General features: G+C 38.8%; 2 pseudogenes; both read left to right on the top strand.

Annotated features, from left to right (window-relative positions):
- Nucleotides 1–26,629: 26,629 nt before the first annotated feature.
- On the top strand, nt 26,630–55,179 carry LOC124527235 (cytosolic acyl coenzyme A thioester hydrolase-like; annotated as a pseudogene).
- Nucleotides 55,180–55,833: 654 nt separating this feature from the next.
- LOC124527234 (high mobility group protein B1-like) lies at nt 55,834–71,832 on the top strand (annotated as a pseudogene).
- The last annotated feature ends 257 nt before the right edge of the window (nt 71,833–72,089 follow it).

Below are 72,089 nucleotides of genomic sequence, written 5' to 3'. Positions count from 1 at the left end.
AAGCCTGATAATTAACAGCTGCGCACTGCAATTAATTTGTATTTATGCCTTAAATATTCAGGCAAGATATTATTTCTTGTGTATGGCAGATTCATATTTCATGCTGACTCTCAAAGCAGCAATAAGAAAAACAACATCAATTTTGTTTTTGTTTTTATTTTCTTAATTCAACTGTGCTGCCATTTGTATCTCAAAACACTGTTGCCTTGTATTCAGTGAGCAAATTCCAAAGCCCATTCAGGGGGATCATGGGGGGAAACTGGCAAAGGCATCCAAGACTTTCCCCAGGCATTCACAAACCCTTAGAGAGTACCAGAAGGGACAATCTAAATTAAGGCGATGACACTGAAGTCTCGGCAGTCTTAATTCACGAACTCCATGTTCCCCGTGGGCATGTTACTTCATTCAGCAATTGTTAATTGAATGTCCACCATGCACATGGTACCATTGAAAGGTTTGCAAAATGAAGAGATTAGATAGTATTTTTCCAGATTCTTCCAGCTTTATGATTTTACAAGTCAGCAAATCTAGAAAACACAGACCACGCCTTCAAAGAGTTTACATCTCTGAAGGTGAGATCAGATTACACAAAGAAAAAATCCTAATACAAGGCAGGATCAATAAATGCTAAATATAAGAGACAGGTGTTATAAGACCATAGAGGAGACAGTGCTTTGAATGCCAGGTTGAGGAACTCTGTGGCAGTGGTTCTCAAACTCCAGCATGCATCAGAGATCAGTGGGCCCTACCACCAGAGTTTCTAATTCAGTAGGTCTGGAGTTGGGCCCCAAATTTGCATTTCACACAACTTTTCAAGTAATGCTAATGTTGCTAGTGCAAGAACCACACCTCAAAACCCAGTGCTCCATGGGAAGCCATCAAAGTTGACTGCACAGGAGAAAACCATGATGGAAGCAGTGTTTGGAAATGGTTAATCTAGAGATAACAGGTAGGACCACTAAAAGGAGGTCAATAGATTTACAACAGGCCCCAGGGAGGGCAACGGTCAAGGCCAGAGGACTTGGATTTCAAAGAAGAATCAGCTTGACCAGCACAAAATTGACTTGACTAGCATATTGGCTATTTGGTGACTTTAGTTCAAAAGGATTCCTGATGCACAGAATGGAACACTGAATGGGGATAATTTAGCAATGCTGTGTCCTCACCACTGCAGGCATGGTAAAGAATCCCTTGGAAACCACATCTAGCCTTACTCTGGAGCTGTCCAGATTGCCCAGGCATGAGAATTTCAGAAGCCTCTATTCCTATTTCTCTCAAGTTTCTCACAGTACTTGAAATCCCACCATTCGAGTCACTACTTTAGATTAAGGTGCTGACACCCTAAAGCCTCTTAAAATTATTGTGTATCATCCCGCACCTCAATTAGAAACTCTTGCGCCTCTGTCACTCCCAGGGGACCAAAGTGGTTTTTCTCTTGAAACCCCAACTTTGGGAACTCAGCTCTCTTTCACAGTGAGTCATTTGGATCCTCACACATTCCAGCCAGTAATTTAAGACATAAGAAGCTACATGGAGAGGAATTTTGGAACAGGAGTTATATGCCTGTCAGCAAATTGCAGGTATGCGGTGGTTACCAAGCTGCCTTTCTCACTTCCCTTCAAAGTGTGTTTGCTTTACTGTCTCAGATTAGCCAGCCAAGGCCGCTTAGCGCCCACCCCACACCATCCACCTCTTTTTTTCAGCCTCCCCAGGCCAAATGGCCCAACAGCGGTAGCTACTTGACTCCCATCTGCCCTTTCCGACACCTCAAAGCCACAGGCCATTCCTAACCTCTGTCAGATGGTTACAGAGTTTAAGCTCAATAAAAGGGGAGTCTATGTGAAGTCACACTGAGCTTCTTTTCCCCAAGACCTGGCCCTCCTTGCTCTACTCAACCAGTCTGCTAAATCACTACTTAGGCCAAAGTCTCTGTCTCTATTTCTTGTTGACATGGGGCCCACCGACTTGTCCTTGTCACTTTGTCAGTCCAGGTCCTATCCCAACCCTTTCTTAAACATTCCTGAGTGAATTTACAACTATCCATAATTCACCCACCTCTTTCCAAAAACAATCAACAAGCCCAAATCCCTGAAACAGCGGTCTTTGCTATTTATTGTCCAAAGTCCAAATCTTCCACAGTTCCAGAGCTCCACAGTTCCATGTGGAAGTGATTCCAGGCAGATTCCCTAGCCCTCCTCTACCTGCTCCTCCCCAGTTTGCTCAGGTAACAGCAAAGTCTTACTCCTCTCTACCCAGGTTAAGGTTTCTCTGACCTTTACCCAAGAACTGATGCCCCAGGAAGGAAGGAAGAGAGTTCTAGTCTGTATCCGGGTCAGCGGGTTTAAGGGCTTGCTTCTTTGTTTGGCTGGCATTTACTAAGTGTCAGACCATGGGCTAGATGCTGAGGACATGGAGATGATTTAAAAATAAACAAACAGAGGTGCCTGGGTGGCTCAGTCAGTTAAGCAGCTCTTGATCTCAGCTCAGGTCATGCATGATCTCACGGTTAGTGAGATCGAGCCCCAAGTAAGGCTCTGTGCTTCTGCACAGAGCCTTCTTGGAATTCTGTCTCTCCATCTCTCTGCTCCTCCCCCACTTATTCTCTCTCTCTCTTTCTCTCTCAAAATAAATAAATAAATTTTTAAGATAAACAATAAGCATAGTTCCTACTTTTATGGAGCTTTAATTCTAATGGTCAGGTGCCACTGACCTGACTTCCTAAATTTGGATAAAAGACCAGAAAATTAATGTGAAGTGAGAATCCTATTTGGAAATAGGTCAGAGGGTTTTTTTTTTTATTAATATAATCAACGTGTATCTCAGCGTGTGAGAAGTCTGCTTGAAAATTACTTTAAAAAAGAAAAAGGACTTACACCTGTTGCAGTCTGTTTGATGACCCAGACAGAAAAGCGTTTCTAAAGATTTTGTCACAGTGTAACGCAATCTCCCTTGATTGTTGCCCCAGGTGCCTTTCCCTCATTGAAATCTATCATTAAAAGAGGATCCTACATGTCAGATTAAATGGGGAGAAGAATAAAAGAAGGTCCTTTTCCCACCTTCCGGAGTTGGCATCAGTAAAAAAAAAATGTATTCGTGAAATTTTGTTTCTAATACAAACATCAACTTTTTACCTAGCAGCAAAGTTCTTTTTTGCACTTTCTTGCTAACTTGTTTCTGATTATAAAAGCAATACATGCTTATTACAGGAAATTTGGAAAATATAAACAAGTATAAAGAGAAGACAACACCTGCAATCTCACTGACAAGCAATAATCACTTTTGATATTTTGGTTTATTTCCTCCCAGTGTTATTTTTCTATTCACATAAGTGTTCACACACATTTTCAATACTTCTGATCATGCCATATGTATGTAATTTTGTATTCTACTTTTTATTCTCACCATTAGACAAAAACAAATGTCCTTGTGTAATTATTATTTGAAAACATCAGCAAGGCTAAATCTTCATTCTTATAATGAGTTTATTTCTCCCATTAATCGAAGTCCCAATCTACTGTGTGAGAGACCTACTTCTCATTTACTCTAAACTTGACCTTGAGATCACACCAAAGAAAAAAGAAAAAAAGGAGTAGAAAAGTATTGATAATAAAATCTCTTAAATGAATTGAGGAAACTCTGCAAACCACACCTTCCTCTCTAAAAAGAATTCGCAAACTTGAGAGACGTGAAGGTGGTGTCCAATTCTCTCTTCAGACCTAACAGGTAGGTTTTTAAGATTTCACGTTAGAGTCCAGTCTCCTGGCTATTGACCCTCATCCTAGAAGCATGAAAGGCATTTTTTTTTTTTAAGTAAAGTTCAGAATTCCAGTTTTCAAGCTTGAGATACTATCATTAGTATCTGGCTTGGCTACTCTCAAAAGAAAAAAAAAATCAAGAATTTTTATTAAATTGACATGAACTTGATATGAACCAATGTGTGATATACTTTCTATAAAAGAGAAAAAAATGTTAAAAATCTAATACATTTTATTTTATATGGAGCTTGCAAGTGATATATCATTTTCTCTTGCTTAATTTTAAAATATATCTTAATTTTTAAGTAACTATTATTTTGAACGTAGCTTTGTTGATTTGATCATAAAAGTAGCCCATAATCATTCCAACCTCTTTCTTTTGTATTTTATCCTCTGAATGACCCTATGAGGTGAGCGAGTAGGCAGAGGAATATTGCTATGCTGGCTTCACAGATCAGGTCATTCAGAATCTGGAAATGTTAAATGACTCGTCCAAGGTCACACAGGAAGTCAAAGAACTGGAGTTAGAAATTTTCTTTTAACTCAGTGCACCCTTCTTTTCAGATAATCTATTTTGAGCATCTTTTATAGAAATACGGTTTATCTCTATTCTGTTCAGAAATGTATAGCACTCTACCCAATGCTATCACACAACACATTTTATGAGGAAAACTGACAGTCTCAAGTTGGCTCCAGAGGAAGGTGACCAAGATTGTGAAAACTATAGAAGCCATGTTCCATGACCAATAATGGATGAAGGAACTTGGTATATTTAGCTTGGAAAAAGAAAACCAGAAGGAGATAAGACGGCTCTTTCAGTGTTACAAAGGCTGTCCTAATGGGCAGGTGAACAGACTTGTTCCATGTTGCTCCAAATATTGGACAAGAACAATGGACAGAACTTCAAAAGAAACAGATTTCTGCACAATGAGAGATTTGTCTTTTGGACCAATGGAACTGCTCAACTGTGGAGAAAACTGCTCTCCCTCTAAGACGGTGAACTCCTCTGCACCAGGAGGCACTGAAGAAAAAGCTGTCAGGGATATTCTGATGACTTTTTTGGTTCCTGCACCTTCAGTCTACTTTGCCTTTGTTTTTCTTGGCTCACTAATGAAATACACAGTGCACAGCACGTGAGCGAAGAGAAGCTACGATGAACCAGGTGCTTCCCAGCTATGTTTCTCAGCTGATTAGAATCTCCGGGGGTGGCTGGCGGCTCCCCATGAATCAGAAGCCACGGAGACCTCAGAGAAGGAGCCTGGGAACTGCCGGTTTTACACGTGCCCCCGGGTGATTGCTGTCCTTGTGGAAGTTTGAGAAAAGTTTTCAAAACATCATTTTATCCATTCAATTCTCACAACAATCTTGGAGGGCAGATGAGAAACTAACGCTCAGAGTTATTGAGCAATGCGCCCAAAGTTACACAGCTGTGCAGGGATTCACACTCAGGGAGGTTAGTCTGGAGCCTGGTGGTATCTTACCTACCCTCCATGAGATTCTGAAAGAGAGATACAAGACAAGGAAATGAAGATGGGTTTTATTAGATGTGCATTTGGGGTTTTTAAAAAAATAGGTCATGGGCGCCTGGGTGGTTCAGTCAGTTGAGCGACCGACTTCGGCTCAAGTCATGATCTCACATTTTGGGTTCCAGCCCTGTGTCGGGCTCTGTGCTGACAGCTCAGAGCCTGGAGCCTGCTTTGGATTCTGTGTTTCTCTCTCTGCCCCTCCTCTGCTCGCGCTCTTTCTCTGTTTCTCAAAAAATGAAATAAAACATTAAAAAATTTTTTAAGGGGCGCCTGGGTGGCGCAGTCGGTTAAGCGTCCGACTTCAGCCAGGTCACGATCTCGCTGTCCGTGAGTTCGAGCCCCGCGTCAGGCTCTGGGCTGATGGCTCAGAGCCTGGAGCCTGTTTCTGATTCTGTGTCTCCCTCTCTCTCTGCCCCTCCCCCGTTCATGCTCTGTCTCTCTCTGTCCCAAAAAAAATAAATAAACGTTGAAAAAAAAATTTTTTTTTAAATTTTTTTTTAAAAATAGGTCATGAGTCGTTGGTATGCACGATAAAATGTGGAGGCATGTAATTGGTGGTGTTCCGATTTAGGCAGGGACTATGTTGAAGTTCGCTTTCTCGTCTTTCATGAACAATTGTGAAAAGAGCGTACTAACCAAATAAGTAATTTCAACATGATTACAAAGAGAACATTTTAATACACTTAGCAGAAGCAATTTACATGCATACAATTAATGTGCTAATTTCAGTGATCTTTAGCTATTCATTAAAACAGGCCTGGCAGGTCCTGTACTTGGCAACACTTTGTTAGTCATTTCCTGCTATTACTTTATATACTCGAAAGCAATCAGCCATCTATAATTTAAGACTTTTCACTAATTAAATAGCCCTTTCTCTAATTATGACCAAATTAGAGAGGTTAGTGTGTGGATAAATATGTTTGTATTTGGCACAAGTATTCAAAGAAGGTGATTTCTCAGTATGGGGCAACAGAGACCAACATGTGATCGACAGTCTTCAACACAGAGTACAGGGAGAATGTTAGAGCGTGCAAGAAAGGCCTTTTGACTTAAAATCTGAGCAACGGAGGAAAAGTATTCTCTTTGAGATGGGCTTTATGTTCAGCCTTGTAAACCAAGCAAAGTCTGGATTTGTTGACCTTCAGGGAATAATACAAGGATCATCTGTTTTTTCAGTCCTTTGCCCAAGAGATGAAATGGAATGAGGGTTCGGAGAAAAAAGAGTTAAAGGTTGTGTTTGCAGGAATGTGTTTGCTGACATTGATCAATGGGTAATTTTGTGATTGTAGGTTTATTCACATAGAGGGTTCAAAAAACAGATCAATAATGAAGCAATGGTGAAGATGCCAAAGAAAAGGTGATTAATGAAAAATATGGTGGAGGTACAATCTGCCACGTAGTATGAATGTGCCTTCATTCAGCACCCTATAAATAAATATGCATCTGATGGAAACAGAACATTCCCTTGGAATGTCGTTACAGCCGGGCAGAATCTCATCAGAGCCCATGCTTCAAAGAGCAGTTCCTCATGTCCACAGAAGCAAGTTTAAATTCTCTTGTGTAAAGTCTCTGTAAGCAGTTCCACTCTTGCATTATGCATGATTCTGACATCTTGTAACACGAGCAGTGTTCTAATAGTGATTTCCAATTTTATTTCCTGGGTTACATTTTAACGATCCTATTTAGGTTAGCATTTTACTTTGGCCACATATCTTGTTACATTTCCTCATATAGCATTTAATTACGGTAGCAGAGCTGTAACCTAGCATTGTATAGATGCACAAGGATTTAGTGTAGTCTTTAAAGAATTTATGGCTTTTAAGCCAGTGCTTTGTTCCATCATTTTCACTGTGCCAATTTCATATGTAATGATGACTGTTAGGCAGGATCCTTGCTCCTTGCACCAGGGAACTGATAGTAAGTAATAATGAGCTGTGCTAAAAGTAAATACCAAAATCTAAGATAGCCAAAGATGACAGTGGGTTGTAGGTCTTTCCTAAGGTGATGACACTCAAGTTCTTAGATAGAAAACTCCAGGAAGGATCAACCTTAAGTGAACTTGTGAAGAAGCCAAACACTTCACTCTTCCCCTTCTTGTGTCTCCTTCTGCAGCCTCTTTTTGCAGGAGCCCAGGCTTTCCTCCTCGTTGACGTCGCCCTTAAAAAAGGATTTGAGGGACACCTAGGTGGCTCAGTCTGTTGAGCATCCGACTTCAGCTCAGGTCATGATCTCGAGGTCCATGAGTCGGAGCCCGCATCAGGCTCTAAGCTGACAGCTCAGAGCCTGGAGCCTGCTTCGGATTCTGAGTCTCCCTCTCTCTCTCTGCACCTCCCCTGCACACACTCTGTCTCTCTCTCTCTCAAAAATAAATAAACATTAAAAAATATTTTTAATAAAAGGATTTGAAACCAATCCTCAGCACCTGGGTGGTATCATATCAGAAATATCTTCTCTATGTTTCATGTATATCTAAGTGCTATTTATTATTTTGGAATGTCAGTCCCCTATTTCAATTATTCCATCAGTCAGTAGATAAGTCATGGATGGCATCTGAGCAGCGAATGTGAAACCAGGTTTCTTTCCAGATCTCATTTTTCAACGGTCCAGAGAAGATATATCTACATTGCACTAAGGGTAAAATGAAATGCTTTCAATTAACCTCTTAATTTGGTCCATGCATCACAACGTTGAGAAATATGATTCATGATTCGTTTTAAACTTTTACTGAGCAGTTTAAGCATCTTTGCTGATAACCAAATGATGACCACACACGCTCCTCTCCGTGAACTGTGATAGACACATCTAAGAAAAGTATGTTTATGTGTAATATGTGTCATGTATGTAACATACCACATGAAAAGCAACATACATTGTCTCAATCAACACGTCTGCATACAATTGCACAAAGGTGTCCAGAGGAGGAGGCAGAAGGCAGGGCTGAAATCCAGCCCAATCTCTCCTGGCCAAATCTAGGACAACACAGTGTTATCCTTAACCGATGATGCTTTCTACTAATTGGTCCCCCCAAGAGGAACACCTGTTTCTAATTCCCAGAAAGGCAATGTGCTAGTGTTAGCCAGGGCTCCTTTCATACTCGGCACAACTCCAGAAAGAGTGTATGCGTATAGGTGAAGACCACAAAAGTGAGAGGAATTAAATTACTTGCTTCAAGCCCCACAACTACTAAGACACTTTAGAAAAATGAGACCTTTAAATACCACGCTTCCTCCCCAAAAAAGAAAGATTGAGGGGAAACTCACATATTTCCTTTATGTGTGTCTGCTCAGCTCAATTGTTGGGAGCACTGTGTTTATGAAACCACAGAGCCAGCAGGTTTAGTTAAAGCACTGAACTATACTTTGTGCTAAGTCATGACTGTGCTCTCCGCAGCTCATGCTTGGGGATGCAAAGCAAGGAGAGGAAGGAGTTAATAGTGTGGTTCAGTGGTTCTCAAACTTTAGTGGGCTTCAGAAATACCATGGGGGGCTTGTTAAACAGAGATTACTGGACTCCCACTGCAGAATTTCTGATTTGGCGGGTCTGGGATTGACCTGAGAATCTGCATTTCTCCCAAGTGTCAGGGTGATGTTGATGCTGCTTACATAAACTAGGGATCCATCCATTACAAAAACAAAAACAAAACAAAAAGCCACTAGTCTGTAAGTGAGTCAGGAGTGTTATCTAAGAGCTTAAAAACAGCGCAGGTCTTGGGTCTCATGTTTCCCTCTGTTCAAAGGAAACTGCTTGCAGGATTATAGTGGTATCTTTAGCTTTTGATTTACCCCCGACTAGTATTAAAAATTAAAATAACAACAAAAGATTACAGGGTACCAAACTGACCAGGTTTGGTGTTAGATGTCCAGCCTAACACTACTATCTTTGAGAGAAAGGGCACTGCTGGAAATGGCAGAAAATAAATAAAGGATTGGACGCCTGCCCTACTAATTGCATATTTATTCTTGTCCCTTTACTCATTTTTCATATGTGGACAATCACAGTTAATCACAAAGCATTTCTCTCAGGATCCTTCATAAAGTGTGAAATAAATTCTCCAATAAAATGTTTACTAGAGTGTATCCAGTTTCCAATTAAAGAAACATGCTTGTACGGTGTCATGAATTCCTTCCACAAAACATTTCCTTTGTGCAGAAACACTTTACGGTAAATCTTCAAATAACCCTGTTTTGTCAGGATAACTTAAAGCAGAGTGTCCAGTGAACCCCCCACACCACCTCTCACTACCCTGCCACACCCCCCCGCCCCCCGCCCAAGGAACAGTCTGTATAAAATAATTTGCTCTTGTCTGTATACACAGTGAGCCAATGTGGTGTGAAAGGCACTGGTAGTCATCTTAATAATCTATACGTATCACTCTGTAATCAATATGGCGAGCGTACCACCTGAGTAATCCCATCAACAAATTCTGTCAACACATACTGAATGATTATCTAGGGCCACCATTTATCCGCGGGGCATCCAGAATAGCCTTGTCAATTTTTCTTTTATTTTTTAAAGTGTTTTTTGGGTCCCCTCCATGTTTTTCACCTTCTTTTAAAGAACCTCAATTTTCCCACTCTATGAGTAACACGAAAAAAAACGCAACGAGGCAATCCATTTTCCGAATGGTGGGACAGCAGATTCACAGCATTTAATTAGAGCTAATCTAAGAGGGTTTTCTTAGTCTTCAGGACCAAATCCCTCAAGGGAAACAGTGATGCAATTGTTTGATGTCTTTTACTTGGGGCTCATCTTCAGAGTTCTTAGTTGTCTGGGAAAAAGTCAGACAGGTGGGCTTGTCTTGGTCCCCACGGAAGCAGCGTTGCCCTGACAGTTTGATCACAGTTCTGGAAATCTAGTTTTTCTGGCTCTAAGTTACTGACAAGTCTGTCTCCGGGTTTAAGGACAGCCTTGCTTGGAGAGCTGTTTTCTTTGATGGGGTGTCAAACTAACAGTGATCACACTGTAACAATGAGACTTTTTCTCCCTTTTTATTAAAGCCACAGGTAGAAGAGGTGGTTATCTGGTTTTCATGTGAACTATGAGCAATAAGAATTTCCTGAGGCTTTTTTAAAGGCACAAATTGCTAAGAAATTTTTAATTGAAAAAAATGACAATCGTGGTCATCTGAAATGGACCTAAAATTCAATATATCATATGTGAAAACCTCATTAGAAAGCTAGGGTACCTTCTTGTATATTCAGACCAAAGCTAGAATGGTAATTGACTTGAGTACAGGATTTTTAAAAGAATCAGACTTGCCTCTTTCTCTCAGGTTGTCTTCTCAAGGGACTTTTTTAGCTCCTCAATTCTGAAATGATAATAATAAGAAGAAAAATAATAGTGGAGAGGGATGACTGGTGAGGCAGAACTTCAAGTCTTCTAATGAGAGAATATGCATTTCAAAACCTGCCAATCCCTTCAGCTTCTACAAGTGGAGACATCAATTAGCTGTGGAAAGAACCATTTTTAATTAAGTGGTGTAAGACAAACAGGCAGCCATTGTTATGGGGCAAAGGTATTACAGGTTTCCTTTTTATTTTTCCCCCACAACTGAAGATGCTCTCCCCAAATCCCTTACCATAGGGAGCTCTAGGGATGCTGAAATGGGAATGGGCACATTTCTGAAGTGTTTCTGGAAAGAAAGGGATGGAAAACTGCACCCCTGTTCCCTTTAAGGTTGCAGATTCTTCAAACACCTTGAACTGACATGGCTGAGGTTAGCTGGTGGTTTAGGAGCTTAGGAGCTGCTCAGAGAAATCTCACCATGAGAAACAGATTCTAGAATAGAGAGCCAGACTCCAGACTAGGTCTGGGTTGTCTCAGACATGGATTACTTCTGCGGAAAACTTGCCTGAACCAGCCACCCTGGTACAATGGGTGTACCACAGGAGAGGGAAAAAAAAAAAAAAAAAAAAAAGCTGTGTGAAACACACGTATGTTTGAATGTGTGTATATAGACCAAGAGCTCAGTGATATTTGAGGTCCAGCTGTCTGTTGGCCCTGGGTGACCATGGCTGGGGTGATCCTGGCTAGGAAAGTTCCTCTCTCAATGTGGACCTGCACCCTGATGATGCAGTGGGAAGACAATACATTTTTTAACAGCCAGCACCTGCCCAGTGAGGCCAGAGGCTGCAGACGGTCAACCAGACAACTGACTTTCTCTTGATGGGATTTGATTATAATCCCAATTAACCCTGGGATCTAAGATAGCCTCTGGGTTCCCCGGCTCTGCAAGGACAGAGATGTTCTTACAATGCCAAGCTGCCTGTTCCAGGCCATATTGAACAGAATGTTTAAAGAATTATTTTGCTTTAGAGTTCATAATTGCTGGTGAGTGTCAACACACACACACACACACACACACACACACACACACGGACGCACGCATTCACCCATCACCTAGCATTTATGCAAAGCGTACTCTATGCTAGCTACTGCAGCAAGCACTTCACACATATTACCTTAATCTTCACCATGTCTTATTCTACAAAAGAACCTGCTTTGACAAAAGATCGCACATTTATTAAGTGGAGAGCAAGGATTCAAACTCAGTCTCATTTGACTCAGTAACAGTTTAGCAACACAGAAGAATTCTGCTAGCATTACCAAGCTCAAATTTCAAAAGCTAGTGTGAACATCTCTCAGTAAAGAAAATAATAATTAGCTGAAGCCCTGTTCATTTAAAGGGTTAGCGACTTAATCTTTTAAACTAAATCCCCTAGAGATAGTGTTGACTTATGAAAAAATAAATGAATGCAGGTCCACATAAAAGTTGCATTTTCAAAGAATAATTTCTAATAAATTCCAGGGATAGTCAAAGATGTTGTCAATGCACTTAGTGCATTACCTATCTACCTGTTTTATGCTGCACAATCCTCCCTCTCATACCTACCTTTACTTGTCCTCAACAGATGGCCTGTATAGGCCTTGAGGTACAAATGGAGCTAAAGTTTAATTTGCCAACTTGAAGAGGCTTATTTCTAAAATAGACATTTAACGGGGTGTCCGGGTGGCTCAGTCGGTTAGGTGTCAGACTTTGGCTCAGGTCATGACCTCATGGTTTGTGAATTTGAGTCCTGTGTCAGGCTCGCTGCTGACAGCACAGCACTTCAGATCCTCTGCCCCCTCTCTCTGCGCCCCCCTCTGACTTTCATGTGCTCTCTTTATCTCTCTCTCAAAAATAAACAAACATTAAAAAAAAATAGTACAGATATTCAGGAAGCCTTAACAACAATCAAGCAAAAACTACTTCCCCCCTTTCCCCACTTCTGATTCTGGTCCCACAGTTTTCCCAGTCAGCTGAGATAAAAACCTTCAGGTCACTTTTCATTCTCCCTCTTCCTTCACCTGTAAAGTCAGTAAGTCACCAAGGTCTGTCACTTTTCATTTATTTATTTTTTTATTCCCATATCCTTGAGGAGGCTTTTTCTTTCCAGATCAACCACTGGTCATCACAAATTCCACCCAAATCACTCCCATACAATAATTCAAAGCCTCTACATTGACGTGCCTGTTTTTGTTTAGTCTCACCTCCCTGACCTATCCCATACAATTCCAAGGCTGAGTCCCCAGAACACTACTTTGCACAGTTTCAATGGTGCTCTTTTTGGCGAGTCAAGAATATGTTAAAACCTGGGGCACCTAGGTAGCTCAGTCGGTTGAGTGTCTGACTTCAGCTCAGCTCATGATCTCGCATTCCATGGGTTTGAGCCTTGCATCGGGCTCTGTGCTGACAGCTCAGAGCCTGGAGCCTGCTTCGGATTCTGTGTCTCCTTCTCTGTCTGCCCCTCCCCTGCTCGTGCTCCATCTCTCTCTCTCTCTCTCTCTCTCTCTCTCTCTCTCTCTCTCTCTCAAAAATAAAAATAAACATAGAAAGTATTAAAAAAAAAAGAATATGTTAAAACCTTAACCTACCACTCAAGAGAATGCACAACAGAGCCCAACTTGCATTTCCAGTTTTCCTTCCACTGATGTTCCCCCAAGATCATCCCTTTCCTCCAGCTTTAAGTGTCTACTCGCAGTCCTCCCAAAACAACTTGGATTATCCCCCTTTTTTTTTTTTTACTTTATTTCTCTAACAAAAGAGTTCCTTCCTTCTTAATAATCAACCTATATTCACTTTTCCCATCTTTCAAAGTCCAGGTAGATCCCATTTCCTACCAGAACCTGCCCCCGCCCCCCACCCACCATCCCAAATAAAAGGAATAGTCCACTCTAAGTGTCAAGTGTCTGTTCTACTTATTTGCCACAAAATTATTTCATGGAATTACCAGTGTCTTTTCCATGTGTACATCTTTATTTGAACTAGACTGTAGAAATTTGCAAGTAGGAACTACATCATGTATGTTATTAATCCTTTACAGAACTTCTTGTTGAATATTTATACTCATACTATATATTTTATATTGCACATAAATATTCATATGTCTGCCTCACAAAATTCCAATTAACTTATTTTAGGTAATCCACCCCTTCATGAGGATTTGTCTCCATGACCCTTAAGGAATAAATAGTGATGGCAGCAAATTATAATTAGGTAAATTTTAGCTTCTATTTTGGTTGTTACCTAACACTACACATTTTTTTTTCAGAGCCCTAAGGTGAGTTACCTGTCTAGTGGCTAAATCAGTTCTGTTCTTCCTCATGTACAGAGTCTGTAATTGGCATAAATGTTCAGTTTCTGTAGATGTACCAGGCGTCATCTATCTGACTTTGTGACTCAGATGGATTTTACAGCTCGCACAAAGAACAAGGACTCTTTGATGACCAGTGACATCTCTTAAGCTGACAAGTCACTTCCTTGTTATCGCTGGCATCTCTCACACCTAGCCCATTAGAAAGTGGCAGCTTTAAGAGATGTTGAAAGTTGAGGCAAAAAAAAATGAGGACCAGTACTAGGCATTAAATACTGACAGGCCTTGGGCAGACTCGATTTTTAAGTTAGCCATTCTAAGACAGATATAGGATTTTGCTGTTAAGATCAAAAAGTTAAGTCCCATAGCTTTCGTGTGTGGCAGGTCTTAATGCCTGGGGGAAGTCTGAACTGTGACTTGAATGGTGACTGGTCACATACATTGTGCCTTACTTTCCTCCTCTTAAATGAGTTAACATCTTCCTTAACTTCACTCAGATGAGCATTATCGACATGAAGTCTGCCATTTTGGGTTAAATGAACATTGGCAGGGGCCCCACAACTGAAATTCAAACCCACTTGGGGAGATCTTGTGAACTAGGGACCTGGCTGCTAAAGTATATTAATCCAGGGAACTGTGGAACATCTTGGAAGATAATTCCAAGACTCAGCTGATGAGCCATTTTGGTTTCTGCCATTCTGGCCTTATATTCGGGCACTCATATTTGGGTCCTAAGGAGACAGAAGCCATAAGCAGAAACCAAAAGACAATGGAGTGCAAGTTACTACTACTTTGGAAGGACTTCTAATAAAGGACAATACCAAAAATGGAAGAGGAGCATTCCCTCCACCCCAATTCACTACAGGATTGCCCCCCATTTCAGTGGTCACAGCAGCCCCCAGAAAAAGAGGCAACGGTGCCGCGCAAATGCACCGTGTGGGAAACAATCAGTGTTGCACATGAGTCCCTGAGAAACACCCCTGTTGGCCACTCAGAAATACTTGAGTGAGGACAGTAATGCTATTTAGAGGGCTAGAGTCCAGCAGTGGCCAGGGACAGCCAATGAAAGATGGCAGATCTCTCAGAGTGACCCCACTTTCACTCAGGGAACCTTGAAGAGAAAAAAACAGAGACGGTCCCCAACTTAGAATAAATAGTTCCACTTTCGATTTTTTGACTTTACAATGGAGTGAAAACGGTACCCATTCAGTAAAACTGTAACATGAATTTTCAATTTTGATATTTTTCCAGGCTAGCCTTGTGTGGTGGGATACTCTCTCGTGACTCTGGGCAGTGGCAGAGAGCCGCAGCTCCCAGTCAGCCTGGCAATCACGAGGGTGAACAACAGATACATTTAACCACCATTCTGTACCGCTACAAACATTCTGTTTTTCACTTTCAGTCCAGCACTCAGTAAATTACAAGAGATATTCCACACACTACATCATCAAATAGGCTTTGCATGAGATGATTTGCCCAACTGTAGCCTAATGTAAGTGTTCTGAGCACTTTTAAGGTAGCACTTTTTAGGGTAGGCTAAGCTATGATGTTGGGTAGGTTAGGTATATTACACGCATTTTCAACTTACGGTATTTTCTCTCTCTTTTTTTTTAATGTTTATTTATTTTTGAGAGACACAGAGTGTGAGCAGGGGAGAGGCAGAGAGAGAGGGAGACACAGAATCCAAAGCAGGCTCCAGACTCTGAGCTGTCAGCCCAGAGCCTGATGTGGGGCTCAAACCCACAAACCTCAAGATCATAACCTGAGCCGAAGTCAGACACGCAACCAACTGAGCCACCCAGGCGCCCCTCAACTTGTGGTATTTTCAATTTATGATGCATTTATCAGGCCATAATTCCATGTAAATCGAGGAAGATCTGTAAAGCTAATGTTTACTGAGTGTTTTCAACATGCAGTGTTTTTCACTTACTAGTATGTGATCCTGAAGTCAACTCTAGGGAGTAGGTACTAATATATATTTTTTTTCATTTTATAGATAAGAGACCTGACTCTTACAGAGATTAGGTAATTGGTCCCAAGGCCAGGAACTAATCAGTGATAGCCTGGGCATTCAGCCTATCCAAATGCTGTGAGGTTCCTGAGCCTGATGGGTAACTACCAGGGTATAGAGGCTACTTTCCTGTCTTACAGAAGCAGCTAAGTGGGCTTGTTCTTGTGACAGTTAAATATAAATTCTTTGTTCCAACAAAGACCAGAATTGGTGCAGCCGTTTAACATTAGTTGAGGATCCACTACAGCTGGTTGGGGTTCAGGACCCCACTCTCCAAAATGAGCCACAGAATCTCCAAAAGCTAGTAAAGGGACATTCCAGAGCAGGCAGCCTGACCAGCTCAGGCAGGTGTGGGATTCTTGTGCTTGCTGTCACAATGTCTTTGAGACTTCATGGTAAGCGCTCACAGAGGTTAGCACATTTGTGGAGTCCTTATTCCCGTGATGTGGACAGAGGGGGACTAAGACAGTGTCCTACTCTACATGCTGGGAAGACTTATTATTGGTACTTTTTTGGGCTAGGCTTTGGGGGACTGTAATATTTCCCAGAGAAGCACTTCCTCACTCTGAGTATTAGTCACCTGTGTTATAAAATGAGGGCGTTGGAACAGATCACCTCTGAATTTCTCTGTTGGACTAAGACTCAAAATTAGAAAATTAAGAAAGCTGCTTTTACATTTTTACTATAAACTGTAGGATGCCAGAAAGAAAATAAGGAGGAAAGAGAAAGAAAGAAAGAAAGAAAGAAAGAAAGAAAGAAAGAAAGAAAGAGAAATTTAAAAAATAAGCCAATGGAGATCACACTTAGAAACTGTGGTCACCATAAGAAAGATAGAACAGGTAACAGAAAATAAGAGAGAGAGAAAGAAGGTATCCCAGGGTTAGTAGCTCCTAGAGAGAGGTGAAAGGTTTTCTCCCGGCTTTAACAGAAATAGATTAAACCTTTCTTCAATGTGTTGAGACATCCTGCAGGGTATTTTATGGGCCAAAATAAGTCAGAGCCTTCTCCATTCAAGACCCAAAGTACAAAAGGAATGAGGTGGAGAATACTAGGAAGTTCTGAAAGTGACTCTGTCGCCAGACAATCAGGGACACATTTCCTGACCTTGTAAACAATGGGATTTTTGGATTCATCTCCTTTAGAGGAGAGTGAAACCTTTGTCCCTTAGAATGTTTTAAACTGAGATAGACAAAGAGCACACTGTTTGAGAAATGTTCTGTATTGTATTAAAGAGCCTACTGCAGAGAATGGTCTGATGGGGATCCCCAGTGTAAAGAACTGGGTGACCTATAACTTCTCTATTTTTGTGGATTTCTGCTATCTTAAACCTTTTGCGGCAAGCAGTCAGGTCCCTGAGGAATGGGGAATTGAAATACAACAGGTGGCTTGGCTGGCTCTTCCCAACAGATGTAGAAGAAGCATGCCAAATGTTCTGTCACCAACATCACCCAGCGTGCTCGCACATCCCCCACCTACCTCACACACACACACTCACCAACACACATTTTCTCCTGCCCTGTACTTCTGTGAAGAAGAAGGCTTTAGTACGGTACAGTCTTATAGGTCTCTCTCCATAAGGCAGAGCCCAGAGAAGACACCGACCATGTTTTTTAGCTCATCATTGCCCAGACAATGTACCCAATTTTTATTTATCTGTAGGAAGTCACAGACAGAAACCTACCCAAGAAACCAAGGCATCCTGAAATGTGATAACAAGATAAGAATGTGTTCACTCAGGAATGATTCAATTCTCTGACAGTAAATACAAACAAAAACAAAATACACTACCAAGTAGATAAACTGAGCTGAGATTATTTTACTATCTATTACAACTTTAATGCCATATATGTTTTGTAACTTCAAATCTGAGAAAATGCCAAAAGATAAAAGGAGAAGAAGGAGGGGGAGGGGGAGGGGGAGGAAGAGGAGGAGAAAAGGGAGGAAGGGTGGAAGAAAGAAAGAAAGAAAGAAAGAGGAAGGAAGGAAGGAAGGAAGGAAGGAAGGAAGGAAGGAAGGGGAAAGAATAAAAGAAAATGTCAAAAGATGATTCAGGGAAAGTCAAGGCAGGGGTGGCGGGAGGAGGAAGCATGTAATTCCTATTTTATTGAATGCCATCACATTTTTACTGAATGTTTTAGTATGCACTAAACAAGATATTGTCCCTTCCTTCATAGGGCTTTCAGCTTACAAGAGAAAATGTTCATTTAAATATCCAATCATAATAAGAGAGAACTTTTAATAACAAGAGTACAAATAATAAGAAAATACTTTAATTACTGAGGCAAAAGAAGCATAGTAACACACAGACAGAAAGACAACTATGAGAGACTATTTAGGGTCAGCAGAGAAAGCTTCATAAAAGGAGGAGGTTGAGGAAGAGGAAAATATATTTTTCCTTACTTAATAATCTTATATTATCCCCAGTTTGCAGACGAGGAAATTAAAGCTCAAAGGCACTGAATAACTCTCCCAAGATAGCTACGCTGTAAGAGACAGAAATTGTGCCCAGCCCTCTTTACCTCTGCCACACCCTTCCATCAGACCTAGGCTGTGACCACTGAATGGAGCCATCAAAGAGTGAAGGGTTTTAGTAGCTGGAGACAGAAAGAGCAACATAAGTAAATACACAGGGCATGAAAGTGCATTGTAAACTTGGTGAACTTCAAGAAATCATAGAAGTATATATAGAAGATGAGGTTGGAAACATTTTAAAGTAACAAATGGATACAAAAAGTTCAAATCTTAGAAAAACAGAAATCACAGGTCACTCTTCCAGTTGCTTACCTATGTCTCCCCTCCCTCAGATCAATCTTGCTTTTAGAAAACGCCACTGCACTGGGGACATACATACTTGTTAAGTATTCAATTCTCACTGGATGACAATTGTGACTGTATTCTTTTAATAATCAGATGAGGGATGAATGGAATATTTAAAGTCCGGCTTATTATATGACTTGAAGATAGAGTAAGAAAAGGGGGACGGGGAAAGATGGGAATGGTACCATATAGCCTTGAGAAATCAAATCCACAGATTATCCTAAATCCACCATGTACTTACAGGGTCCTTAACACAGTTGAAATTCTATCACTGGCACATGTTAACCTATTGCCAAAGCTTCAGAAAATGGGGCAGGAGGAAGAAAGGTATTTTGTGTACGTAATTTGTACAAAAGAAATATCAGAAAATGAATCTCTCTTTGGCTGCTGCCAGAAATTGACTTTTGTATGGAACCGTCAAAGTTCAGCCTAATCCCTAGGCTTCTCAAAATACTTTATCTCATGACTCAATTTATTCTCAGGCTATGACTACACCAAATATGTGGTCTACAAGATGTACATTTAGTATAATGTAATCATTGTAGTCAACCATAGCCACACTACGTGATAAAGCCCTTCTATGCATGATAATCAAATTAACTCGGCAAATGTCCAATTTTTCCTTTTCGAAGACCATGTTTCTTATTCAGAGAATTAAATCTGAATATATTTTTCCTTAGTACTACTTCATTACTTCCAGAATATAGATGTTCTTGTTTATATGCTTCATTATCTTTATAAAACATCAAACAAAAGCACTTTGCATATTTCCCTGCTAAGTGGAGAGAAATCCAGAAATTTACTGGGTTTCTATTGACCCAGTAAATGCAAGACTGAAATCTAAAGGCTCTTAACATTATTTATGCTGAAAATGTATCAAATTCTATTCTGAAAGTACACTGACCTATAAAAAGTATTTGTCTTGCTCTGGTAAACAGGAGCCCTGTGTAAATGGATATCTCAGTTCCAACTGAAGTTTACTTTGTTCTAATCAGAACTGATGTATCAGATCACTTGGTGATGTCCTTGTTACACTGCAGAGTCACCCATTCTGCAGCTTGTGGTACTCCACTGAACTCAAAATGAATAAGGAAAGTAGAATTTTTTTAATCCTACAAAACTCAATAAATCTCTCTGAAGACAGATCGTAACAAAAAGATAATTTGTTGAAGTTGCCATTCTCAAATATACATTCCTCAGAAATAAAAATAACACACAACTTTCACAATGGATTTTGTACCATCTTGCAGCCCAGGTGATCAAGAATCTGAAGGCATTGTGGGCCTTCATACTCTAAGATTAGTAACTCTATCAAGACTGTGTGACCTTGTACAAAACCCAAAAAGGTACTGGAAACCTGATTTTTCACTTAGCATTCTTCCAGAATAACTTTCTTTCACTTCCTCTTGCCCTTTGCTCTGCCGATGCCCCTTTAAAACTCAGGTCAAATGTCACATCTCTGGCAAGTCCTCCTTTAACTACCCAGTTCCACTTAACCATCTCTCCTCTGTGCTCCCAGAGCCCCTCATGCACAACCTGACAGCCACAGTTCCTCACTCTACCCGGCAGTCTTTGATCGACACGTCTGCTTGTCCTTCGGAACAAGACGATGACTTATTCAACTTTGTTTTCCCATTGCCTCAATCGATATCTGGGACAGAGTAGTTGCCCAGTACGCTTCTTCGAATAAATAAATGACAAATGAAAAATATATCTATTCATATAAGAAGAAGATCATTTTGCACATGTGTCCAAAATTGCATCTTCAGACTTTTCTATTTATTCTCTGTCCTATATTTTAATATACAAAGAGATTCTAATTTTGGCCTCTGTGAATAATCTGGCACATTTTGACTTTCAGCACTGTGATTTCCATCAAGCAACATATTGCACCAAAAGTGTAAAAAAAAAAAAAAAATATATATATATATATATATATATATATATATATATACACACACACATATTTTACCTAAATATTACTTGAAACAATGGCATGGGCTTATGAGCACAGTGATGAATTTATAATCTGAAATTCAGTGATTGTGTTCCACTGTGACTTGGGTATATAATTCTTTCTTCAGGCAAGGGGCTGTCAATAGGCAGCTTCGAAAAATAATGAATGTTTGCAGTAATAATTTCATGGGTTGACTGAAACTTAATAGCTTTTATTTCCAATTTAGACTTGTGATATGTTCCAGTAGAAACAGTCTCAAATGAAATATAGTCTATTACAGTACTATTTAACCCTCTCTTATTTTGTTAATCCTTTGTCGCTGTTTTATTTGGTTTTGTGTTTACAGTCACAGCAGACTGAGTTAGCCACCTCACTTTTTATTTTGCTGCCTCTGTCTCAGCCTTTCTCAGTCTGCTCTCCATCACCCAGAAGATGGATGTGTGATAACTAATTATCTGATTGATGAGGACCCTTGCTTCAGTTCACTATTGCCAACCTTCCTCTTGGCCCCGTTACTATTCAGTATTGGGTAAATGGCTAATTCTAGATTAGGTTAGTCCACCCTGCTTATTGTCAATAGGTCAAATTGGGGACAAGGTTAAGACTCTCAAGTTAATGAAAGTCTTTGGTGTTCAAAGCTGTGGAAAAGTCTGACTGCTAGGAATATAGAATCCGATGGGCTTGAGTTTGCAGGTCTATGTGTATAGGGACAACTGAGCACCTTACCAGGGACAAAGTACAATGTTAGCATTTTGAGGAAGGCAGAAATGAGACAAAAATTAGGGTAGTACTGAAACCCTTGGATTGCTGAGTGTATGATACACAACAGAACATTCTTTAAAATGATGACACTTACGATACCCAACAGGTTGGCTTGAGATGATTTTGCAAAATTACACACAGTAGGTATCTACCCTAGAATAAATGAATCAAAAACCCCAGAGGTAACCTTGACACAAGCATTTTAAAAACAATCAAACTCTCAGGTCTGATGTGCATTTCTAGGTCTGATGAGCATTTCTAGGTCTGGTGCACATTTCTGATAATAATAAACCATTTCTTAACTACTTCTGACAAAATGCCAAAACCAAATAATTTGATGGGAAAAAAATAAATAAAATGGCTTAGGGTAGTTAAAGACAAAACTTGTTTAGATTCTCTGTCATGGCGCTCATGGCAACAACATTACTATGCTTTTGATGATACCGATGCAGAGAGAAGCAAAAGTCAATAAGTATGGCGATCACCCTGAATCAGGCTTTATCTAAACTAGACCCCCCAAAATCACATCATTAGACAAAATTACACCAAGAGCTTATTTTTAAGCCCAATGAATAAACTATAGTGGATAATGAGAGTTCGTTTGGTGTTCCCCTTTGTCTACTCTAGAATTAAAGACGTGCTGATACAAATCTAGTGACTAGATAATCACTAATCATTGTGAAGCAGCAATGCTATTGAACCACATCATTTTAAAATACTGTAGATACTACTAGAAAAGTTGTGATGAACCAGGGGATGTTTCTTTCCTTCTAGAGGCAATGCAGAAGTAATGGAGAGTGAAGGGATGTGAGCAGCAGCACCACAAGAAACTTTCAATAGAAACCTAACATCTGGGATGGGATTGATAGGAGAAAGCGGTTGGTGTCTTTGGTTCTAGTAACCCTCTGCAAAGTTACGCTTTAAGGGACAAGAACACCAAAGAGTTGACCTCTTTACCAGAATAAATGATTCTCTGGACAAAAATGAGGAATGCTTCCATGTTCTCATCAGTACTCATCATCTTGCTGGCCTTGCATCAAGGTTAATAATTATAACATGTCTATCCCTGCTGTGACCTCTGAGAGGACACGTCCTCCGATCCTTTCTCCTAAGAAGAACATCCCCACTCCCTCTGCTCCAGGGCCAACCCACTTCCTTCGGGAGGGATGGCCCTCATCCAGATCCAGACCATTCCTGCTGGCAGCTCTTGTCTGCATCCAATTGGCCTCAGCGGGAGGTCCAGATGGCCCATTCCTTATTCCCCAGCAGGGTTTCAGCAGCATCCACCCCTTCCTGGTTGCTCTGCCATTAGTGCCATCAGGCCTTGAAAGGTTTCCCTAAATCCTAACAGCAGCTTAGTAGATTTTACTCCCATAGACTCAGCAATAGAAGGAAGACAGCTTCAGAAAGGATACACTATCTCTGTAAATGAGCAAGGTCCAATTGTGAAGTCTTCCAAGAGTTAGTTTGTATTCATGGCATTTCCTGCATAGGTACATGGGCTTTGTATATCTGTATCGATCAATATCTATGGATTCACCCATCAATTGACAGGTAGATATATCAGACTGACAGATGGACAGATACTGAAAAATACACATATAGAGATATAGACATAAAGAGATACACATAGGATATATAAATATCCATATCTATAGCTACCTCTGTATAGATTCAGACATAATTTTTTAACTAACAACTGGATAGATAACCCGTTTGAAATGTTATATGTTAGATAAATCTGTATCTGTATTCATCTACCTATACCAAAATTTTAAAGGAGTTTTTGACACTTTGTCAGCTTACCTGTGGTTGCCATACTACATAAGATTTTTCACCAACTTTGAAGAATATGTTTGGGATGATCTGACTTAAAATATAGACTCTATGTCAAATGCAAAATTCAGTCTGGGAGCCTTTCTAAGGTAGCCAAAACTGAGGCTATATTTTACCTCATTTGAAGTACAAATGAAGTACATTTGGGCTGGTCTGATTTAATACTTGGGTTATAGAGACTTCACTTTTTGAGCCCAATCCTCTTCCGGAACAGGTAAAGTGAGGCAATGTGCTAGTTTCCTAGGGCTCCTGTGACAAATTACCACCAAGTGGCTTAAAATGACAGAAGTGTATTCTTTCACAACTTGGAGACTAGAAGTCTGAAATCAGGCTGTTGGCAGGGCCATGTTCCCTCTGAAGGCCCTAGAGAGGAGTCCTCCCTTGCCTTTTCTAGCTTCTGGTGCTTTGCTGGCAATGCTACCCATTCCTTAGTCTGTGGCAGCATAAATGCAGTCTCTGCCACAATCTTCACTTTCCTTGTTCTTTGTGTGCTCTCTGTGTCTTCCAATCTTCAGAGAGATTACGGAGACACCAGTCACTGGATGTAGGACCCACCCTAATCCAGCATGACCTCATTTAACTTGACTACATCTGCAAATACCGAATTCCCCAAAAGGTCGTATGTCCAAATAAGGTGACGGAGGCTCGAACTTTAACATATCTTTTGATATGAACAAACAATAGAGACAATTTAGCCAACATGGGTGGAGAGCCCACATTATGCCAGGCACTAAATACCAGTCTGGAGAGTAGGCCCCAGCTATAAGATGCTATGAACACAGAAGACAAATAGGGCTGCAAGTTGGACCCTAAAAAGGATGAAGAAAAAATTATGGTCAAACTAAGATACTTTTGATAATGAAAGTTTTGCAATAAGGAATTATGCCAGGACAACAGGCATAAACCAGCACAAATCCTGAAGAAAGTCAAATGTATGTTTACCCTAGCCCTAAAGGGAAAAGTCACAATATTAGGCTCTTGAATTGAAAGTATTATTTCACATTTGAGTTGCTTCTCAAATGGGCAACTCCATGTAAGGTGCTCTAGGGTGAGGCACTGCAGGGATTTATATATTTAATGATGGATAATAACTTCTTTAGAGTGACACTAATTTATTGAAAGAAATTATTTGTAAGCATTAGGGTGTTTTTATCTAATAATCTGCGACTGTTTTTTGCTGTGAATGTTTTTCATGCACTTATAAATAGAAAGATTTAGCTACCTTCAATTCTGAATTTCACCTTCAACTTACGTTGGCTAGCAGCTCCCAAAGAACGGTCCCTATGTTCTCTTTCCTCAGTATATTTGATCACATCTGGCAGGAATGTTACTGGTTATCTTCCCTGAATCATGTTTTCTGGTGCCACCAAAATTAAACCCATCATCTAAATCCTTAAGAATAGAATAAGGGACTGTATAATAAGTGTTTAGCTATCCAAAGTCACTGATATTCAAATGCCACACCAGAGTGAGAAATTTTAATTTTGTTTTGATTTTTGCAACAAAAAGAACGTAGGGGGAAAAAAGCCTCAACCAGCTGATAGTTTATCTTAAAAAGTAGGTCAGTTCACAGAATGAAAGGATGACTGTTTAATTAACTAGAAGCTTGAAACCCCCCAAAAAAAACCCCACTGTGTTTGTCTTTTTAGAGATTAGCCTTACCAACATCTTACATATCTGCCTGAGTGGTAGCTAATAATGATCAATTACATAGTTTGGAACCTCTTGATCAGCTACCTGCAATGTTAGGTACTAAGGCAGCTATATAAAAATTAAACATGTCTACAGACATTTTTGTTGGGTATTCAGGATCTACGTACCCATATAACTGGAAAGGTAATAACAAACTGGTGACCCCAACAAAAATTAAGAGTAACTTAAAGCCAGATGCCAATCAGTGTGGATTTGAATGATGAAATCACTCTCATAGTGAGTGTTCTAAGTACTGCTCCTGGAAGGTGACAAGATAGAAGAGAATCTGCCAAGGGAGAAAGAGAGTGTGCAAGGCCACAGGAGAGAGAGGAAGGAGCTAACATTTATTGAGTAACTACTATGTGTGTGCTAGTTAGAGTACCGGACACCTTACATCACCCAATGTGACCCTCATGGCAAACCTGGGCAGCAAGTATAAGTGACAGATAAACCATCAAAGTCACAGAGCTGGAAGGCAGCAGAGAGAATACCTGAGCAGAGATTCTCTGAATCCACAGCCTACTTCTGTGCCACAGTAAGGAGACTTGTCCAGCAGCGGTCCAGGCCTTGGAGCTGGAAAGGAGCAAGATCTCCTGAGCAAGAGGAACCTCAGCTCTCCGGAGTACCTCTTCAGAAAATGGTCACCACACTGAGGTGGTTTCCTCATTTGGAAATTGACACAAAAGCTTCATTTTCTCCTCTACAGACATTTAAAAGAATTACTCTAAGACTTTGGTTACAAGAAAATGTGGGGGGGGGGGGAGTGACTTTATACAGCTGTCTGTGGGAGTAATTTTTAGCAGCTTGAATTTATATTAAAATAAGCTATAATGTAAGTGTAAATGTGATGAGTCAGTATACTGCCATTTTCCAGGGCCATTTTTCTCTACTTGCTTGACATGACTCACCAGATTTTCTTTTTCCTTTCACACAGAAAGAATCATACAAGAAAGGATGGGGAAAAATAATCATTTAACTCCTTCTTGAAGTTGCTCAGCTTGGCTACACTCAGGGGTCAACATTTCAAAAGTTGAAACGGACAGCCTGTATAAGAACGACTAACTGCCGAAGGGCAGGAAAGTCTCCTGGATTAAGCAACGTCTTGGACTGATACAACTTTTAATGTATACCTTCTCATTAGTGGATAAGAATCTAGGAGATTCTTAGTTCACAATGATAAAAGGGGTTATTGATGCCACCTCTTTACACACGGGACCTTGTTTCCACTGGTTAATTAGTGTTGGTAAAGCCATGTGAAATCCTAAGATAAAAAGGCTATATACTATTCATATGAGATGTTGGTGAACGTGTCATCAGAAGCAAACTGAAATATGGATTCTGCTTAAGGTGCTTCATACTCTTTAAGATGAGGATTTTAGCAAGGTAAGTTTTATATTCATTAAACTCAAGGTTTTAGCCAGGTGAACTCAAGTAGCTACAAATGCATAAGTAGCTCCTCACTTGGTTCAAGTGCATCCACTCACAAACAGGTTAAGAGCAAAACAAGTTCCTTTCCTCTGTAATTGAAGAAAGCAGTCTATTAAAAGAAAAATAGAGAGGTTTAAAAAAATTCAGATGTTTTTACAAGGTTGTTGCACAGAGTAAAATAAAAGCCCCCTCAACCTATAACACTGGCGCATATGAAGAGTTATATCGCATACCAGACTCTACTCCAGGCATTCCAGGAGCACGCTGAACACCACAGCCGTGGCTTGCAGTCTAGTCAGGGAGATGTACAGGTACATCAGCGTCAGCGGTTAAGGACAGAACCTGCTGCTGAGAGAGGAGGAGACTGCTCTCAGACTTGGAATATCAAAGATTTCCTGGAGACAGTAATGTCTACGCTGAGACATACCATGTGGGGTGAGTTATCTGGATGAAGACCTGGGATGGACTGGGATGGGACCTGGGAGTGGGGAAAGGGTTTACTGGGGATGTTTCAGGCAACGGTAAGAGTTGTGTTCAAGGGACTATGGTATATTGAGATTATATTCAAGAAACCAAAAGAACTTCACTATGCCTGTGGCACAGAGCTCCATAGATAGCATTTGCTTCATACAAATAGATTGAATGACATAGTCATGAGCTTTACCCTCAAAGAAGTTAAATCCATTTGGGCAGACAAAACTAAACTGAATAAAGCAAGGGCTAATTACATGGGGCAAAAAGTGTGCAAAGAAGATCAAATCACTGGGGCAAATGATACATCACCTCTCTGCCTTCTCTCTTCAGCACCCATTTTGTACCATGAAAATTTTATGAAAATGAAGAGCAGGATACCCATAATTACTCAAGTTCTTTGGAAGAGGTTTAGCATTTGTCTGAGTATGAGGATGCCCTCTGGATCTCTCACAAAAGGAAGCGGTAAATCAAAAGTGCACAAGGAAATACAAGTGAGTGTCAGTATTTAACTGAGGGCAGGAGCCTGCGGTCAAGAAGCCACATGGCAAAAGCATCAGGTAACCTAGGAGAGGGCGGCAGCTGGTCAAGAATCTGGTGAGTCAAGCATGTGGCCCTTTGATCTGAGTGGGGAGTTCAGTAAGTGGACCAGAAAATTGCAACAGGAGGTATATATAGTGAAGAGAATAATTTTACTATTCTCTAGGGAAATTCTAAGACCTAATTACAAAACTATCAGGGTAAAAGTGGGTCCCAAGATCCTTTTAAATGCCAAATCTCTCCTAACACCATACAAGCTGTAGCCAGAAACTACAGCTGCTTTCATGGACAGGAAAGAGGCAAAGTAAGACTGAGGCAGCCACGTTCATTTCAATGCACTGTTCATTCACAAGGCTTATATATCACCCACAATAGGGGTCATTTTCCATAAGAGGATTGATTATTAGACATTTGAGTTAGTGTAGAGGTCAGAGACTTCACGCTCTTCTATGTACCCCTCCTTTGTTGGTGTGGACTTAACTGTTCTTTCTGTGGTAGTGAGGATCACATCACGGCAAGCCATCTCTGGGAAGGTCCACCCGCAAGACGATGGCTGCAGTTTGCTGTGTGAGGTTATTGCCAGTGCACGAGTTAGATGGCTGCCCCGCACGCACGTGCGCATACGCAACTCAAAAGTAAGGAAAGAGAACACGAATGAGGAAAGAAAAAAGTGAAGGGAATAAAATGAGCCAGATCTGAGTGTAAAGGAGAGAAAAAATAGGCAAGGAAAAATAATGAAAGGAAAGACAGGGCAACAAAAGTATAAAGGTGGAGAATGAGGAAATAATTGGTTAGGTGGTGTAATGAAATGATCATTTATGTTAAGTTTTTATGCATACCAACAAAACTATATGCTGATTCATGGATAAATTTATAAGTAGTTAACAACTGACTGGAAAGGGCACCTCAAGTTCATTAAATGGTTCCCTCTGTGAGAGAAGCAGGGAGAAGAACGGGACCAGGTGAAGAAAAGGGAACCAGTGTTATCGATGCTTTAAGTCCAGAGCATTGTGTGAAAATGGCTCCGTTTTTAAATTCCAGGAGGGTTCACTGGTGCTATATTATTCTCCACAGTTTTCTGGTGTCTGTTTAACTCTTCAAAGTAGAAAAATGAGAGACAGGGAGATGAAAAGAGTTTTGATGACAAAGTACAAAGCATCAAGGTGCATGGTCGACCAGCTAATTACCAGCCAAAGGAGGCAGGCAAGTATCTAATGTCTCAGCACTCTGGGAGTGACCGGGGGGCAGTTTCCCACCCAGGATCAGGAGAATTATCTTCGGTGTTCCTTCTAGTCTCACTGTGCTTTTCCTAACACCACCTCCAAGAACCCCTCTGGCTGCTCAGCAATAGCTCTCAGTGGCTCAGCTTTGTTTACTTTCTGAGGTGGCTGATTACCTGATGTGTTTCTGTCAGCTGAAATTTACAGACACATTACCATGTTTGCCAGGCACCGTGAGCTACAAGACAAGAATTTCCTGAGGAGGAAAGTGCAGCACGCACTAGGGAGGCCTGTATTCCCTTCTGACCAAGGCGGTGTGTCCTAGCTCTATTAATGCCATTAGTGTGAAATGTTAAAAATCCCTCACTAAAATTTTTGTTCATCGGGTGCCTGCATTTCTAAAAGGTAAATTGTCTTCTAAGCCAAGATATATAGTAGAATAGATACTTGGTAGGGGAGGGGGGTTGTTTTTTGGTTTTTGGGTTGGTTGGTTTGTTTTTGTTTTTGTTTTCGCTTTTTAGTATAATAGATACTTGTAACACAGAATCTTACTAATAGGTTCTGTTTACCAAGCAAGGGAAGTTTTTCATATCTCAGGAAAGGGAGTGGAGTTCAAGCTCCCAGCGAACAGGTTACACCGGCTCTGAATAATTGTAGAGCTGGGAAAAGAGAAATTGAGGAGCTTTGAAAGACAAATGAATACGAGAAAGTACAGTTTAAAAGATTGATTTGTTTATTTTATTGTGTAGGGGCTACAGTACCCTGAAGAAGTGGACAGGTTAATCAATTTCCTGAGGTCACATATGATGAGGTTAGTAACATATAGAATCAACGGATAACCCTGCATCTGAAGGGGAAAAACAATGACACACCGAGCAGCTTTTAGATATTCTTCAGGCACAAAGGGAGGCTTAAATACAAAATCTCACAGCCTAAGAAAGTTTCACTGCAGGTTAGAGGTAAAATGGGATTCTGTGATTTAAGAAGTACATAATATTTTTTTGTCTATTTATCTAATATAAGTCATGTCAATACCTACCATCAGCCCACTAGCCCCATCTTACCAGAAATGAAACTAGGCAAAAAAGTGGCTGAGGGTCACAAAGCAATGCAGATTATAAATTATCACTTCTAGGCTTGTTGCTTAGCTACCAAACCAGCCTGTCTTCTTACCCTTACACTGCCTGCAAGCATCATCTGCTGTTACTTAAATACACTTGAGCAAATGCCGAAGTTAGAGACCAAGAAATTATTATATGGATATGATTAACTGCAAGAAAAACTCTTGAGTGCTTAAGATAAAACCTACTGCCTGGGCTAAAGTGTGAAAGGACTGAAAGGGTAAATTGTGGCTTTAGAGTATTTCTGGTCCGTGGTAGAAATTTTGCAAGTAAAACTGGAAGCAAAGGAACAATTGATCATTCACCTGAAAGCAACCGCCAGACAGCACTGTCTCTTTGGTGGTTTTGTGCTAAAGAAGAGACTGGTTTGTTTCCTGTCTGATAGAAATTGACGGTTAAGCTGCCAATCTTCTAACCTTGCTATAAATATGTATTATATACATGACCATGTGCATTCATCCATGTGGAATACACACACATAGAGAACTATCATTCTCAAATATATTTACGTAGGCATAAATTTAAGGCAATACTGGCACCTTGTTTGACATGGTAAAAGCCAAGTATTACCTAATCATGTCATAGTTCCCCTCATTACTAAATGAGTTAAAGAAAGAAAAAGAAAGAAAGAAAGAAAGAAAGAAAGAAAGAAGAGAAAAGAAAAGAAAATGGAAAGAAAAAAAGAAGCACAATGAAATTGAAACAACTGGCGCTCTGGCAGATGCTTCTCGTGTGTGTGAGTGTGTGTGTGTGTGTGTGTGTGTGTGTTTCCTAAAGAGTATGAAACGCAGATGCAAATGAAAAGTGAATGTTTAAATGTGTTTTGTATAAATGTGAGGAATAAACATGTCGAGTGGCTGAATTAGTTGCATGTGTTGAGAGAGAAGTGTGATACCATCTGAAGAGCTAAAATTGGAGGTGAGCAATGACAATGACCGAGAAACAAACTGTCTAGGTGTTAGTTTCAATAAAAAAGATAAGAAACAGAGCAGAGAGGCTAGAGAGAAGGTAGGGGAACATTCTGATCAAATTATGTTTGATCAAGGTTTGAGAAGTGTGTTGGGAGAGGAAAGTGGGCTCAGTGCATGACTAGGGAAAGGGAATATACCAACATACTTTAATAAGCAACCAAATAAAGGTAATTTTAAGTTAACTTTCAACGGTGACATTAATACAAGGTTAAAAGTACAGATGTAAGCAGCAGATTAGATAAGGAAGAAGAATGCTATTTGGTAACTAAGAGAAAACTATATGTTAGTATCATGACACTTTAGTTACCCAACTGGTGTCCCAGGAAGGTCTTCCAAGTAAAGGAATATCTAGGATATTGAAAGCTTAACCCTTTAAATCCCATTACAAAAAATGCAATTATTTTGTTGAAAGTCTGGCTGAGATGTATACTACTCCTCCCTGCTCCGATAAACAGGGATAGCATTTACCCTTTTCTTGGTAACACAGAGTCCTTATCATGAGCATCATGCTGGTGTTCTGAATGTCCCAAGGCCATTGAGGACTTTGGACTTCAGACCGATTCACTGAATTCCTCCCACCTACTGGTCTATTGTAATTGCCAGTTTTTAGTATCTCGTCCCCATGTGGTTAAGTCCAGTGGTTCGGAGGGGAGCTTCTACACTACGTGACCTCACACTGTACTGCTCCAATTACTTAATCAGTTTCTTCCTTCATTCCTGGGCTGTTTTCCTAGACATCCTTTGCTCACTTTTTGTCTGTAACCTAACATGAAGTAAAATTAATGGGGGAAAATTAATTTTAGTCATTCAGTGGCATCTTGACACACAAAAGGAAAATGTGGTTCTACTCTGCTAACCAGCAAAATGTAGAAGATTCATGCACAGGCTGTATTCTTGTTCAAAGATCCTTTCTGATAAATATTAAATAGTGACAATTATATTCTACCTGATAGATAAGGCAATGGGGTACCTTGGTATTATCACCTTACCTTCTCTCAATTCTGACTTTCCCTTCATAACTTGCCCTTGTTTAGACTGCCCACACTCAGCCTTGATCATTTTTCAACTTTTCACACCTACTTCTATGCTGGAGCAAAAGCTCCACAGAAGCCCTGCTTGTTTTGCAGTCCAAGATAGGATGTACACAAAAATAGCACTTTTATAAAATATGTTACCACTTTAAATACAAATCTTCCGCAACTACTTCTTGACCATCTTTCCTTCTTTCAGGAGGGAGGCCAGAGAGGTTAGATGAAATGAGGTAAAGCATTTCCTCCCTTGAGAAACGACTTGCTCAATAACTTAAGCTCTTGCTACATGCCTAATAAATACTCCCTATGGTTTAAATGTCTTAGGTACAAGACACAGCCACACTGAGTGTGGATGTGTACCCAAGCTTAACACAGATGACCCGGATGTTTCAAGGGGAGTTTTTCACACTTCCCTCTGAAATTAGTAGGTGTAAATGACTCCTCTAATTTCAGAAGGAAAGAGAGTTCTGGGCTTATTATCTGACTTTGTTCTGTTTCTGTATCCTTATTTAAAAGGGATCTATCCTGCAGTCAGAAAAGTTTCTTCCTTGCTTAGAGTGTCTGGACATAATGACAAAGAACCAGAGACAAAGAGTTAGATGAAAAGTCTTAATGCATTAATAACTAGCCATGAGAAAGGAGTAAAAGGACATTATGGATCTCAAGAAGGAGGCATGAATGAGTAAAGAGAAGGCTAGATAACCAAAAAGCAAGAATGAGATACTGACTGACCTAGACTCAAGCTAGAGAGATACTAGTCATTCCTGAAGTAGGAGAAGCAGCAGCTGGTCAAAGGACAAAATGTCCTTCTATGATGTATTTGTTTCCCACATGACTGATCAGAAGATGCCTCAAACTTAATCCTCCAACTTTCTGGGGTTACTCTTCCTGTAGTTTATATTTTAAGTAGCTCAAGCCTCCATCCTTCATAATCCTATGAGGATTTTATGACATCACGAGAATTGTGTGAATTACTAGAGTCAAATTCTCTCATAGTCACCTCTTACCCTGCTTCATAAAAAAAGCCAACAACCTAAAATTGAATATTACACATTTGTGTTTTTAAAGTACTTTAGCCAACCTCTACTCTCTCCTCCCCCACCACCATGAAAATTTCTCACCGGGAAACCTTTCCTCTCAAAGCCTAGCTTCCTAGCACATTGGAGTATTACCTACCATAGGCATCCTCAAACTTTGCCTTTTTTCAGTGTCCCTAATCTCTATCTTCCAGGCTACCTAGGTAACCTCCAGATTCTCTTTTATATAAAGTTATTCAGTGAAAGTTATTCAGCTTTGCCTTATATTTCATAATTGCGACTGCACCCTGGAATCGCCTGAGAAGCATACAGCATACCAATATCCAGTCCCCACCCTACACCAAATGGGCTATATATAATCTCTCTGAGTGAGGCCAGAATATCATTATATTTTAACAGCTCCCCAGGTAATTCTAATGCACAGCTAGAGTTGAAAACTTTTCTAGCCCGGTGCTTCTTGTGGTTTAATGTGCACAGAAACCACTGGGGGATCTCGTCAAGATACAGATTCTGATTCAGTTGACTTGAGGTGGGGCCCAAGATTCTGCATTTCTAATAAGCACCCAGTACCACACTTTGAGTAGCAAGATTCTAGACTAGGTTTCCAAGTTTCCTCAACACTAGAATCACCTGGGGAGTTTTAAAAACTGATGCCTGGGTCCTAGTTCCAGACATCAGAATTTTTAAAGTTTCTCAAGTGTTTCCATATCTCTGGTTTAGACCATGAATACATGAAGAGTGAATCTGTCGTATCTGTCATCTCTCCCATTTCCAAACCAAAAGCCATCTCTCTAATAGGAATCTGGCTGCTCCCCTCATATGCAAAAGGTTCTGCAGTTGGCTCCTATTTTAAACAGCCTTTTCTATCCCAGTTAAAGGATATTGTATGTATGTCTAAGGCAACTATTTAGTAAATCAGTACTAATGATTGTCAACTAATACTTTTATTCCCAAGATTCAATACTGTAATACCTTTAAATATTAGCTTTAGCAGATATTGCTAAACCCAGGCGGAATTTTTCACCCATCAGGTCTCAATAATAAGACCAATAGGAGATCACTCTTTAATTGGTACCCTGATATGGGCTCTTTATAAAATTGATACTTAAAAAAGGAGGCCAAGGTCTTACCTTGGGGGTAGTCAATGAGTTATTCACTGCATGGGGGTTCCATCTGGATGTCAAGATAATTACTGGTGAGTTTACTCCATTACCACACATACACACAGATGCTGGATGGATAGATAGATAGACAGATGACAGATAATAAATGAAGAATTGAGGAGAAATAGATAGACTAAATTGTTGCTTTTCCCTAATCCTGAGCTCAAAACAATTAGCATCCTTCCTTTGCATATTATGCCCCAGCCAGTTTATAATTTTAGTGGGTTAGTAAGATTTTTCAAGATGTCAGTACTTTCAGAGCTTGATTTTATATCTAATTTGAAGGAACTACAAAGAAGAGCAGTATACAAGATATTGTAGAGAGATGTGAGGGGAGTAGATATGTTTTCTGTATTTGAAAAGCAGAACACTCATTGTCAGACAGGATGAATAGAAATATGTAAGTATATAAAAACACACACTGAAACACACAGCTAGTTTCAGCTATGCAAAGAATCAGACTTGAGGGTCGTACTGTTGCTGAGAGACCAGGCCCTGGAGCCATATGTCTGTGAAAGCTGTATAAAAATGATGGGTTTGTATAGAATTTTTAAGGCACAGAGGGAGGGCCTTGGCATGACAGAAAAGGGTAAGAGGGCAGGTCGAACAAAGAAGACTACTATTTAAGCAGTGTCATTGGCAGTGTTCTGTGGCAATACAATCCCATCAAGAAAACTTTACAGATCAGGATTTAGGGACCTACATTTTAAAATGACTGAATATAAAATGAATTAGATTTTTAAAACTTAAATTTCAAAGGTACTATGGGATTCTCTCTTCTCTGACAATTCTGCAGTGTTAGATACAAAGGAGACATAGTTCAAGAGATTTAAAGAGTATCCTATTACCTTGAAGATTAGGCTGATTTGCAATTGCCTTGCTGTTGTGTGTTCTTCTGCAGAAACTGGAGACCTCTGAATACTTTTCACTTCAGGGTACTTTTAAGTCTTTTCCTAAAGTAAAATGTGTTTGTCGTGTGTATTTGGCAGGAAGGACAGGAAAGTAGATAAAGCTTTTATTGTACCCGATACTCTGACGATTTGAATTTCATTCACCTATAATGAGATGGCTAAATTTACAATAATACCTGTACCATCATCTGATCAACAGGGCTCCGTGCTTGTGTAACCAGATGGCATAAATGTACATGACAAAAAGTTAGCAGTCTTACTACATGTTAACAACGTTGAATTGATCAAATATCTGTTAAGATTATAGGTAAATGGATGCTCTGGTAAGAGATAGCTAGGCTGCCCAGAAGGTTTTCCAGCACTGCTCCACACTATTCTGAGCTCAGCTGTCTTTTTATCATTTTTCTTCTATTTTTTCTTCTTCCTTTTTTAAAATCACCCATCAAGGGCACTTGAAAACAAGAATTATTACCAATCCAACTCTTTTTACTACATTGTTGCTATTCTATAAAGATCCGGAATCATTCTTCCAACTTCTTCCATGTAAAACCTTAAACAGATGTGTCTCCTCTGTGGGAAAAGGCACAAGACTTTTCAGTTTGGAAGCACCTTAAAAGCCAAGTGCTATGAAAAGAACAACTGGACAGATTGGCTATCCAGCTTGGGTCCTTATGACTTGAATATCTTCTGCAATTCTATACTCAAGGTGTGGTGGCTCAATATTTAAACTCCATGTAATCTCACACTGAGTACACAAAAATAAAATGCTAGAAAATCTCTAATACTTGAACCTATCATTTAGTTGAGGTTGCAGAGCAACAAACTAACCTCAAATCTAAGGAAACTATAGAAAGCAAGAACTTACTGACCTGGGGTAGATGCTGCTGGACACATGTAATAAAAATTAGGATAAAATATTTAAAGGATTACCACATGCTGAGTACGGGCTAGCCAAGGAATATAGAATGCCTGGGGGCTGCAAACATAAGGGGAACTTGCACCCACTTGCCAGCCCTGTCTCTACAGACCTTGCCAAATGCTTACAGAAACACTGGTTAGAGTACTATACTAAGAAAGCCTCCCTTGAGATGCGGGAAGGGAACAGTCTGCTGGAAAAGCACAAAACTCCACTTGGATCCTTCTCTCCTATCTCTCCTAGAATCAAAGGGCTTAAAACTACTGAAGAAGGGAGATGTGGGAATCCTTGTTCCCCTTCCTTTAGAGCACTCCTGAAAACCCATTCTAGCTAAGAGATTGGAATAGGAAAAAAAACCCCTACCCTTATGGTAGGGGCAGGAATAAGTGCTCGTCCCAGACCAATAAAGGTCTTCTCTGGCTGGATGAGACACATCATGAGATGACTTATGAGACTCCAATGACCAGGACACAATGCCTGTTAAACTAAATCTTAATAAGAACAACAGAAACATCACCACCACCGCCACACACATACACAAAACTAAATCTTAATAAGAACAACAGAAACATCACCACCACCACCACACACATACACACACTTACCATGATGCAACTAAAGATGAGTAGCAACGAATAGCAGTCCGTTTGGGGGAAAGGAGCAAGATCATGGAGGGAGACCCTCTCAAAGTAAGATTTAAAACAGAGTGGGGGAGCAGACATCAGAAAAACCTTCTGGCAAACCAGTCTCCACCCTGAGCATAAGGTAATGCTAAAGGATTTTAAGTTGGTATTACCGCAAGGTAACCATAGCAAAACAAAATGCAGATGGAGCTCAACTCCTGACTTTAGTTGACCCAACCTCCCTCTATACTAAAGTCCTATCAGAAAAGAAAAAAAAAAGTTGTTGCATCATCTTCAAGCACAAAAATTAGTTATCTCAGTCTTTGATATCCCACACGAGATGTCCATGTACCAAGAAAAAGTTAAGAAGCATCCAAAAAAAGCAAAGAAGAAACAATGCATTGTCAAAAACAAGGCAATAAATATATCTCAATCTCAGATATGATACAGACGTTGGAAATAACACACTAGGAATTAAAAATAACTATGATTAATATATAAAAAGCCCTAGTGGAAAAGGCAGACAAACATGCAAATTCAGATAGTAATTTCAGTGGAGAAACTGAACCCATAACAAAAAAAAAATCAAATGAAAATGCTAGAAGTTAAAATAACACAGATGAAGAATGGCTGCAGTGGGTTCAACATTAGATAAGACTTAGCAGAACACAAAATACATGAAATTTAAGATAAGTCAAAAGAAATTAACAAAATAAAACACAAAAAGAAAAATGAGTTAAAGAAAATGAACAGTGCATCCAAGAGCCATGGAACAATAGCAAATAATCCAACATATATGTAATTAAAACTCCAGAAGAAGGAGAGAGAAGAGGGAAGGAAAAAAAATGTAAAGAAACAATGGTTGAGAATCTTCCCAAATTAATAACAGATATCAAACTATAGATCCAAGAAGTTCAGAGATTATCAAGGAGGATAAATACAAAAACACAAAAGAAAATATCTACACATATATCAAAACTGTTGAAAACCAAAGACAGAAAGAGAAAGTTAAACACAGCCACAGGCAGTAACAAAAAATATATACAGAAGAACAAAGATAAGAACTATAGCAAACTTCTCATCAGAAACAATACAAAGAAAAAAAAAAAAAACTTGAGTGGCATCCTGAAGACACTGAAAGAAAAATTGTTAAGCCACAATTTTATACCCAGTGAAATTCCTGTCAAATAAAGAAGAAATAAAACTTTCTTCAGATGAACAATCTCAGAGAAAATTCATGGCCAGCAAACCTGAACATACCAAATGTTAAGAAAGTTCTTCAGACAGAAGGCATATGATACCAATCAGAAACTTGGATCTACAGAAACAAATGAAGAGCAGTAGAAATTGAACAAAATGACAAAGAGGAATCGAATAAAATGACAAAGACAGACAAAATGACAAGACAGAGGAATTCTCTCCTAAAGAAAGATCAAGAACAAATCATAGCCAGGGATTTGTTCAAAAGATATAAGCAATACAACTTGAACAAGAATTTAGAACAACAGTCATAAGAATACTAGCTGGGCTTGAAAAAAGCATAGATGATACCAGAGAAACCCTTGCTGCAGAGATAAAAGACCTAAAAAGTAGTCAGGCCAAAATAAAAAATGCTATAACAGAGATGTGAAACTGAGTGGGGTTAATCACAATGAGGATGAGAGAAGGGGAACCTATCTGATAACAAGATAAAATTATGGAAAATATCGAAGCTTAAAAGAAGAGGGAAAAAGAAGCTATTAGATCACAAATACAGACTTAGGAAACTCAGTGATTCCATAAAGTGCAATAATAACCATATCACAGGAGTCCCAGAAGAAGAGTGAGAAAAGAGGACAGAAGGTTTATTTGAACAAATTATAGCTGAGAACTTCCCTAATCTGGGGAAGTAAACAGGCATTCAAGTCCAAGAAGCACAGAAAACTCCCCTAAAAACCAACAAAAACAGGCCAACAAAACAGAGTGAAAATTGCAAAATACAAAGATAAAGAGAGAATTTTGAAAGCAGTTAGGGACAAGAAGTTCTTAACCTACAAGGGTAGACACATAAGGTTAGTAGCAGACCCGTTCACAGAAACTTGGCAGGCCAGAAAGGAGTGTTATGATATATATTCATCGTGCTAATGGGGGGGGGGGAAGGGGGAGGAATAACTCAACCAAGAATACTTTATCCAGCAAGGCTTTAATTCAGAATGGAGTGAGATATAGAGTCTACAAGACAAGGAAAAACTAAAGGAGTTTATGAATACCAAACCAGTTCTCCAAGAATTATTAAAGGGTACACTTTGAGTGGGAAAGAGACAGACCAAAAGCAACAAAGACTAGAAAGGAATAGAGGCAATCTACAGGAACAGTGACTTTACAGATAGTACAATGGCACTAAATTCATATCTATCAATAATAACTATAAATGTAAATGGACGAAATGCTCCAATGAAAAGACACTGGGTATCAGAATGGATTAAAAAAAAAAAAAAGAGGGGCGCCTGGGTGGCGCAGTCGGTTAAGCATCCGACTTCAGCCAGGTCACGATCTCGCGGTCCGGGAGTTCGAGCCCCGCATCAGGCTCTGGACTGATGGCTCGGAGCCTGGAGCCTGTTTCCGATTCTGTGTCTTCCTCTCTCTCTGCCCCTCCCCCGTTCATGCTCTGTCTCTCTCTGTCCCAAAAATAAATAAACGTTGGAAAAAAAAAATTAAAAAAAAAAAAGAGCCATCAATATGCTGCTTACATGAGACCTATTTTAGACCCAAAGACACCTCCAGATTGAAAGTGAGGGGGTGGGAAATGATTTATCATGCCAATGGACATCAAAAGAAAGCTGGAATAGCCATACTTATATCATACAAACTAGATTTTAAGCCAAAAATTATAATAAGAGATGAAGAAGGGCACTATATGATAATAAAGGGGTCTATCCAACAAGAACATCTAACAATTGTAAATATTTATGCCCCCAACATGAAAGAAGCCAAATATATAAACTAATGAGCAACAAACTTAAAGAAACTCATTAATAATAATACAATAATAGTAGGAGACTTTAACACTTCACTTACAACAATGAACAGATCATTTTAGTAGAAGATCAACAAGGAAACAATGGTTTTAAATGACAAAATGAACAATATGGACTTAATAGATATATTCAGAGCATTTCATCCTAAAGCATCAGAATACATATTCTTTGGAATGCACATGGAACATTCTCCAGAATGGATCACATACTGGGTCACAAATCAGGGCTCAACCAGTAAAAAACAACTGACATCATACCATGCATATTTTCAGGCCACAACACTATGAAACTTGAAATCAACCACAAGAAAAATTTTAGGAAAACCACTAATACATGGAGATTAAAGAACATCCTACTGAAGAAGGAATGGGTTGATCAGGAAATTAAAGAAGAAATAAAAAATACACGGAAGCAACTGAAAATGAAAACACTACAGTCCAAAACCGTTGGGATGTAGCAAAGGCAGTCATAAGAGGGAAATATATTGCAATACAGAACCTCCTCAAGAGGCAAGAAAAATCTCAAATACACAATCTAACCTTACACCTAAAGGAGCTGGAAAAAGAACAGCAAACAAAGCCTAAAACCAGGAGAAGAAAGGAAATAATAATGATTACAGAAGAAATAAATGATATAGAAATAAGAAGAAAAAAAATAGTAGAACAGAATCAATGAAACGAGGAGCTGGTTCTTTGAAAGAATTAACAAAATTGATAAACCCCTAGCCAGATTGATCAAAAAGAAACAAGAAAGGACGTGAATAAATAAAATCCTGAATCAAAGAGGAGAGATCACAACCAACACTGCAGAAATACAATTATGAGAAAATATTATGAGAAATTATATGCCAACAAATTAGGCAAACTGGAAGAAATGGACAAATTCCTAGAAATATATAAATTACCAAAAGTGAAATAGGAAAAAATAGAAAATTTAAACAGACCCATAACCAGCAAAGAAATTGAATCAGTAATCAAAAATCTCCCAACAAGAGTCCAGGGCTAAATGGCTTCCCAGGGGAATTCTACCAAACATTTAAAGAAGAGATAATAACTGTTCTTCTGAAATTATTGCAAAGAATAAAAAATGAGTATGAAAACTTCAAAACTCATTCTACAAGGCCAGCATTACTTTGATTCCAAAACCAGACAAAGACTCCACTAAAAATGAGAATTACAGACCAGTATCTCTGATGAACATGGGTGCAAAAATTCTCAAGAAGATACTAGCAAATAAAATCCAACAATACATTAAAAGAATTATTCACCATAGGGGCGCCTGGGTGGCTCAGTCGGTTGAGTGTCTGACTTCGGCTCAGGTCATGATCTCTCAGTCTGTGAGTTCGAGCCCCCCATCGGGCTCTGTGCTGACAGCTCGGAGCCTAAAGCCTGCTTCGGATTCTGTGTCTCCCTCTCTCTCTCTGCTCCTCCCCCACTCATGCTCTGTCTCTCTCTCTGTCAAAAATAAATAAGCATTAAAAAAATTTTAAAGAATTATTCACGACAATCAAGTGGGATTTATTCCTAGGCTGTAGGGTTTGTTCAATATTCACAAATCAATCAACAAAATACACCACACCACATTAATAAAAGAAAGGATAAGAACCATTTCATCCTCTCAATAGATGCAGAAAAAGCATTTGACAAAATACAGCATCCTTTCTTGATAAAAACCGTATCAAGCAGGGATAGAAGGAACATACCTCAACACCATAAAGGTCATACATGAAAGGCCCACAACTAATATCATCCTCAATGGGGAAAAACTGAGAGCTTTTCCCCTAAGGTCAGGAACATGACAGTGACGTCCACTCTTAACCACTGCTGTTCAACATAGTGCTGGAAATATTAGCCTTAGCAATCAGACAATGAAAAGAAATAAAAGACCTACAAACTGGCAAGGAAGAAGTCAAACTTTCACTCTTTGCAGATGACATGATATTCTATGTAGAAAACCCAGAGGGTTTCAGCAAAGTCACAGGATATAAACCAATGTACAGAAATTGATTGCATTGTTACACACCAATAATGAAGCAGCAGAAAGAGAAATCAAGAAATTAATCCCATTTATAATTGCACCAACCAAAGATGGAAAATACCTATATGCTGAAAATTTCAAAAAGCTTATGAAAGAAATTGAATAAGACACAAAGAAATGGAAAAACATTCCTTCCTCATGGATTGGAAGAACAAATATTGTTAAAATGTTGATATTACTCAAGGCAATCTATACATTCAGTGTAATACCTATCAAAACAACACCAGCATTTTTCACAGAGCTAGAATGAACAATTCTAAAATCTGTATGGAACCAGAGAAGATCCTGAATATCCAAAGTAATGTTAAAAAAGAAAAGTAAAGTGGGAGGCATCATAATTCCAGTCCTTACGCTGTATTACAAAGCTGTAATCAAGAAAGTATAGTACTGGCACAAAAACAGACACCTATATCAATGGAACAGAATAAAGAACTCAGATTATGGACCAACAACTGTACGTTCAACTAACTAATCTTCAACAAAATGAGAAATAATATCTAATGGAAAAAAGACATTCTGTTCAACTAATGGTATTGGGAAAACTGGATAGTGACATGCAGAATGAACCTGGACGACTTTCTTACACCATACACAAAAATAAATTCAAAATGGATGAAGACTTAAATGTGACACGAAAAAACATCAAAATCCTTGAGGAGAACACAGGCAGCATATCCCAACAAGAGAACTTGCCTTATAATGTGAAAACTAGATTACAATGTCACAATAAAAGAAAACTACAGACCAATATTATTGATGAATACAGATGCAAAAACCTTCAACAAAATACTAGCAAATGTAAAAACTAGCAATATGTAAAAAAAAAAAAACAAAAAACAAAAAAACTACACAATATGGCCAAGTAAGATTTATTCCAGGAATGCAAAGTTGGTTTAACATCCAAAAATCAGTGTAATACATGAGACTAATTAATAAAATGAAGAACAAAACCATGTGATCACCACAATAGAGAGAGGAAAAACAATTGATAAAACCCAACTACTCTCCTGAGAAAAAATGCTTAACAACCTAGGAATAAATGAAATTTTGTGAACCTTTTGAGGGACATCTATGGAAAACCCATAGCTAACATCATACTTGATAGTGAAAAACTGAATGCTTTCCCCCCCTAAAATAAGAAACAATACAAAGGATATCTGCTCTTACAACTTCTATCTAACATTGGAAGTTTTATCCAGGATGAACAGACAAGTAAAACAAACAAACAAAAAAACCAATTTTCAGAAGTGAACAGAAGCAGCAAAGCTATCTCTGTTCTGCAAATCATATGACCTTGTATTATAATCATGAAGAATCCACACACACACACAAAAATAGGATTAATAAACAAGTTGAGCAAAATTGGAGAATACAAGATCAATATTAAAAAGTCATTTGGGGGGTGCCTGGGTGGCAGAGACAGTTAAAAATCCGACTTCAGCTCAGGTCATGATCTCACGGTTTGTGAGTTCAAGCCCCACATTGGGCTCTGTGCTGACAGCTCAGAGCCTGAAGCCTGCTTTGAATTCCATGTCTACCTTTCTCTCTGTCCCTCCTCCACTCACAGTCTGTATCTGTCTCTCTCTCACTCACTCTCTCAAAAATAAATATTAAAAAAAATTTTTTTAATCATTTGGAATTCTATACACTAGCAATGAACAATTCAAAAACAAAATTGAGTAAACAATTCCATTGACAATAGCATCACGCACACAAAATAAGAATAGATTTAACAAAAGAAATTAAATACATATACTCTGAGAACTATAACACACTATTGAAAGAAGTGGAAGACATCTCATTTTTGTGGATTGGGAGACAATTAGTAAGATAGGAATATGTCCCTAATCGATCTACAGATTCAATATAATCCTTAGTCAAATCCCAAGTGGCTTTTTGTAAAAAAAAAAAAAAAAAAAAAGTTTTTAAATTCATTTATTTTTGAATGGGGGCATGAGTGGGGGATGGGCAGAGAGGGAGACACAGAATCCAAAGCAGGCTCCAGGCTCTGAGCCAGATTGGGCTTGAACTCACAAACCATGAAATCATGACCTGAGTCAAAGTTGATGCTTAACCCACTGAGCCACCTATATGCCCCACAACTGGCTTTTTTGTAAAAATTGATGAGTTGATCTTAAACTTTATATAGAAAGTCAAGGGACCTGGAATAGCCAAAACAATCTTGGAGAAAAACCAACTTGAAAGTCCCAGATTTCAGAACGTACTACCAAGCTATAGGGATCAAGACTGTCATACTAGCTTCAAGACAGACATATAAGCCAAACAAAACAAAACCATATGTTTATGTGATCAATTGATTTTGGAAAACGGTGCTAAGACAATGTAATAGGAAAAGAACAATCTTTTCAACAAATGGTGCTAGGACAGCTGGATATCCACATAAAGGAAATTAATTTGGATCTCTATCCTGCACCATATACAAAAATTAACTTGAAATTGAACATAGACCTAAATATATGAGCTAAAACTGTAAGACTCTTAGAAGAAAATGGAAATAAAACTTTGTGATCTTGGCTAAGGAAGCATTTCTTAAATACTGACAACAAAAACATGAACAACAAAGAAAAACTAAATAAATTAGACTTCATCAAAATTAAAAACTCTTATATTTCAAATGACAGCATCAAAAAAATGATAACACAACCCAAAGAATTAGAGAAAATATTTGTAGATCATATATCTAATAAGGGATTTGTATTAAAATACAAAAAGAAATCTTACAACTCAGTAATGAAAATACAAACAACTCAATTGAAAAATAGGCAAAGGATCTGAATAGACATGTCTTTAAATATACACATATATATATATGTAAATAACCAATAAATACATGAGAAAATACCCAGTATCATTAGCCACCAGGGAAAGTCAAATCAAAACTGCAACAATACCACCTCATATCCACTAAGATGCCTAAAATAATAAAATTAAAAAAAAACAGATCATAACAAGTGTTACCAAGAATGTGGAGAAATTGTAACCCTCATACATTGCTGGTAGAATTATAAAAGGGTACAGTCATTTTGGAGAACTGTTCTTCAAAAGGTTAAAGATATGGTTGCCCTAGAACCCAGCAATTCCACTCCAAGTTACATAACAAAGAAAAATGATAACATATGTCCATGAAATAACTTATACACAAATGTTCACAAACAGCATTATTCAAAATCATCACAAAGTTGAAGCAATCCAAATGTTATCAGTTAATAAATAGACAAACAAAATGTGGTATATCCATACAATGGAATACTATTCAGCCATTAAAGTGACTGATAAGTACTGCAACAGGAAGAAATCTTAAAAAGACTATGCCATGTGAAGGAAGCCACACAGAAAATAGCACATACTGTATTATTTCATTTATATGAAGTGTCCAGAATAGCTAATCCATAAAGACAAAAGTAGACTAGTTAACTGCCAGGAATTAGAGGGGGAAGGAGTGGGTAGTAACTAAAGACACAGGGTTTCTTTTAGTGCAATACAAGTATTCTGCAAGCAAATATTGTATGGTGACACAATTCTGTGAATATACTAAAATTCCTTGAACTGCACACTTTAAAAGGATGAATTTTATGATCTGAAAATTATATATCAATTAAAGTGTTTTAAAAAAAATCTGAGTATCTCAGATATCAGAACCAAAATGATAACATTCGAAGGAAGAGGCTTACACCTTAGGAGATGGGGGCATGACCCGTCTGGTTGAATGTCTATCTTTCCAAAGCCTAACTATTTAAACCACGGAAATGGTACAGAATGATAAGACAGAAAACTATAAATGCAGGTTGAGGGCACTCAACAGGCTTGACATTATTATCTATGTGGTATAGAGCCCATGAAAAAGTTCTGGCGAGCATGTGACCTGACTTCATGAACATCATGAGGATAAATCATTAATAAAATAGACTGTCAAGCATACTACAACATGTTGGAAAACAATATAAAGAAATGAAAATACATGTCCCTGGCTTTAAAATTCTTCAATAACAACAATGAGAAGAAGTGCAACCATAGTGAAAATTAAAAAAGAAAAAGGTTTCTTTTCAATAATATAAATCATAGAGAGGAGAGGTCAGTAGAAATTGGAATGAACAACCTTTTAAAAACCACGCAGAACACATGGAATTCAAACTAGGCTTTAAAAAGTGAATGGAATTTAGATAAACTGAGGAGAGGAATTAGCAGAGGTCAAGGAATTAGGAGGTCAAGTGCCTATCCCAAACTACAACAAATTTGGATATAGTCATGCACAAAGTCAATTTCTTACCTCCAACCTTACCCCATTGAAAATGAGAAGGTCGCCAGAGTAATATTACTAAAACATCATTACTTGACTTTGGCATTTGGTAATCGTTGTCTCCATTATAAAGTTCACTTATAATCTGTAATCATATGTAATATGATTTCATATTAACCTGTAATACTTCATATTAATCTGTTCATAATCTGTAATCACTTATGATCTGTAATCATAGTCAGCTCTTTAAAGACAGCCATCTTTTCAACTTCCAATTTTCATCTTTTAACTTCCTCCAACAAACCTTGCTCCCAGCCCATACCCCAGCCAACCCTCTTTCCAGGAACACTCAAATAAAATACTCATCAAACTCCAAATATGATTTTCTTTCATATGCCTGTCACTGCCTTTATGTTCATTTTTACCCATCTAAAATACTCTGCCCATCAATGTGCTGCTTATTCTCTAATGCCAAGTTCAGTTAACACCTTAAGTCTTCCTGAGCCTCCCTCTATCTGCTCTTGCTCAGATAAGTAACAGGCCTCTCAAATCATTTCCTGCAAACTGCTTTGCTGTTTCTTCTTCACCTTCCTTCACTTTATCTCCAATACTTACTGTTGGAGTGTCCAGCAGCTCAGATCTTTGACCTCTTCTCCCTTAGTAATATAAATAGCATGTTGGAAGATGACAAGAATATAACTTGTTGCCTCAACTGCCTTCAGGTCCTTACTAAATGATGCACTATTTTAAAACTGCAATTCTAATGTGCAGCCTCAACACTCCATATTCAAACATCCTATTTATTTTTTCTCCATAACACGTATTGCTTTCTAACATACTATATGTTTGACCTATTTATGGTTCATTATCTGTCTTGCCCATGAGAAAGTAATTTCATTTGGCAATTATACCTCAATAAAGCAAATAAAGAAAGGAAAGGAAGGAAGGAAGGAGAGGAGAGGAGAGGAGAGGAGAGGAGAGGAGAGGAGAGGCGAGGCAAGGCAAGGCAAGGAAAAGAAAGGAAAGGAAAGGAAAGGAAAGGAAAGGAAAGGAAAGGAAAGGAAAGGAAAGGAGAGAGAGGGAGGAGGAAGAAGGAAGGAAGGAAGGAAGGAAGGAAGGAAGGAAGAAAAAGAGAAAAAAAACAGAGAAAGGCAGGCAAGAAGGAAGGATAGAAAGAAGAAGGAAAGGAAGGAAGGGAGAGAGGAAAGGAGGAAGTTTCCAAAAGGGTAGGGGTTTTGCCTGTTTTGTTGACTATTGTATCCCTAGCATTAAAATATTGCCTGGCACATAGAAAATACTCAATGATTTTATGTTACAAAGCACATATGTTATAAAAGTCGATTTCCTAATGTGAGTTGAACTCACTCTCTTGGGATACAATAGGAAAGTATACATCATTTTCATCAACATTTCACTTTAATGCGTCCTCATATTCCTAACTTCCATGTTTTCCCAGGAGAGAAACAAAATGTTATTCTGTATTTCAGTTGATAACTTTTATATTTTCAATGTGGGTAACTCGCAAATAAAGGAAATTTAACTTAATACCTTCATTTTCTCATTATGTAATTGACTTTACACCAATAATGCAGAGAATAATTTGATATAAGGTTAATAAATTTATAATTTATGTAAATTGTATTTATACACTGCCACTAAGTTGATCACAGAAAATCCTACAGAACTAAGAAACCAAAGGAACAATAACCAGATAGATACCTGACAGAGTTAATGGTAAGTTAGATTCAGCCCCATAAATAACAACTAAGGACAAGATAGTTGGCTAATGGAACCAAAGCATTACCTTTACTACTACTGAAAGCTTGAGTGAAGGTACAGGGCAACAACGGACTTCCTAACTGTGAACTGCAGGCTTGGGCAGACTAACCCCACACAGTTACCAGCAGCACTGGATAACCAGCCAGACTTCAATATTCAAGAGCCTCCCAGTGAAAGACACTCTACCTGGCAAAGCCTGGAGGAGCAAGCCTCCCTCCGCACACCCTCGGGAGCCAGCACTCTCAAGATGAAAATGGAACAGAACAGGTTCCTCCCCTCCCTCAAATCCACCAATAAAATGAATTCCTTCCTTCTTTCTGGGGGAGGAGCCAATGAGGAGGGCGGGTACAGAATAACGGAAGTATTAAGAAGAAATGCTTCCTCTGAGAAATTAGAGGACCAGGATGTAAGGATTCCTCCCCACAAGAGTCCTAAGCCTTACTTCTGGTAATATCAGCGCTGCCTTTACCGAGAGTATCTGGCGGAAGATGGGGCCTCTGGCCCGATCTTTCCGATCACAGTAGCAGGCACTACGGAAGCCTCCAGTTTCCACTCTAGGCGACATTTCAGGATGAAGGGAGAAAGGTTGCTCTCATTTTCTCTCATCCCTCCTTTGGTGTACCAGGAGGCGTAGGTACATACATTTTGGACTCTTTAGGCACCAAGGTAAAATCAACTGACCCTTCTCAGTGGAAATAAGGTAACTCCCAATATCCAAAAAGCAACTGTTAATTTTCATATTTATTGAAGTAATGTACAAAGAGTTTAAAGTCTTGAAATGGAAACGACTCCGTGTTTGCAACCTATCCTACTACCAAAAACAGTGACTTACAACATCGGCGCTCTTTTTCTAATATGTTATGTATTGATTTATCACTTTAGACATTAGTTCTTAACTTCCTCATATGTGGAGACACTGGCAGTCTTACCCTGCTTTTTCTTTCCCCATCCCACAAAATAAAAAAATATCAAAAACTTTTTATTAAGTCAGTATTTAGTATCTCCATTAATGTTTTTGGCAGACCACGTGCTATTACCTTTTTTAACCAAATTTCATTTGCCTACAGTGTGTATACACCTTAGAAACAAAATCAAATTTCATTTTCCCCTAGAGTTAACAATTTCTTTTTTTAAAACACTTTTAAGTTTTCTTTATTACCCATTGCTAATTTTTCCCACAGCTTCCAACAGCTGTTATTTCACTTGTCCACATGCTTGCGCCTCTTTTTTTCAAGATACCTATCAGGACTCTGCTTTTCCTGAAGTCACTCTAGCCCGTCCTAACTTGTTGCTCTCCAAGCTCGCTGTACACCTCTGATCCTGGCACTTGCATTGGCCATCATCTGGGGAACCGCCTTCAACTCTCTCTAGTGTTAGATCTGCTCTTTCCAGATTCCATGGCTTCCTCTTTTGCTAGAATTAACTCCTCATTTTAGAGTAACTACCTAAAACTTAGAGAATGGGAAGGAAATGTTTTTAGACCTCACTTGCTTGAAAGTGACACCGTATTGTTCTCTCAACTTCTTTATAATTTGTTTATGGATAAACCGTGAGGGTTGAAAATCATTTTCATCACAGTTTTCAAGATATTCCTCCTTCAGATGGCTGTTGAAAATCCGATGTTATTCTTAGTCCCAATAATTTGTAAGTTACCTGTTTGTTTTCTTTTGTGGAGACTTTTAGAATTTTCTCATGATCTTGGTGATCTGAATTTCATGAGGCAATACTTTGGTCTGAGTGTATCTTACTTGCTATTATCTTATTTTTCTTTTAGCTAATTATCCAGGTCTCTTGAAAGTCACTTTCAATCTGGAGATTCATAGGCTTCATTCATGGACATCGTCTTGTATTATTTTGGTATGAATTTTTCTTCCCATTTTCTTTTACTTTCGTATACTTTCGTTTGGGATCATTTATTATTTAAACATTAAAACTACTGTGTACCAAAAACCATACAACCTAGGAATAAACCTAACAAAAGAGGTGAAAAATCTGGACACTGAAAACTATAGAAAGCTTATGAAAGAAATTGAAGAAGACACACACACAAAAAAGGAAAAATATTCCATGCTCATGGATTGGAAGAACAAATATTATTAAAATGTTGATACTATGCAAAGCAATCTACACATTCAATGCAATCTCTATCAAAATAACACTAGCATTCTTCACAGACCTAGAACAATCAATCCTAAAATTTGTATGGAACCAGAAAAGACCCCAAATAGCCAAAGCAATCTTGAAAAAGAAAACAAAAGATAGAGGCATCACAGTCCCAGACTTAAGATGTATTACAAAGCTGTAATCATCACAACAGTGTGGTATTGGCACAAAACCAGACACTCAGATCAATGGAACAGAATAGAGAACCCAGAAATGGACCCACAAATACATGTGGCCAACTAATCTTTGACAAAGCAGGAAAGAATATCCAATGGAATAAAGACAGTCTCTTCAGCAAGTGGTGCTGGGAAAACTGGACAGCAACATGCAGAAAAATGAACCTGGACCACTTTCTTACACCATACAAAAATAAACTCAAATGGATGAAAAACCTAAATGTAAGACAGGAAGCCATCAAAATCCCAGAGGAGAAAGCAGACAAAAACCTATTTGACCTCAACCACAGCAACTTCTTACTCCATATGTCTCCAGAGGCAAGGGAAACAAAAGCAAAAATGAACTATTGGGACCTCATCAAAATAAAAGCTTCTGCACACCAAAGGAAACAATCAGCAAACCAAAGGAATGGGAGAAGATATTTGCAAATGACATATCAGATAAAGGGTTAGTATCCAAAATCTATGAAGAACTTATCAAACTCAACACCCAAAAAACAAATAATCTACTGAAGAAATGGGCAAAAGACATGAACAGACATTTCTCCAAAGAAGACATCCAGATGGCTAAAAGACACATGAAAAAATGCTCAACATCAGTCATCATCAGGCAAACACAAATTAAAACCACAATGAGATACGATCTCACACCAGTCAGAATGGCTAACGTTAACAACTCAAGCAACAACAGATGTTGGCGAGGATGCAGAGAAAGAGGATCTCTTTTGCACTGCTGGTGGGAATGCAAACTGGTGCAACCACTCTGGAAAACAGTATGGAAGTTCCTCAAAAAATTAAAAATAGAACTACCTTATGACCCAGCAATTGCACTACTAGGTATTTATCCAAGGGATACAGGTGCGCTGTTTCAAAGGGGCACATGGACCCCAATATTTACAGTAGTGCTATCAACAAGAGCCAAAGTATGGAAAGAGCCCAAATGTCCATCAATGGATGAATGGATAAAGAAGTGGTATATATATATATATATATATATATATATATATATATATGGACTATATGGATGGAACTAGAGGGTATTATGCTAAGCAAAATTAGTTAGAGAAAGACAGATATCACATGACTTCACTCATATGAGGACTTTCAGACACAAAAAGATGAACACAGGGAAGGGAAGCAAAAATAATATAAAAACAAGGAGGGGGACAAAACATAGGAGAGTTAAATGCAAAGCACCAACTGAGAGTTGCTGGAGGAGTTGTGGGTGGGGGGATGAGCTAAATGGGTCAGGGATAATAAGGAAGACATTTGTTGGGATGTATAGAGTACCTTATGTAGAGTACCTTATGTATAGTACCTTTCATTTCCTCTGGAGGTGGCATCAGGGTGGGCATATGCTGCATGGAGTAAGGGGGGTACCTAGACGACTGTCTAATCCTAATTTGTATCTTAACCCAATTCATTAGTTTTTAGTCTCCATTACTCCTCATCACTCAGGCTATATAACAAAATACCACAGACTGAGTGGCTTATTAACAGCAGAAATGTATTGCTCACAGTTCCGGAGGCTGGGCACCAGCATGGGTTCTGGAGGCCGAGTACCAGCATGGTTGGATTCTGGTAACAGTCCTCTTCCAGATTGCAGGATGCAGGTTGCAGACTTCTCATTGTATCCTCACATGGTGGAAGAGACAAAGGAGTTTTCTAGGGCCTTTTTCATAAGGGCACTAATCCCATTCATTACAGTTTCACCCTCATGATTTGATCACCTCCCAGAGGCCCTGCCTCCTAATACCATGACCTTGGGGGTTAGGATTTCAACAGATGAATTTGGGGAGTGGGGACACAGACATTCAGACCATAATACCCCTCCTCTGATTAATTGTTACCTCTAATGCCTGAGCCTTTCCACTGTTTGACAAATGAATAGGTTTGCACTTTGTTACCTCCCTTTGCTTGCTTTTAAGATTCATCCTCCCCTACACTATTAAATGTTTCTTCCATGCACTTGCTATATTTCCCCAATTTTTATCTTTCTAGTCCACTGCTGTTTTCTCTCCCATTCTCATTATCTTGTATTGTATAAATCAGTACCTTTTTTATTCCTTCCTGTAATTTTGCTGGAAATTTGGGAGAAAGTGGAGAGATGAACACATTTGTTCAATCAGCCATGTTTACCTGACAGGTTTCAGTGAATTTTAAAGTGCATCTACAATGCTAGTCATAGGGGAGTATATCAAGCAGTAAAGGATTTGGTGTCTGCCCTAAAAATTGTAAGAATTCAATTGCATTTTGAGGTAATAGTTCAGCAATAGCCACAAGGCAGTAAAAATTAATGGTATAGACAAGAAGTAATGTGGTCATTTAGATGAAGGATTAAGTGATACGTGACCTTGATCTTGATCAACAGAATACCCTTCTCCTGAGTATTTAAGAAGAAGAGAGATTGTGTCACAGGCTAAGGGAACTTAAGAGCTACATGTCTTAAAGATTATACCAAGTTGTGATGGAATAAGAAGTCCAAATTCCAGTACATGTTTTACACTGATGGTGAAAGTCTATTTGCTCTGTTGATCTACTCCTAAAGTTCCTTCTCCTACTCATCAGCATACATAACTCCTGAAATGCTCTAATTGATTTACTGTAATAACTGGTTTACATTTTTCATGCAGACAGCATCTGAAATTATAATAATTTTAGCTAGTCCCTGCCTATTCTTATCTGAAATGTTCTGTTAACACTTGCTCATTCCGCTCTACAGTGTCTTATATTTTCCTTAATCTTCTGTATACAAAATAACATAATAGGTGTATTTCTGATGGCTTTCTCCCCATTCTCCCAAAATCCCAATAAAAATCACATAAACCTATTGAATTGGTACGTATGGATACGTGTGTTTCCCTAAACCAGGAAAGATATGCTTGTAGCTGTATTTGAGGAGGTAAAAAAAAAAAAAAAAGCCAGGAGATGCTATAGTTTGATTTTACAAAATAAAAGCATGAACAATCTTTGTAATAGTTTCAGTTTTTGAAGTTTTAGGACTTTACAAAAACTTCCAGAATTTCAATAACAGCTTTCTAATATTTTATAGTCCTGCCAAGTTAAACAGCATCAGTTGTGAGATTTATCTGCAAGAGCACATGACTAATGACCTTTAAGGCAACTCGCCTCGTATGTCAACTAGAAAAAAACATGAGCTATAACTATTGAGATTAGTTGCTTTTCTTATTTTGCCCACTTATGTAACTCAATATGTGGCATAATAGATGTAACATAAGTGCATGGAGGTGTTTTTAAGGACAGTTTTTCTCCAAAAAATGTCATTTTTGAAACTAATTATTAAGAAATTTCCAGTTTTTGGCATTTTAATCTAAAATATGTCAGTGTTTCTCAAAGTAATTGGGTCGAATTTTTCTACAAATGTGTATATTGGCTTATGTTAATCTTGGCTGAACAAACTGTTACCGTGAGATTGCACTTAAAACAACTGGTGGGATTTGTGAAAAATACATTTCAACCACTAATAATTTGCCTTAATATTACACATTTCTTCAAGCAACTCAAACGAATTTATAAGACATTTGTTTTTGTTCTAAATGTCTTATGATATTTTACAAATGCCAGACATTCCTTTTATTACAGAGAATTTTTACTCTTCCCATAAGGAATGATTATACAGGAATATATAAGGAATAAAATGTTACAGATAAGAAAACAGAAATATATATGGAGGTTTTATTCGCCATTCAGAAGGCTTTGTTCTAAAACAGCTAGCAACAATACTGACATTAAGTTCTGTGCTTATGATCCATGGTTATCACCAAAAGTAGGCTAGTGTCGAGGTTAACCACAGTCTACAGCATGAAAACAGAAAGAGTCTGGTATCCAGGTCATTTACTTTCAGACTTTAGTCACACGGGCCTGAGGTTAAATACTGGTCTGCTACCTCTAAGCAGTTCTACCGGAGGCAAATTCCTTCACTTCTTCATTTGTTGACAGGAGTAAAGGCACCAGATCATGGCAAGTAACAAATGGAGACTATTATTAACTTCTACAACCGAAGTAGCAGTCAGTGGGTCAGGACTTGCTAGTCCCTGGTCAAAAAGCCAGGAACCTGCCTGTCTTTAAGGGGTACATTTAGGTGAAGAGACATTTTGACAGACTTCTTCAGGAGAAACCTAGCCAGTATTTTGGAATTGTGTCTGATAGGTTATCTTGTTTTCTTTTATTCTGTATATTAAAAAATGGCGTCTTTGGCCCTCCCCCTCCAGGGCGCCGCCCAGGGTCGTTCATTCTGCGCCAGCCCTGCCAGACACCTGGGTTCTCCTTCAGCTGTTCGCCAACGGGGCCAGCATGTCGGGTCCTGCCGCGGAGACCATCTAGGTCCTCCATCTAGGTCTGCCCCATCACGCGGCCGGATGGTGTCAGTGTGGCTGGCAGTGTCCACAGTGGAACCATCCTGAGGTGAGGGAGGAGACAGGGACCATTGTCAGCACCCGGGACTGTAACAGCCGCGTGGCCTCCCTGGCCCGGATGGAGCGCACCGACTTCCTGTCGCCCTTGTGCATCCGCGAGGTGGTGCACTTCTGCGCAGGTATCACCTCCACCTCCAAGCATTCCATGAAAGTCCAGGTCAACGTGATGTCTGAAAACATCCTCACAGGTACTGAAAAGCTGACCAACAAGGCCACCCTGTGGTACGTGCCCCTGTCACTGAAGAACGTGCACAAGGTCCTGGAGGTCCTGGAGGTGCCTCCAGTCATGTATCCCTGACTGGAGCAGGAGTAGGAGGGCCGGAAGCGGTACAAGACCCAGAAGCTGGAGCGCACGCAGACCAAGTAGAGGAAGGGAGATGTCGTCCAGCCTGTCCTGAACCCAGAGCCGGACACGGTCAGCTACAGCCAGTCCAGCTTGATCCACCCGGTGGGGCCTTCCGACTGCACCCTGCACGGCTTTATGCATGGAGATGTCACCATGAAGCTCGTGGACGAGATGGCCAGGATTGTGGCCACACATCACTGCAAGACCAACATAGTCACTGCGTCTGTGGACGCCATTAACTTACACGACAAGCTCAGAAAAGAGTGCATTATTACCATCTCTGGGCACATGACATTCACGAGCAACAGGTCCGTGAAAATCTAGGTGTTGGTGGACGCCAACCCCGTGGTTGACAACTCGCAGAAGCACTACCGGGCTGCCAGTGCCTTCTTCACCTACATGTGCCTGAGCCAGGAGAACAAGTCACTGCTGGTACCCCAGCTCGTGCCCGAGACCAGGGACGAGAAGAAGCGTTTTGAGCAAGGCAAAGGGCAGTACCTGCAGATGAAGGCAAAACGACAGGGCCCGGCAGAGCCCCAGCCCTAGGCGCCCGGTCCCAAGTCAGGTCTGCCGTGGCCCCAGTGTCTAGTCACTTCAAATTTACCCCCTTGGCCAAAAACCCAAACCACATTGTGAGCTGGTGTTGTGTGAAACGTTCGTCTTGCAGTGTTAACCTGTGCTCTCTCCTGAAAACCTGCACACCAAAGCTTCATTTATACCACTCCAGTGTCGTCCCTCCCGCTGGAGAGACTCCCGAGGGAATGCTTGCGTGCATGCTGCACGATGTGTACAGAATCCAGCATCACCAATAAACCTGCTGTTTGGCTGGGGGGAACAAATGGCTGTTTGCATTGTTATTAAAAATACGGAGCTAATAATAAATCGTAACAAACCTTCAAACTTGTTTTACTTCAAGTAACAAGTTTTCTGCCTTTCTGAGGATGCGCATCATGTAAAAAATGTTAAGCATCTTGGACATGATATACCTCTATGGTAGCATTTTTAAGCCATATTATGTACTTTCATGCCTTCTTAAATAGAGCACATGAAATATAATTTAAAATCTTTTTGGAGGTTGCATTTGGCTCGCACTCTTACACCCACTGCAATACATTTAACTCCACAGAGACAGCAATGGGGCAAGTGAGAGCCAGACCAGCACTAGGTGACTCTGTGCCTCCCTAAGGAAAATAATTTAACATGGGCAAAGGAGATCCTAAGAAGCCAACAGGAAAAATGTCATCATATGCATTCTTTGTGCAAACTTGCCCAGAGGAGCACGAGAAGAAGCACCCAGATGCTCCAGTCGGCTTCTGAGAGTTTTTTGAGAAGTGCTCAGAGAGGTGCAAGACCATGTCTGCTAAAGAGAAAGGAAAATTTGAAGACATGGCAAAGGCGGACAAAGCCCATTATGAAAGAGAAATGAAAACTTATATCCCCCCTAAAGGGGAAACAAAAAAGAAGTTTAATGATCCCATTGCCCCCAAGAGGTTTCCTTCAGCCTTTTTCTTGTTTTGTTCTGAGTATTGCCCCCAAATCAAAGGAGAACACTCTGGCCTATCCATTGGTGATGTTGCAAAGAAACTGGGAAAGATGTGGAATAACTCTGCCGCAGATGATGAGCAGCCTTATGAAAAGAAGGCTAAGGATATTGCTGCATACTGAGCTAAAGAAAAGCCTGATGCGGCTACAAAGGGAGTCGTCAAGCCAAAAAAAGCAAAAAAAAAGAAGGAAAAGGAGGAGGACCAGGAAGATGAAGACGATGATGGTGAATAAGTTGGTTCTAGAGCAGTTTTTTTTTTCTTGTCTATAAAGCATTTAACCCCCCTGTGCACAGCTCCTTTTAAAGAAAAAAAAATTAAAATGTAAGGCTATGTAAGATTTGTTTTTAAGTTGTACCGTGTCTTTTTTTTTTTTTTTTTTTTTGTATAGCTAACACACTGTGGAATGTGTCTTTAGATAGCCCTGTCCTGGTAGTATTGTCAAAAGTCACTAACCTTGCCTGGTACAGTATGCAGGTTGTAAATTGGCATGGAAATTTAAAGCAGGCTCTTGTTAGTGCACAGCACAAATTAGTTATATATGGGGATGGTAGTTTTTTCATCTTCAGTTGTCTCTGATGCAACTTATGTGAAATAATTATTGTTCTGTTAACTGAATACTACTCTGTAATGGCAAAAAAAAAAGTTGCAGCTGTTTTGTTGACATTCTGAATGCTTCTAAGTAAATACAATTTTTAATTAAAAATAAAATAAAATATTTTTAATGATCTATGGTCTTCTCTGAGTAATGGATCATGCTCTATTCATTCTTTCAATAAGCATTTTTTGAGTACCTCGATGAGAGGAAAACTCCTTTTCTTGATGAACTTACTCTATGATATGAGAGATAGACAAGAGAATTAAAACTTATAAAGCACCTTTATAATAACTATGCTATAGTTATAGATAGCCACAAGGTATTGTAAGAGCTCAGAAATGGAGCACCTAATTCAAAGCCAGCATGTGTGCTTTGGGAGAGGGGATGGGAGAAGTTTCCCCAAAACAGGTGATTTCTAAAGATAAAGAGAAGTTAGCCAGCTAGAGAAAAGGGAAGAGCATGGAGAATTTTAAGAACTCAAAGAAGTTGTTTTGTCATTACACTGGGTTAAGGTGGCAGAACTGTAAGACATTTAATGATGGAGAGGTAGACATAAACCAGATAATAAGAATTTTGAATGCCAAGATTAAGAGTTTGACATTTATTATGAAGGTTATTTGGAGCCATTGGAGATTTTAAGTTTAAGTGGCTATGTAATTAGCAGAGAAAATAGACATGAGGACAAGAAATATTGGGGCACCTGGGTGGCTCAGTCAGTTAGGCACCTGACTTTGGCTCAGGTCATGATCTCATGGTTCGAGAGTTCAAGCCCCACATCAGGATGTCTGCTGTCAATGCAGGGCCTGCTTCATATCCTTTATCATCTTGCTCTCTTCCCCTCCCTTGCTTATACTCTCTCTCTCTCTCTCTCTCTCTCTCTCTCTCTCTTTATCTTTATCTCTATCTCTCAAAAATAAACATTAAAAAAAGAAATATTACCACAGGTATAGATGGACATGTCATAGTTTAAAAACAAATCAATTTGTTAAAAAAAAACACAACAGTCATTAATGCGTATGCACCTATTAACATAGGTTCAAAATACACAAAGCAAAAACTGAATGAAATAGAAATAGAGTAGAGAATGAGATCCTTAAAATTTCTCCTTAAGTCTTTGATAGAACAAATAGTTGGAAAGAAAATAAGCATGTGCAAGATTTAAACAGTAGTTACCAACTTAAATTAATTGATTTTATAAAACACTGCATCCAACAATGGGAAAATATACATTCTTTACAAATCCACATAGAAAGTTCACCAAGACAGAGCATATGCTGGACCTGTAGCCTGCTAGTTTTTGAGGATGCTGGCAGAAGACCTAACACTCCAGGATCAGAGAAAGGACCTTATTACTCATGGCAATAGTTATAGCCAGATTATCAGCATTAGTGTCAGTTCACTGAGCACCAGTTCCCACAGAATGACACAAAAAGTGTCAGATGATAACTGAACACACAGTAGAGTCCAGTACAGGAGAGGAATCCCGACTTTAGGGAACCCAAATATTTTAATATTAGACAGTGAGCCTGCCTGACCTTTGCCTACGAGGGAAACATGATCTTTATTATATTTATAATAATAGGCAATAAACAAGCCTTCCTTTATTCTGGAGGGAGACATTATTTCTGTTTTTTAAGACTATTTTCTATATAAATATCTTTGAAAAAGTAATCCAGAGCAAAGATCATTAGTACCTCTGCTCACAAGACATGAGAATTTACAAGAGATCTACAGAGATGTGTTTTTTAACAATAGTATTGGCATAAAGAAAGGCAAATAAATTAATGTAATAGAATATGCCATCAATAGAGATACACACGTTTGAGCAACTGCTTTCCATAAAGGTACCAAACAATTCAGTGGGGGCAGAAAAGTCTTCCAACAGATCTGGGTAACTATATGAAAAAAATAAATGGACCTTTTCACCTATGTCACACAATACACAATGATTAATTGGAGATGGATTTCTGATCTAAATGTAAAAGCTAAACTTCCAATGAAAATATATGAGAAATTCTTCATGACTATCAAGTAAGCAACAATTTCTCAGGACACAGAAAGCACCAGCCATACAAGAAATTTTGGTGATTGGACTTCATAATTAAAACTTTCTGTTCATCCAAAGACACTATTTAAGAAAATGATTAAGCAGAACATAGATTGAGAAAATATTTTCAACAAATATATCTGATAAAGGACTTGTATGAACAGAAAAGCTAGGTTGCACATAGATAAGGAAATTTGAGAGGGGTACATTGGAAGGACAAGGGGCAAGAGAGAAGAGAGTACTGTATGAATGCTTGAAGCTTTGAGTCACCAGGTGTAGACTGGATAGGAGAAAAAAGTAAGAAAGTGGACTTTATATAATAGAAGACAATTAAGCAGTTATTGGGCTAAAGTTTTTGGACTCTATTTGTAAAAGCAAATATAGATGCAAGAAGAAAAAGAAGTAGAGGAAAAGAAGACAATAACAAAACAAAGCACACCTTAGAATTTAACATCTCAGATATACAGCAGATCTGGGAAACAATGAGATGATATAGATCCACTACCAAGGCACAAGTCAGCCCCTGACAAGGGGCTGCTGAAAAGTAGCAAAGTAATAATGAGGTAGGAATATTGAATGGATGATGTCAAGCACTGACAAAGAACCAACGAGCCAGGTACCAAAGCTTTCTATGATTGTGCAATCATCAGAAATTCAGCAGTTGAGGATTAGTAGAGAAGAGTGAGGGTAGCTAGTTGATAATAGCAATAATGGATACTTATTATATAGTATGCATAGTTAGGCATTTTCATATTGAGTTTTCACAATACCCCTATGATAGTATTCCCTCATCCTCATTCACAGATGATCAAAATCATTCACAGATGATTAAACTGAAACCACAGAACCTAAGTAATTCATCCCAGGTTATAGAATTTGTCAATGGCAGGGCTGGATTCAAAACTGTGTCTGTTTGACTACAGAGTTAGTGTCCTTTATACCATATCATGCTAATAGCTAGATAGCCTAGGCTCTAAGTGAGAAGGAATGTGAAGGAGTGGTGGTGCTGGTTATAAGGAGGTTAGACGGTCAAAAATGTGGACAATCCACTTCTAACCCATAGGAGACCAGAGTCAGACCATACTACCTACCACTGAAAGGTCTGAAGAGACCTTCTATCCTCAAAGAAGAGCAAAGTATTGTTAACTAGGTTGATGAAATGTTCTTTAAAGACGTTGGGTGTGTAAGGGAGATTTTTGTGATTCATAGGGCATACAATAGACCATTTAAGGAGCTGTTATTCCAAACCTAAACTGAAATTTTTGAAAAATTAGGTCTTTTATGTATAGATTTTTTAAAATTCTTTTCCCTTTGTCTTCAAGGTTATAGTTCCTACTTCTCACGGTTGCTGATGTCTTTGAATGGAGAAGCAACTCTCCCTTCTCCTAATGTGATTCTTCTAACCTTGAAGATGGTCATAAACCTGATAGCCAAGCTTATTAAAATCATATATAAAACTTAATAATATTATGTCCTACATAAGAGCAAATTGACTTTGAAGGAGGACCTGGGAGACCTTCCACATGAGGAATGAGAACTTTTGTTCTTGTGATCTATTTTGGTTTTATTTTTGGTTTCAAGCTATGTTCTGAAGGGTTAAGGTTGCTGGTTAACTAAATGCCAGATAGGTAATGTGTTACTGAACATTAGCAGTATAATAAAACTACTAAATGCAATTTATTTAAACATTATTTAACCAACCTTAGTAAGTAGTAAACTAATGATATTTAGCCAAACATTTTCAATTCTGAGGCCTTCTTTTTGGTCCCTATATTTGTTCATTATTTGGAGGGCAAACTAAAATATCTTTCAGAATCCAAAATCTAAATCTAAATTCAAACAAAGTTAATTTCTTTGGGGGAACTACTGACAATGTCATTAGATCTTTGAGTTGAGCTTGGAGGTATTTTTTACACTGTATTGAAAATGGTGGTATCATAATTTATAACAAGAGAATACACTCAGAATGAGGTCTAAGAAGGAATATAGGAGATTTATTAAACTTTAGGTCCACATATCTTGTGGCAATTTCTGAAGAACCTAACTACATTCTAATTTTCTAAAGTATTTTTTTTCTCCATAACACAGACCATCATTAGACCATGTTAGTTACAGAATGAAAAGTCTACTGGTCTAAACTAATGTCTTTGGGAAAGCTTATAGGAGACATATTTCTGTGATATTTAGATTTTCTATAATGAACATGTATAACTCATGCTCAGAAAAAAAAAAGCTCAATAAAAATGCAAAAAAAGAGACCTAAGAAAAACTGTAAGCAGAATTTGCTAGATGTTCGAAATACACTGGAATAAAATTGAATTCTCCCAATTCAGAAAGTGTGTAGCAAACTAATTCTTGAAGCAAACAGTCTTTGTCACAGGGCTAGCTCTAAACTACTACATGGGCCCCCAGCAAATCGATCCAAGTGCCTGCTACATTCTTCCACAAATTAATACAGTAAAAAGAAGATCCAGGACCATCTTAAAAAGAAAAAAAACCAAAATGGCATTAAAAAGAACTTCCGTGTCCTCAGGAGGACATGAAAAAGACAAAATCCCACCCACTTTTGTTTTGCAAAAGCTTATATCTGAAGATAGGAAGACAGATAGAAGGAACCCATGCCATGGGCTTTTCTCTCTTTTATCCCTCTTACTGTTTACTGGAATACTGACATATCCTCAGATTCCTACACTACAGCTCTAACATAGGTAGCAATTGCCTTTATTTTTAGGATCATCATCACCTACAAACAAAAGAAATGTTATAACTGGCTTATATTATCTTTTTTTTCAGCTCCTCCAGAATATGAAGAGAATTGAGATGAGATTAAGGCTTTTTTTTTCTACTTTTCATATTACAGGCATATGTTATAGTTTCTAAACAAACCAAATTGTTAAATTATTTTAACTCATTATTTAGGTAGAAAACAGTTGTTGTTTTTAGGTATTTGTTGCCTTTTTAAGAAAAATTATATCTGTACACATTCGAGGTAATCGTGAATTCCAAGTTTGATTCAGTCATCAACATATTTGAAATTTTGAGGAACAGTATGAGTAAATGGTACTTTTTTGTCTCTTCTGAATATGTGTTGTATTTAAATTTGAAGTTTAAATCTTGAGCAATTCATGTGTGAAGTGATGGAAATTATATTGTAATCAACATATTTGAGGCTGTGTTTCTTAATTGTGCAATTATGTTCACATGCAGAATATAGAGGGCCTTCCAAGAAGTAAATTTGACCTTGGAAAATGAATTGTATCTTCAACTATTCTATAGCTTCCTGTGAATGTTTACAGAACTCATAGAAGAATTCCTAGAGAATGTGCTGGAGAATCTAGGGAAATATTGTTTTTAAAAACTAACCTTACCATTTAACATCATCGATGTTGCATTGATTTTCCTAGCAGAAGTTTCATAAAGCCAAATTGCCTGTACATGTTTTCCAGCGTGTGATAGTTGAAAAAAATTATTCCACTGGGAACAATGGTAAGTGAATTTTCCTCTAATTCACCCTGGCTATAGCCACTTAGTCTGGCTGCGCTGGCATGAACAGTGGTGCAAGGACCAACAGGTGGATCCAAAATCAAACCACAACAGCCACAGCAACGAGCAGGAACAGGCACAGGACTCCCAATATTAGATCCTTCCCCTCATGTGGGCAGAACAAATAACCACTCACAAAGTTTGATTTGGGATTCTAGAATGTCACAGTTTATGATAGCACTGAGGACCAAGGACAGTCCTGCACCTCGTAGTCACCTGCACCACTTGAGCCACTCTTTGGGAAGGCTCTCACTGCTCTGTGGCTGCCAACAATGGAGCCATGGAAAATCTCACTCATTCTTCTAAGATCAAAGTGTTGAGCCAGGTGTAAGACAAGAAAGATTGAAAAGGTAGACTGTCAAGTACATGCTTTCTCAACCCTTTTACAACCCATGTCAAAGTCCTATTTGAGCTTCATTTTTATCATCTCAAGGCACATGTCTTCATATTCTTCCAGTGGTGGGTTTATGCTTTGATGTGAGGCCTTCAGGGCCAGGGAGGCGTGTTGGCTTTCTCAGTGTTCCTGTTCCATCCCTCAGGTTTCATCAGTCTCTGCGTGCCTGTGCCTCCAAGAGCATTTCTCTCTAAGCTCTTTCTTACCTCTCTGTCAGCAGTAGACTATTGCTGCTTATTATTTGATGCTAGGCTCCCGCTGGAGACTGGAGGTGGTTCTTGATTCTCCTAGTCCAGCCCCAGGGTCAGGCAGAGTCTGTGCACCTGGACCTTGAGGTGGGACCTTTCCCTGTTCCTGCCTCTGTCCCCATGACAACCAGACATCTCCTTATTTCTGAGGATCCAAGGACAGCTCTCTTTGGTCTTCTGCCCTGACCAGTCTTTCTTGTGAGCATCCAGGGTAAGGTCATGGAAAAGAGTGTGCAAATCAGCGAGAACTTCCCTTGTGAATGGGCCTTTCAGTTGTTCTAAACTGCCATCATAGCCCACCCTTAGCCCATGGGAATTTGTTGACGTTTTAACTAATTTCTTCTCACCTGCTTACACAAAGTCCATGTCTTCATCCCAGGCTCTGCTAAAGGTGAAGGAGTTTGTGTGTCCTATCTCTCCTTGGAAGGGTTTGTTGCTCTTTGAGATTCAGTTCAGGGCAGCCAGCTGCCTTGCAACTTCAGTTGTCTGAAGTTTAAATTTAAGAAAAGATATACTTTGTAAGACTGTCCGGGTTATTCTTGTTGTTAGTATGGGGGGGGGGTGACATTTTGTATGGTTTTCTATGTCCTAAACAAAAGTGGAAACTCCAGTTTCTCATTATTGCCTAAACCAAAAAAAAATCCTTAAAACCTTCTTAAATTAAAAAAAAAAAGTAATAGTCTCAGTGAGTAGAAAGAAAATGAGGACCAACAGTGCCTTTACCTACAGCAGTTCTTCTGGCTTTCTCCTCCAAGGGTTGGGTGGGGGGAGAGATTATTATTTTAGGCCAGATAATCTGGCTGGTGAGCTAGGAGAGATGGGTATAGAAAATGTTCCCTGACGCTTTCCATACTCAGGGCTGTAGATCTCAGGGTCCTTATCTCTCAGTGTTATGGACTGAATGTTTTTGTCCCCCTGAAATTCATGTGTTGAAGCTCTAACCTCAATGTGATAGTATTTACAAAGGGGTCCTTTGGGAGGTAATTGGGGTTAGATGGGGTCTTATAGGTAGGGCTCTGACGATGGGATTAGCACTGTTATAAGAAGAAATGCCAGAGGGCTTGCTCCCTCCACTTCAAGCACACAACGAAGAGGTCCTACGAGTGCACAGCAAGATGGCAACCACCTGCAACCCAAGAGAAAAGGATTTAGAATGAAACCTACCTCACCAGCACCTTGATCTTACATTTTCCAACCCACAACTGGGAGAAATAAATGTCTTTTGTTTAAACTACAGAGTCTATCATATTTTGTTATAATATTCTGAGCTGAATCATCTAGTATTGAGCTTTCAAGAATCATCTGAGAGAAAGTCCATTGAAAACTATTATGGTTTGGCACTAGAGTGTGGAAATCTCTAATCTACAGAGATTTTAGTGATGGGGTGGCTTTTGGCATAACACCCACATAGGCTTATGTGGGTGAACCAGACCATCTAAAAGGGCTGCAAAGGATGGACCTTTGTGGCTTGAAGATCCAAAGTCACTCTTGTGGGATGGTCAACAAAGAGAGCAGAAATATCTTCAAAAGGCCCTGATTAAAATTACACTTCTATTTTCCCAGATAGAGTACCCTAGTAGGGACTTCTCTTTCCTGTGTCTCTCTTTTGCATACCTGAAGGCCTTTTTTTTGTAAAACTGATTCATTCACTCATTTAGCAAATTTTTATTAAATGCCAGGCACTGTCCTGGGATGTCAGAACACAAAACAGACAAAAATCCTCACCTATAGAGTAGAGTTTTCATTCTAGCAATGGAGTCAGAAGTAAACAACGTATATGATAAATTAGTACATGAGATAGAATAAGGAAATTTGTAGATGTTACAGAACAAAAGAAAAAGTAAATGGAGTTAGAAGTGGTGGGGGTAGTAAGTTACAATTTTAAGTATGGTAGTCAACGATTGCTGCTCCAGTGTAAAGGTGACATTTGAGCAAAGACTTGAAGGAGGTAAGGGAGTGAACCATGCAGATAACTGGGGAAGGTCTGTTTCTGGCAGAGGGAACAGCGGGCAGAACCGCCCTGGGTAGGAACAAGCTCAATGTGTTCCAAGAATAGTACGAAGGCCAGCAAAGGGGAGAGCAGTAGGAGTGGACGTTAGAGAGGCAAGGGACAGACGTGGCAGATCATGTAAGTATAAGGAGCGAGGCTTATCTAGGCATATTTCTAATCCCCATGCTGAATTGCCTTTCTCTTGGTGAATGATCCCTCTCTTATTGTATCTAGTTTTTTAAAAGAAGAAGACCCTTATAATGTTCCTCCTGGGAGTCACGAGACAGAGATCAACTTGGGAGAGACAGGCAGTAGTTCAGTTCCCCATTAGTAACACAGTAGTTACTAGAATGATTGTTACCCAATAACTGAAGCAGTTCCCGGTCTAGAGACCTTGAAATAAAGGCTTATCATTAAATTGAATTGCTAATTTTGTAAAAATACATTACTATCATAAACAAAGAAATACAGATGATCGGGACACTTGGGTGACTCAGTCGATTAAGCGTCCGACTTCAGCTCAGGTCATGATCTCATGCACGGGTCATGGGTTTGAGCCCCCGTCGGGCTCTGTTCTAACAGCTCAGAGCCTGGAGCCTGCTTCGGATCTGTGACTCCCTTTCTCTCTGCCCCTCTCCTGCTCATGCTCTGTCTCTCTCTCTCTCTCTCTCAAAAATAAGTAAACATTAAAAAAAAGTTTTTTAAATAATAAAACAAAGAAATACAGATGATTAATAAGCAAAATGATAAAGAAAATTCAATCTTATTAGTAATCACTCACATGGAATTTTCTATTATCAACAAAGATGACTTCTATATAATCTAGTTTGATATACAAGTTTTATACTACAATCTAACGCTGTCAAAGGTAGAATGGGAATGGGAATAGAATGGGAAATTCACATAGATGACAACTTTACTGGAGAACACTTTGGCGGCTCCCTTTACTGCTGTCTTCTTCATCAGTTTTCTGGATGAACCAGCACTCACCATTCTCTCTACAAAGCACATTGACTAGTTCCTTCTGCACACTGAATGCTTGAGCCCAGAGGGCTCTCAAATTCACCTAAGCAGTGCTGCTTTTTCAATGTTTAGTATTTGGTTTAAAATCAAAGGGACTTATCACCAAGAATTAGTTATGTTTTTCCTACACTTACATCAGTTCTATTCATTATTATAATTGTTATTTAATTAACATGATATAATCTGTAAATGGAAAGCGATTTGTTTTTTCAGTGGAAACCAAGTGCATTACAAAGACTCAATGAATATAAATTTTTGAAAATGAAAAAGAAAATTGCTGTCAAATTAGATGTGGTGAGTCAAATACAAAAGAAAATTGTAAAAATCTTGAAGAGCTGCTTTTCAGGTGCTTAAGTTCTCTCTCCATTGTAAGCAAAGTGTAACTATAATCATAAGTGACTTATTCATTATAGTTACGATTTATGAAAGAAAAATGATTCAGAAATCCAGTAATTAGAATGTCCTAAAAACAGAAAACAATACAAGCAAATATTCAAACCTTTGGCCCAACCTTAAGATATTGACAAGTGAAGGTACATAAAGCATAAAAAAAAAAAAAAAGAAAAAGAAAGAAAGAAAGAAAGAAAGAAAGAAAAGAAAAGAGGTGGGTGAGATATGTATGTATCATTTAAAATTTTTCCTGTTTTAAACAACTTCTTTCAGTTACCCTATCACTTATATTGGGCAAAAGGGCTTCTAAAGTATATGTCAAAAATGTTACCAAAAAAAAAAAAATCTTAAAGCCACATGGTCACATTACCAGTCTAATAATGAGAAAGCATCAGACAAATGCAAACTGTCTATAAGATAGCTATCTGGTATTTTTCAAAAGTGTCATGGTCATGAAAAACAATTTGGAAAAGATTAAAATGCAACATAATTGTGTGGGTTGGAATCTGGAATAGAAAAAAAGACATTAATGCTGTACCTCGATTTAATATTTACCAATGTTAACTTGGTCATAGTAAATGTACCAGAGTTATGTAAGAGGGTAGCATCAGAGGAAGCTGGCCGAAGAGGACATAAGAACATTTTGTACTACCTTTGCAACTCTTCTGTAAATCTAAAATTATTCAAATTAAAAACAAATTAAGGGTGTGGGTAAAATACCCTTTACCCAGCTTCAGAAATTCTGCTGATAATTTGTTCTAAGGAAATAACTTAAGATGTAGGCAAAGATCTAGCCATAAGATGTTAGTACGGAATAACATGTACAAAATAGATGACTGATTGAGTATAATTAAGCATTGCAATCGGTGGCATATTCTACAGTTTCTAAAATGATATTTTACAAGTATTTTCAATGACGTGGTGTAGGAGTGCTGAAAATACTGACTTCATCTTTGGCCCTCCAGCTTGTTCAAGTTTGCTCAGTTACCTCTCATGGAGCTACATGTTCTGGTTCCCTCGAGGTTAATATATACTTCAGAAATGCCCACCAAAGCCAGGATGGGAAGAGGCTTGTTTTGACCTCCTATGAATCTGTTAGAGACAGCATGAGCTTTTCCTTCTTGACGGACAGGTGGTGCCACAAGATCTAATTAAAAATTAGCTGTCAATTAGGTCCCTGCAAGCCCTTTTAGGGGCATGGGAACGCTTTGGTCTCACTACGATCCCCTTCTGCATGTTCCCTCACTCTGTAAAATCTGTGGACGAAGGTCTGGATTTTGCCGAGAATAACTATGTGGCTGCCATGGAGCATCCTCTGTCTGATTCCCCCCTGTAGTAAAATACTCTGAATAAAACTCTGTGTAAACCGTATGGAGTGGCCTGCTTTGTTTCTTGGTCTCAAAGAGCTCTCTTGGTTTGGGGGATACTTTACTGTTTCTCCTCCACCCCTAACATATGGAAAATATTTATAAAATTCTATTAAGTGAAAAAAGGGTATTTAAAAATAGGTTGTTGAGTATGAACCCATTTGTATGTATGATTATATATACATTCCCATAGAAACACGCAGACACACACAGGAAAATCTTTGGAAGGCCAAAGATGTGTACAGGGGTGATCACTAGATTTTGGAATCATTCCTGCTTCATTTTCCCTTAATTTTAACATATAATACATTTTAGGATCTATGTCAAATAAACTTTTTTTTTCCTTTCTTTATTCCTTTTTTTTAATTCCCAGCAAAGAAGTGGAACTTTCTAATTTTTTTCTGCTCTTTTTCTTCCTCTCTCTTCCTCCCTCCTTCTCTTTCTTTATCCCTCCATCTCCCTTCTCTTGCCTTTCCTTCCTTCCTTTCCTTCTTTCCTTTCTTCTTTCTCTTTCAAGAGAAGCTACTGCTATTATAGGTAATCTTTGAAATTGCTTGAGGGAACCATATTTGCATAAGATTAGTGGCTTCCTAAGATATAACAATATAGGAGCTCAAAACACTTTACCCCAAGAGTCAAGATTATTGAAATTTGTTAGAATAGACTAGGATAACCCCAACAGAAGCCCAGTGACAAGAAAAGTCAAAAAAAAAAAAAAGCCACAGAAATAAAGTCACCATGAGAGCAGAAAAAGCTAGAACCAAGTGGCATGGCAGATAGAAGGGAGGTTCTGTGCATGAATCTAAAAAGCTAGAATATGAGGACCTCAGGGTAATTTTACTATGGAACACCATTGTCCTAGTAGAGCACTGAGGAAGGTGGTGGGGAGAAAGACCATTCTTTGAAATCCTGAAGAGTCAATCACCAGACAATGATCTGCACTGGCTGATGCAAAAGCTACTGGATCTTAAAGTCAATTCTAATCATCATTCTCTTGGACATTAGCCATTCTAAATGATTACGGGACTTCTGGTTCCCTCCAGCTTTGGCTGCAACACCAGCTATAAGGTAGTGGCCCTGTATTGGAGGAGGTAGTGACTTTTTTAATGAGCAACCAACATCTGCTGGCCGTTGTGAGGTCTGTCAGCTCAAGGGGTAGAGTTGCCAGGCTAAAATGCAAGATGACCAGTTAAATTTGAATTTCAGGTAAACAATGAATAATATTTTAGTATAAATGTGTCCCAAATATTGCATGGGACCTACTCAGACTAAAAAAATGTATCATTTATCTGAAATTCATGTTTAATTGGAAATCCTGTATTTATCTGGCAATTCTATCAAGGAAATGAGTCCAATCCCCATTCTTACAAGATAAGCATACGTTACTTCTCATTCTTCCAACTCAAAATGTTACCAAATAAAATATTATTGTGGGAGACATTTGTGTAAGACCTCATAGCAGCTTTAATGCCTTAGCAGGTAACTATTCCAAAGAGAAAAGATGGCCCAAAGACAGCTGACCTCAGACACTCATCTAATAAGAGTGGTCCTATCACCCTTGAGCTAGAAATCTATAGATTAGATTTAAAGACATTTCAGCCATAAGAATTGTTTCAGGCATTGCTTAATTGCAAGAAATATAAAGACAATAAAGCTGGCAACATGACAAGAACAAGCAGAACTGGCCCTTGGAATATGAAAAGGCACTTGGGAGGAGATGAGCGTCAGAGAAAAAGAGATTGATTTCTTGCTAAACTGCTTATCTAAGTGAGTAAAGTCAAATACACTATTTGGAAATGTGGTTCACTACCTGGGGCAGTTACCCACATCTCAGCTGGAAATCGGGCCACCCCAATTACATCTACAGCGATCATTAATGATGATTAATCATTAATAATGGCTGTCATTAATAATGACTATTAAGAAACAAAAGAAATAAGCTAAGCATTTGGAAGCCAGGCATTCAGGTAAGAAAAGAGAGAGAAAGATTGGTCACTGATGTCAGGGCAAGAAAATCTGGAATCCTGAACGCTGCGTTATGACCAATACCCTTTCTGAGAACACGGGAAGGCCTAATCCCAAGGCAGGAAGTACCTACCTCCTAATATTTCCTGCCAGAGCGGGAAGATGGACAAACTCAGGCTTTCCTGGCATTACATGTGATGACAAGGACATTATCATAAGTTACCTTTGAGTTCCTGATATCTAGGCCTTTGTTGGCATATAAATCCATCAAATTGTATGGAAAGAATAGATATTACAAGTAAAGTCCTAACATGAGATATAGGTTAAGCAAAGTTATTAAGCTTTCTTCACTAACAAAGGATACAGCCCTTTTGCACTAGTCCACTTTGCAACCATGATTTCATTTGCAATACAATGAATAACTAAGTAGTTAATAAATGCTTTTTGATGGGAATTGGAATAGGAATGTTTTGAATGGTAATAAAAGGACCAGAAGGAGACTTGAAGGGAAAGTTGACTGCCACCCAAATAGACACCAATTTGACAGAAAAAGTCAGCTGGGCAAATATTTGACTTACTGTATTTGTTTCCATCTGTCCTTGTCCTAGAAAGTTTTAAGAGGGCTTAGCTGGGCAAATGCATTCTTGCTTGGTGGCCCAGCAAGGAACACACATGATGGAAACATTATCCCTTTCGAGTTGTGCCAGTTTTTTTTCAGCGAGGGTATATTCCTTTTGGAATGGGTAAATCAAATTAAACAATTACCAAGTCTTCACTTTACATTCCATCTGCAAATATGTTCTTCATATTTGTTCTTTGGTACATATTTGCTAGGAAATATTAAAAAGACTTTGCACCAACTAGCAGATTATTGAAATTAATTGACTCAAGTATTTCTCAGGGCCTACTATGTGTAAGGACCTTTGCTTTGTGTTTAAAAACATTTTAATGGAATCCAGAAATCCTTCTGCCAGGCAACTACCTAAGGATGCCCATAGGTATTGTCCATAGTAGCAGAAACTGGAAGTAACCCCAAAGCTCATCACTAATACAATGGATAAATAAATTGTGCAATATTCATACAATGAAATATTTATTACTTATCAATGAAATGATTGAACTCAGCCTACACTCACCAACATGAATGAATTTATCTTGACATAATCCCAGACAAATTCATGAAATGTAGTTCCCTTTGTGTAAAATTTAAGATTTGGGGAAACTAAGCAACACAATAATGCTTAAGGAGATATCTAGGTGGCAAAACTACAAAGGAAAGCAAGAGGAATAAAAATTTAGTGTAGAAGTTACTTCTGGGAGAGAGCATAAGGAATACTTTAGGTAAGGTGCCTCCAACCTGCTGGCAATGTCCTGTCTCCAACACTGGGTGGTGACTACAGAGATTTTTTTTTTACTATTATTTTAACTTCACAGGTAGGTCTTATATACTTTATGTATGTATCATATGTTTCAAAAATTATTTTAACAACAGAGGTTTAAAAAAATAATTGAAAAGGAAAACACCAGCTGTTATTTTTTTCTGGTTGGATATCTCAGAAATACCAAAACTGTAAAACAAATTTTAATTAGCTACTTTACTTAAAAAGACCTTTCTCTATGGGTCTCTTGGATGGCTCAGTTGGTTGGGAGTCTGACTTCAGCTCAAGTCATGATCTCACAGTTGGTGGTGTAGAGCTCCATGTCAGGCTCTGAGCCTGCTTCAGATTCTGTATCTCTCTCTCTCTCTCTCTCTCTCTCTGCCCCTCCCCCTCTTTTACTCTGTCTCTCTCTCAAAAATAAACAGACATTAAAATTTTTTTTAAAAAGACCTTTCTCTAACTTTTTAAGTATTCAGATGTTGATGTACAGTGGGTAATTTAGATGATCACCAGTGTGCAGGAAATGTGGAGAAACGGGGAGTGTATCTCTAAAGAAAATCCATTCTCCATCTTTGGCCTTAAAATGGTCACATTTTGTTAAATAAGAAACCTGTGTTTCTGTTCAGTATCAATTTGAAAGAAGACGATGAATTAACTGAGATGACGGCCACTATACATGACAATAGTGTCTATGAGCTGCGAGTAATCAACTGAATGTCAAACAAAATTAAGCCTCAGAACTGACTAGATAAGTCAGTGACCCCAATATACAGATGATGAGACTGATCTAGAGATAGCCAGTATTAAAATTATAATATTAAATATTTGTAAACATTTTATTAGAGCCCTTAATTCAGAGCCTGATTATTCTTTTATAGTGAGAAAGAGAAAAAAAAATATTTTGAAATAGATCTACCAAGGAAAAAATCATGGATTTGGGATTGCCTAACTTGGAGAAAGGAAAACTCAGA

The sequence above is a fragment of the Lynx rufus genome, unplaced genomic scaffold (assembly GCF_022079265.1).
Source record: "Lynx rufus isolate CCGP_SWC_20201006 ecotype Redwood Valley unplaced genomic scaffold, mLynRuf1.p SCAF_5, whole genome shotgun sequence".
NCBI lineage: Eukaryota > Metazoa > Chordata > Mammalia > Carnivora > Felidae > Lynx > Lynx rufus.
Note: the sequence above shows the minus strand (reverse complement) of the source record. Positions and strands in the feature narration are given on the sequence as shown.